The sequence below is a fragment of the Salvelinus alpinus genome, chromosome 10 (assembly GCF_045679555.1).
Source record: "Salvelinus alpinus chromosome 10, SLU_Salpinus.1, whole genome shotgun sequence".
Classification (NCBI taxonomy): Eukaryota; Metazoa; Chordata; class Actinopteri; order Salmoniformes; family Salmonidae; genus Salvelinus; species Salvelinus alpinus.
The window spans coordinates 49,562,114-49,629,854 of record NC_092095.1 but is presented as its reverse complement, the minus strand read 5'-3'; the positions used below and the strand labels follow the sequence as shown (position 1 = coordinate 49,629,854).

The 67,741-nt window shown below is 44.1% G+C and overlaps 2 protein-coding genes across 2 annotated transcripts; both read left to right on the top strand.

Annotated features, from left to right (window-relative positions):
- Positions 1–13,512: 13,512 nt before the first annotated feature.
- On the top strand, positions 13,513–38,962 carry sh3bp4a (SH3-domain binding protein 4a). Its single transcript, XM_071329361.1, has 5 exons — positions 13,513–13,642; positions 26,780–26,998; positions 27,131–29,538; positions 36,878–37,066; positions 37,357–38,962. Exons 2-5 carry the CDS (start codon positions 26,875–26,877, stop codon positions 37,579–37,581), a joined length of 2,946 nt encoding a protein of 981 aa, XP_071185462.1. The 5' UTR covers positions 13,513–13,642; positions 26,780–26,874; the 3' UTR covers positions 37,582–38,962.
- Positions 38,963–50,178: 11,216 nt separating this feature from the next.
- Positions 50,179–51,893, top strand: LOC139532147 (ADP-ribosylation factor-like protein 4C). Its single transcript, XM_071329360.1, has one exon. The coding sequence runs from the start codon at positions 50,717–50,719 to the stop codon at positions 51,293–51,295; it is 579 nt and encodes a 192-aa protein (XP_071185461.1). The 5' UTR covers positions 50,179–50,716; the 3' UTR covers positions 51,296–51,893.
- Positions 51,894–67,741: the final 15,848 nt, after the last annotated feature.

The window sequence follows — 67,741 nt, the reverse complement described above, 5'->3', positions numbered from 1 at the left end:
AGCCTTTGCTTTCTAAAAGAATAACGCAACGAAGGCAGATGGTTATCTGTGGATTAGGGATTCGATTAGTGGGGCATTTCTCAGATACAGACTAGGAAATGTACCTACTGAACTGACTTCCCTTCAACAGATCAGATTATCTTCCGATCAGTCCTGCCACTGAACATTTTCTCTGATATGAACACTGCAATATTATTATGCATGATGATATTAACAAGAGCTTTTTTTCTGTCGGTAGATTAAAAAGAAGAGCTGACTTTTCTCCCAGCTATAAAATATGGATTTGATGTATTGTCTAATGAGTCAGCACAGCTCATCAAGTCATAGCAGTCCTCTCTGCTGTAAAAGCGGTAGCATTTGGAACGAGAGACATAATTGTGGCTCTTTTTTTATTTAACTAGGCAAGTCAGTTAAGAACAAATTCTTATTTACAATGATGGCCTAGGAACAGTGGGTTAACTGCCTTGTTCAGGGGCAGAATGACAGATTTTTACCTTGTCAGCTCAGGGATTCAATCTAGCAACCTTTCAGTTACTGGCACAATGCTCTAACCACTAGGCTACTTGCCACCCCCCGGCTCGAGGCAGACACTTACTGCAGCTCACTAATTGAAGGTTTGCACTCAGTCTAAATTAATTGATGTGGGTTAAATCCAAAAGTGGAAGCCCTATCTCATTACATTGAATATTTTAATCTGTGCATGCGTGTGTTTGTGTATGTGTGTGTGTGCGAATGTGTGTGTGTGTGTGTGTGTGTGTGTGCGTGTCCATGCCAGAGGGCAAGTCCGCTGATTAAATGAGTCGATGCACATGCCCCATCTTGTCCACTTGAGCAAATAAGCTGTTTTTTGTGTGTCCTACGTATGATGAATACAATGGAGTGAACCCTAATTGATATGGTGACAAATGCTCATAAATGTCATACGATTGACTGTATGACTAATCCGTTTGAAGGCCTAGCTGCCTGCCTTCCTTATCTAATGAAGCAAAGGCATACCGATTGATTGATATGATGCTTGAGTCCCAAATGGCACCTAATCACCTATATAGTAAACTTATATTGACCAGAGCTCTATGAGCCTTGGTCAAAAGTAGTGCACTACTTAAGGAATAGGACTCAGCACTCTGTCAAACGGCTCATTTAGTAACGATTTTCTCACTGCTCCATGTTAATTTGATGACTCTACTCTTTTGTGTGATGTTTGATGTCTCCAATAAATGCATACATTCCAAGATGTTATCTTGTTTGTTATGCTGTTAGCGTACCCGAGACGTTGACGTCGATTAAGGCAACCCCCCTGCACCTCACTGGTTCAGAGGGGTTGGGTTAAACGCGAAAGACACATTTCGATTGAATGCGTTCGCTTGTGCAACTGCCTAGGTATCCCCCTTTCCCTAGTGTGAGGCTCAGACAGCTATTCCATGTCTTTGACTGATCTCACCAGCAACAGAGCGGCTAACAGCGTTGTTGCCAATTAAAAGTGAATGCACAGGTTGCGTCTGTTTGCTGCTCATTATTAGTTCTCCCAGGTATTACTGTGTTGTAATGAATGTCAAATGACCTCCACCATTGACTGCATAGAGTCTCTGCAGTATGTCAACATGTCCAGTAAGAGGGGGGTGTATTTTTACAGTGCATGTGCATTAATGTGAATGTGTTGTCACCTCCTGAGCTGAACTTATGTCTGAACGGATATAGCGATTTTACACACAGTTATTTTGACTGTGTGTGTGTGTGTGTGTGTGTGTGTGTGTGTGTGTGTGTGTGTGTGTGTGTGTGTGTGTGTGTGTGTGTGTGTGTGTGTGTGTGTGTGTGTGTGTGTGTGTGTGTGTGTGTGAGATCGTACCATGGATCATTTAGCAAATTGTTTTAGAATTTTGGTACTCCTTTAGGTATCATCAAAAAATATGAAACAATTATTTGATAAAATATAGAATTTTGTCTTTACTACTATAGCCCATAGAAACAAATTGAGTAACACATTCATAAATGACAAAAAGACAGTCAAAACATTTATCATAACGAGTAAGGTTTTGAAGTGTCCGTCCTATATCTCCGGAAATATTTGTGTTAAAAAAAAAAACTTTTTTAACTACTTATTTTTGTTGGCACAAAACTACCTCAAAACTTCCATTCCTTTGTATGGGTTACCTTCAGACGAGTCCCATGGGGCTTGTAGGAGTCGTAGAGCAAAATGGACCATCGTTTTCGTGAGAGTCTCATCTTTGTGGTCATATTATACTGAACAAAAATATAAACGCAACATGAGCTGAAATTAAAGATCTCAGAAATGTTCCATATGTACAAAAAGCTTATTTCTCTCCAATGTTGTACACAAATTTGTTTACATCCCTATTAGTGAGCATTTCTCATTTGCCAAGATAATCCATCAACCTGACAGGTGTGGCATAACAAGAAGACGATTAAACATGATCATTACACAGTTGCACCTTGTGCTAGGGATTGTGCTGGGGACAATAAAATGCCACTCTAAAATGTGCTGTTTTTTCACACTACACAATGCCACAGATGTCTCAAGTTTTGAGTGTGCATGCAATTGGTATGCTGACTGCAGGAATGTCCACCAGAGCTGTTGCCAGAGAACTGAAAGTTAATTTCTCGACCAGAAACCGCCTCTAACGTCGTTTTAGAGAATTTGGCAGTACTTCCAACCTGCCTCACAAACGCATACCAAGTGTATTGAGATGCAGCCCATGCAAAACACCAGATATTGCTAGCTTAAACTGACAGATTTTGATGGGGAGTTATTATGCATTTATGATTCCCCTCAACAACATGTTCTTATGAAAATGTAGGAGACAGACAGATGTGGGAAGCAGCGTAGTCTATCTGGGCAGTATAAGCTGTAAATACATGTACTCAACTCATGGCAGTTGTTATATCAAATGTTCTCATGATGCTAGTCATCTTTTGATTATCGTATCCACAAGCTGTATGTTTGATAGCAAAACAGCAATAGCACTTGTACAAAAAGGATACAGTGTCAGGGCAGATGAGTTGAGCAGACCAACACTGCTGTTCCATGGTGTTGGTCAATTAGTGTTTGGGTATCTATCTAGTACCATGGGAACCAGAAGAGCATGGATTGGACTTCAAAGGAGATTTTCTCTTGGATCACTCCACAGCCAGCCCAGAGAGCTGCCATCCCACTCAGTGTGTGTTACAATAGACTCATATGATAGATTGGTGTTCATCTAGTCCAGAAACAGTAGAATCCCATGAGTAGGCATTTCTATTAGATTGTACAAGTGCTATTGCTGTTTTGCTGTTTTGCTTTCAAACCTACAGCATGTGGATATGACCATCAAAAGATGACTAGCGTCATGCCAGTGGCGATTTTAGCATGTAAATCTTGGTGGGGCAAAACAAAATCATACATGTGGGATGCATGCCAGCAAAGCCACTACTCAACACAACACTAAACAATACATAAATGGCACTATAACTGTGATAAACGGTGCCCACAAACTGTTAGGGCCCCAATAGCAGTCCAAACACCTCACCAGTGCTACACCTGGCTTTCAGCGGAGCCTTGCCTGGCAGCAAAACAGTTCATTCAACAAAATGTACTGCCTTTTGAAAAAACAGCTGATTTGGCTGACTTGCTTAAACAAATGTGGTTTCTTCTGACAATTGAGATGTAGAAACTATGGCATAAGGGGACGACAAGCGGATAAGAGGCAATCCGTAATTTCGATGAAGACATTAATGAGCGAGCAACGACGGACGTAGTCAATATAACTATTTGTTCAGCACTTTTTAAATGTACAGCGACAGAATTCAGAACATGGGCCGTTTTTACAGTGTACTCCCTGTACAACAAGTCAGAACCCTAGGATAAATAAAGGGGGCATATAAACAGACAATGAAAGCTCTTACAATATTCAATGATTGTATTTCTCTAAAACAGGTTATAGGCTACATGTGCACGACCAAGTTAGAACAGTAGGCGAAATTAAGAGGTGAAAATAGACCAAATGATTCGGGTGATGCACATTGAACGCCGTTTGGGTATTTGCATGTCAAAAAGCTACGTCATATAACACTATTTGACGAGTTAAATAAGCTTTTAATTTGACACGTAAATTACACAATTCTATTCTAGCCCCCGCGATATGCAACTGTTCAGGGAAGTCAGGAACCGATACACGCAGTCAGTCAGAAAAGCAAAGGCCAGCTTTTTCAAGCAGAAATTTGCATCCTGTAGCTCTAACTCCAAAAAGTTCTGGGATACTGTAAAGTCCATGGAGAACAAGAGCACCTCCTCCCAGCTGCCCACTGCACTGAGGCTAGGTAACACGGTCACCACCGATAAATCCGTGATAATCGAAGACTTCAACAAGCATTTCTCAATGGCTGGCCATGCCTTCCTCCTGGCGACTCCAACCTTGGCCAACAGCCCCGCCCCCCCCGCTGCTACTCGCCCAAGCCTCCCCAGCTTCTCCTTTACCCAAATCCAGATAGCAGATGTTCTGAAAGAGCTGGAAAACCTGGACCCATACAAATCAGCTGGGCTTGACAATCTGGACCCCCTATTTCTGAAACTGTCCGCCGCCATTGTCGCACCCCCTATTACCAGCCTGTTCAACCTCTCCTTCGTATCATCTGAGATCCCCAAGGATTGGAAAGCTGCCGCGGTCATCCCCCTCTTCAAAGGGGGAGACACCCTGGACCCAAACTGTTACAGACCTATATCCATCCTGCCCTGCCTATCTAAGGTCTTCGAAAGCCAAGTCAACAAACAGATCACTGACCATCTCGAATCCCACCGTACCTTCTCCGCTGTGCAATCCGGTTTCCGAGCCGGTCACGGGTGCACCTCAGCCACGCTCAAGGTACTAAACGATATCATAACCGCCATCGATAAAAGACATTACTGTGCAGCCGTCTTCATCGACCTGGCCAAGGCTTTCGACTCTGTCAATCACCATATTCTTATCGGCAGACTCAGTAGCCTCGGTTTTTCTAATGACTGCCTTGCCTGGTTCACCAACTACTTTGCAGACAGAGTTCAGTGTGTCAAATCGGAGGGCATGTTGTCCGGTCCTCTGGCAGTGTCTATGGGGGTACCACAGGGTTCAATTCTCGGGCCGACTCTTTTCTCTGTATACATCAATGATGTTGCTCTTGCTGCGGGCGATTCCCTGATCCACCTCTACGCAGACGACACCATTCTATATACTTCCGGCCCTTCCTTGGACACTGTGCTATCTAACCTCCAAACGAGCTTCAATGCCATACAACACTCCTTCCGTGGCCTCCAACTGCTCTTAAACGCTAGTAAAACCAAATGCATGCTTTTCAACCGTTCGCTGCCTGCACCCGCACGCCCGACTAGCATCACCACCCTGGACGGTTCCGACCTAGAATATGTGGACATCTATAAGTACCTAGGTGTCTGGCTAGACTGCAAACTCTCCTTCCAGACTCATATCAAACATCTCCAATCCAAAATCAAATCAAGAATCGGCTTTCTATTCCGCAACAAAGCCTCCTTCACTCACGCCGCCAAACTTACCCTAGTAAAACTGACTATCCTACCGATCCTCGACTTCGGCGATGTCATCTACAAAATAGCTTCCAATACTCTACTCAGCAAACTGGATGCAGTTTATCACAGTGCCATTCGTTTTGTTACTAAAGCACCTTATACGACCCACCACTGCGACCTGTATGCCCTAGTCGGCTGGCCCTCGCTACATGTTCGTCGTCAGACCCACTGGCTCCAGGTCATCTACAAGGCTATGCTAGGTAAAGTGCCGCCTTATCTCAGTTCACTGGTCACGATGGCTACACCCACCCGCAGCACGCGCTCCAGCAGGTGTATCTCACTGATCATCCCTAAAGCCAAAACCTCATTTGGACGCCTTTCCTTCCAGTTCTCTGCTGCCTGCGACTGGAACGAATTGCAAAAATCTCTGAAGTTGGAGACTTTTATCTCCCTCAACAACTTTAAAAATCTGCTATCCGAGCAGCTAACCGATCGCTGCAGCTGTACATAGTCCATCTGTAAACTACCCACCCAATTTACCTACCTCACCCCCCATACTGCTTTTATTTATTTACTTTTCTGCTCTTTTGCACACCAGTATCTCTTCTTGCACATGATCATCTGATGATTTATCACTCCAGTGTTAATCTGCTAAATTGTAATTATTCGATTTATTGCCTACCTCATGCCTTTTGCACACATTGTATATAGATTCTCTTTTTTTCTACCATGTTATTGACTTGTTTATTGTTTACTCCATGTGTAACTCTGTGTTGTCTGTTCACACTGCTATGCTTTATCTTGGCCAGGTTGCAGTTGCAAATGAGAACTTGTTCTCAACTAGCCTACCTGGTTAAATAAAGGTGAAATAAATAAAAAAAAATAAACACAATTCTATTATAGAATGTTGTGTGTGCTGAATTTCCACGTGCAAGCAAAGCGCCACCATTACTATCAGTAGCACTGTCAAAGCTGTACAAAAAAACCGCAATGGTGAAAATAGACCAAATTACTAGGGTGAGGCACATGGGCTACTAACAGCTTACTACACAACATACACTTAGTATTACTTTCTTAGCTACAGTATACATATCTCCCTTGCATATTACATAATTTATGCAGCAGCATACAAGACATTTTTGGACTCACCTGATGAAGGTGGCGCGGCGGTCCTTTATGGGCACATTTTGTCATCAAACTTTGTCAAAGTCTGACATTCTCTGGATTTATGGTGGGAACTTGGAAAAAAACACAGCCACCATTGAATAGCAGGCTAACGTTAGTGGTTGCTTTGCAGTGCTTGCAGTTAGCCACTGATTCCTTCCAAACCACTCATTGTTGCATTTGCGATTTCCAACTTGTTGGTAATCTTTATGTCCAATGGCCGATGAACACCGACACGTTTTATCTATAATTTCTCTTCGTTATTTATCTTCATATGACAAGGATTAGAAAGGATTTTCCAGTAGTATGTCGACTTGATTCATGATGATGACTGCTAGTTAAGACTTTGAAAGTAAGATGTTGACATGATCAGATCTTGCTCCGGGAAGGGCGGGGGCTGATGATCCATGGAACACTCGAAGGGCGAGAGCCCAGTGGCTGAGCAGGGAAGGGTGTATCCGGCGTACTCCACCCATGCGAGTTGCTGGCTCCAGGTGGTGGGGTTGGCCGAGACGAGGCACCGAAGAGTCGTCTCCAGGTCCTGATTGGCACGCTCCGACTTGCCATTGGATTGGGGATGAAACCCGGAGGACAGGCTGGCCGATGACCCAATGTGTGCAGAACGCCTTCCAGAACTGGCACGAGAACTGAGGACCAAGGTATGAAACCATGTCCACCGGAAGTCCATGGATCCGGAAGACATGCTGCACCATAAGCTGGTCTCCTTGGCTGAAGGTAGCTTTGGAAGGGGAATGAAATTGCCGGCTTTGGAAAATCTGTCCACCACCATGAGGATAGTGGTGTTGCCATCAGACAGAGGGAGACCAGTGACGAAGTCCAGGGGTATATGTGACCAGGAACAGTGAGGGACAGGAAGAGGTTGAAGGAGGCCAGCCAGAGCTTGCTGAAGAGTCTTGTTCTGAGCACAGACAGTGCAGGCGGCGACAAACTCGGAGACGTCTGGGAACCATGGTGGGCCACCAAAAGCATTGTTGCACAAAGGCCAGAGTCCGTCGGGAGCCAGGGTGGCAGGCAAGCCTGGAGGAATGAGCCCATTCCAGGACCTGAGAGCGGGTAGCGTCTGGGACAAATATCCGGGTTAGCTGGGCCCCCCCCTGGCAAATTCTAAGAAACATTGTAGCTGCATTCTGGATGTGGGTTTTTGCCAATCCACCCCCGCTCTCACCTTTCCTGGATCCATCTGCACATTTCCAGCAGCGATGAAGTATCCAAGTAAGGAGATGGTGGAACGATGGAACTCACATTTTTTGGCTTTGACAAACAGCTGGTTCTCCAGGAGACAATGGAGGACTTGTCGGACATAGAGAACGTGTTCTTGACCCGAGCTGAAAAAGACGAGGATGTCTGGTTCAACATATCACGGAGAGCGTCGTTAACCAGGGCCTGGAACACAGCAGGAGCATTGGTCAAACCGAATGGCATCACCAGGTATGCATAGTGTCCGCTAGCAGTGTTGAAGGCTGTCTTCCACTCATCACCTTCCTGTATCCATACCAGGTGGTAGGCGTTCCGCAGGTCTAACTTAGAGAAGATAGTGGCCCCCTGGAGCGGCTCGAAAGCCGAGGCAATGAGTGGTAGCGGGTAGCGGTTCTTAACCGTGATGTCATTGAGGCCCCGGTAGATGATGCATGGGCGCAGAGTTTTGTCCTTCTTCTCCACAAAGAAGAACCCTGCGCCGGCGGGGGAGGCAGAAGGACGGATACCCCCTGCAGCCAGGGAGTCCTCGATGTATGTCCTCAAAGACTTGGTCTCCGGACCCGACAGTGAATACAGGCATCCCCGGGGTGATGTAGTGCCCGGGAGCAGGTCAATCCCGCAGTCATTGGGTCGATGCGGAGGAAGCGAAGTGGCATGGGCCTTGTTGAAAACCTCCCGGAGATCCTGGTACTCCGCGGGAATGGTGGAGAGGTTCAAGGCTTCTTCCCGAGCCCGCAGGAAGACATCCCGGGGCAGGCTGCGCCGACTTCAGGCAATGGGCCTGGCAGAATAGGCTACAGCCCACAATAGTACCAGCAGTCCAGTTGATAAGGAGATTGTGGCACTGGAGCCAAGAAAATCCCCAATAGCACAGGAACCTGAGGAGACTTGATGAATATAAACAGTATAGACTCACTGTGGTTCCAGGACACACACAGGTGGATAGGAGTAGTATTGTGACTGTAACAGCTAAGGGGATCCAAATAATAAACACATCACTTGGTCCTGCTCTCCTCTACTTTTTATAAAGTTGTTTGGCATAATTTATCCTGATATCTAAGCTCTCTTGTCTGCTATCTGTGTATTTGTTTCCCAGTGAGTAGCCTACCCAACGCTGTAGACAACTCTTTCCAGAAGACAACAACCAAAAACTTGACACCCTCTAACAAAGTGCCAGATAAGGTAATGAATGTACAACCAAGTAGAGTCTGAGTCAGTGCTGCTCACATTCCAGGAAGCTGAAGTTAGGTGACTTGGGCGTAACTTCTGTTAGCTGGAGGAAGGCCTAAACCTCACAGCCAGTTATGGTAGGCTGTACTTACAGACATACTCCAGGACTTTGGCGAGTACTAAGTATTTTTTAAACCTCCCTCTTTGGGCTGGATGTTTCAATGTGTGGTTCATACATTCACAATCTGTTAGCAGCATTACTGTTTAACCTCAATTAGCCACGAAATCCCTAGTTTGAAAGCAATGTTATTCTAGAAACTGTGCTGCGCCATTTTCACTACATGTTCCCTCAAGTGGGCCAGCCCGTAGCAATTCGAGTTTAACCAATGAGCTTCAGCCCCTCGCCATATGAGTGACAGATAGCAAGATGCACATGATGCACCCACAGCCGAGCGAGAGAGACAGCAATAACATGGTGGAAATATCTGCACATACACTGCCTTCAGAAACTATTCACACCCCTTGACTTTTTCCACATTTTGTTATGTTACAGCCTGAATTTAAAATGGATTAAACTGAGATTTTGTGTCACTGGCATACACAAAATACTCCATCATGTCAAAGTGGAGTTATGCAAAAACAAAAATGTAAACAAATATATTGAAAATGAAACGCTGAAATGTCTTTAGTCAATAAGTCTTCAACCACTTTGTTATGGCAAGTCTAAATAAGTTCAGGAGTACAAAATGTGCTTAACAAGTCACATAATAAGTTGCATGGACTCACTGTGTGCAATAATAACAGTGTTTAACATGATTTTTGAATGACTACTTAATCTCTGTACTCCACTCATACAATTATCTGTAAAGGTCTCTCAGTCGAGCAGTGAATTTCAAACACAGATTTAACCACAAATCCCAGGGATGTTTTCCAATGCCTCCTAAAGAAAGGCACCTATTGGTAGATGGGTAAAAAATTCGAAAAAAAACGTTGAATATCCCTTTGAGCACGCTGAAGTTATTAATTACACATTGGATGGTGTATCAATACACCCAGTTACTACAAAGATACAGGCGTCCTTACTAACTCAGTTGCCGGAGAGGAAGGAAACTACTCAGGAATTTCACCATGAGGCCCATGGTGACTTTAAAACTGTTACAACGTTTAATGGCTGTGATAGGAGAAAACTGAGGATGGATCAACAACATTGTAGTTACTCCAGAATACTAAACTAAATTACAGAATGAAAAGAAGGAAGCTTGTACAGAATGAAAAATATTCCAAAACATGCATCCTGTTTGCAACAAGGGACTTAAGTAATACTGCACAATATGTGGCTAAGAAATCAACTTTTTGTCCTGAATACAAAGCGTTAAGTTTGGGGAAAATCCAACACAACACATCACTGAGTACCACTCTTTATATTTTCAAGCATGGTGGTGGCTGCGTCATGTTGTGTTTATGCTTATCAAAATCAAATCAAATCAAATCAAATTTTATTAGTCACATACACATGGTTAGCAGATGTTAATGCGAGTGTAGTGAAATGCTTGTGCTTCTAGTTCCGACAATGCAGTAATAACCAACGAGTAATCTAACCTAACAATTCCACAACTACTACCTTATACACACACAAGTGTAAAGGGATAAAGAATATGTACATAAAGATATATGAATGAGTGATGGTACAGAACGGCATAGGCAAGATGCAGTAGATGGTATAGAGTACAGTATATACATATGAGATGAGTAATGTAGGGTATATAAACATAAAGTGGCATAGTTTAAAGTGGCTAGTGATACATGTATTATATAAAGATGGCAAGATGCAGTAGATGATATAGAGTACAGTATATACATATACATATGAGATGAGTAATGTAGGGTATGTAAACATTATATTAAGTGGCATTGTTTAAAGTGGCTAGTGATAAATTTTTACATAAATTTCCATCAATTCCCATTATTAAAGTGGCTGGAGTTGAGTCAGTATGTTGGCAGCAGCCACTAAATGTTAGTGGTGGCTGTTTAACAGTCTGATGGCCTTGAGATAGAAGCTGTTTTTCAGTCTCTCGGTCCCTGCTTTGATGCACCTGTACTGACTTCGCCTTCTGGATGACAGCGGGGTGAACAGGCAGTGGCTCGGGTGGTTGCTGTCCTTGATGATCTTTATGGCCTTCCTGTGACATCGGGTGGTGTAGGTGTCCTGGAGGGCAGGTAGTTTGCCCCCGGTGATGTGTTGTGCAGATCTCACTACCCTCTGGAGAGCCTTACCGTTGTGGGCGGAGCAGTTGCCGTACCAGGCGGTGATACAGCCCGACAGGATGCTCTCGATTGTGCATCTGTAGAAGTTTGTGAGTGCTTTTGGTGACAAGCCGAATTTCTTCAGCCTCCTGAGGTTGAAGAGGCGCTGCTGCGCCTTCTTCACAACGCTGTCTGTGTGGGTGGACCATATCAGTTTGTCTGTGATGTGTACGCCGAGGAACTTAAAACTTACTACGCTCTCCACTACTGTCCCGTCGATGTGGATAGGGGGCTGCTCCCTCTGCTGTTTCCTGAAGTCCACAATCATCTCCTTTGTTTTGTTGACGTTGAGTGTGAGGTTATTTTCCTGACACCACACTCCGAGGGCCCTCACCTCCTCCCTGTAGGCCGTCTCGTCGTTGTTGGTAATCAAGCCTACCACTGTAGTGTCGTTCGCAAACTTGATGATTGAGTTGGAGGCGTGCATGGCCACGCAGTCGTGGGTGAACAGGGAGTACAGGAGAGTGCTTAGAACGTGCCCTTGTGGGGCCCCAGTGTTGAGGATCAGCGGGGTGGAGATGTTGTTACCTACCCTCACCACCTGGGGGCGGCCCGTCAGGAAGTCCAGTACCCAGTTGCACAGGGCGGGGTCAAGACCCAGGGTCTCGAGCTTGATGACGAGTTTGGAGGGTACTATGGTGTGAAATGCTGAGCTGTAGTCGATGAACAGCATTCTCACATAGGTATTCCTCTTGTCCAGATGGGTTAGGGCAGTGTGCAGTGTGGTTGCGATTGCGTCGTCTGTGGACCTATTGGGTCGGTAAGCAAATTGGAGTGGGTCTAGGGTGTCAGGTAGGGTGGAGGTGATATGGTCCTTGACTAGTCTCTCAAAGCACTTCATGATGACGGAAGTGAGTGCTACCGGGTGGTAGTCGTTTAGCTCAGTTACCTTAGCTTTCTTGGGAACAGGAACAATGGTGGCCCTCTTGAAGCATGTGGGAACAGCAGACAGGGATAAGGATTGATTGAATATGTCCGTAAACACACCAGCCAGCTGGTCTGCGCATGCTCTGAGGACGCGGCTGGGAATGCCGTCTGGGCCTGCAGCCTTGCGAGGGTTAACACGTTTAAATGTTTTACTCACCTCGGCTGCAGTGAAGGAGAGCCCGCAGGTTTTGGTAGCGGGCCGTGTCAGTGGCACTGTATTGTCCTCAAAGCGAGCGGCAAGGACTAGGGATAAAAATAAATGGAATAGAGCTAAGAACAGGCAAAATCCTAGAGGAAAACCTTATTCAGTCTGCTTTTCAACAGACACTGGGAGACAAATTCACCTTTCATTAGGACAAGCAGGACAAAACACAATATCCACTGGAGTTGCTTACCAAGACAGCATTGAATGTTTCTGAGTGGCCTAGTTACAGTTTTGACTTAAATTGGCTTGAAAATCTATGCCAAGACTTGAAAATGGCTGTCTAGCAGTGATCAACAACCAACTTGACAGAGCTTGATTTTTTTTTAATTAGTCATGTGAAAATATTGTACAATCCAGGTGTTCAAAGCTCTTACAGACTTAATCGCTGCCAAAGGTGGTTCTTACATGTATTGACTCAGGGGTGTGAATACTTATGTAAATAAAAACATGTTTTCTATTTGACACTTTTTGGTATTGTGATTTAATCCATTTTAAATTCAGGCTGCAACACAACAACATGTGGAATAAGCCAAGGTGTATGATTACTTTCTGAAGGCACTGTATGTGACCTAATAGGCCATTTTCAGGGGACAGCTTTTTGCTTGTGAGCACTACTTTCAGAACTACTGGCTAAATGGCATACAAAACTGAAATCAATAGGGATTATCAACCACCAAAACCACACAAGATTCCAGAGAGAAAATTATATTAGTCTTTCTCCCTGTCTCTCTCTCACTCTCTCTTCTCTCTTGTAGCCTCGTAGGAACAATGAGTTATTATGAAGTTGTTACACAAAAATAATTACACAGCAATAACGATATTAGGATCAATGATGACATTGCGCATACTATTGTAACATATTTATAGCTCCAATCAGCATCATTACAGATTCAGAGACCATACGATTAAATGATGATTAATTCGTTTAGCCTCCGTTTCCAGTCTCCTCCCCCTTGATGACGTCGGCAATCTCCAAGCCCCAGTTTGAGCAGAGCACTTTACAGAACGAGCACTCATGTAAGTGAGCTGTAAAAGAGCAACGTCCGAAGCCCGTTCCGAAGTTTCGGTTACGTTTTGGGACGTGGTCAACATTTTGATTAGGTTTTCAACATTTCGATTAGGTGTTCACAAGCCCTTGTAAGGTATGTCAAGCTTCTAAACTATTTTACGTTTCGTTAAACGAGAGAGATGTCAAGATACAGTAGGGTCTATGTATGATAACCCATTAATTGATGAAGCACACAAGTCATCGTATTGGGTTTCCAATACTTTCTGAAGTCATGCCTTACTTGTCGTATGCATTACATGATGTGTAAATGGTTGTATTCATGTGCAATTAATTTAGAAGTATTTACCATACTGCTGAATAGCATTTTATGAAACTGTTGTTTGAATATCGCAAATTGTCATAACTGACACCTCATACTTCACCGTTGACCATGTGTAGCCTCCTGCCGCAAGAGCTCATGCTGTGAAACAATGTGGGGTTCCCTGTAATGTTTGGAGTGTTACCAAATAATACATTTTCATCAGCAGCATCATCGCAACATCCCCTTCATAATATTACTACTATAACATAGTATACAAATATATATCACCACCATCATCATACTCATCTTTCTCTTGTTACATCTTCTCCTCTTCCTCCATTCTTTATTAGCAGAACATGTATCGTGTTTGTTGTAATAATGAAGGGATATGCTCCTAAATAACACTCATTCAATTCAAGGAGAAATAGAAAGTAATGAATGATGAGATATTCCATCTTATAACATTCATTAACCCTTTACTGCAGTGGGCTAAATCAGGGTCACACAGAGTGATTCTCGGTAGTCTTAAACACATCTACTTTGAAACAAAGGTGTACACCTCACACACATGGTTATGGGCTTTAAAAAAAGAAGACACCTGTACCATGTCAGAAATATAGTTGAAAGGTATTGAATTTTGATTTTGCATCCAAATATTACACTTTATATACACCACAGAAGACTGGAATATAACAAAACCGTTTGACATAGAAATGCCAGATTTCAGGCTGTAAAAAAAAAAAAAAGTGTATTAATTGTGAAATTATGAAAAATATTTATAACATTTGTGCCACTGGTCATTTGACTGCAGGAAAGGGCTAAGAAAAGGGCTACGCTAATTGGAGTCATTTAATACCGTTTTTTATTTGTTTGACAGAAAATGGTTTTGAAGCCAGGCCATTTGTCTTCAGTATTATTTTGGTAATTACATATTCATAGTGTGTGTGTTATTGTATGTTATTGTGTGTGTGTGTGTGTTTTGTGTGTGGCAGCAGAACAGCATTGTTGTTGGTCTTGGGAGACCCTTATTGCCTTTCTCCCAGACTGCATTAGAAGTGGATCAGGGCTTGGGACTGAGACGGGGACGTGGGTAGCTGCCTGCCTGGGTAGTGAGAGGATTTTAGGCTTATCAGATGACCTTATTTACAAGGGACGCATCCCAAATAGCACCCTATTCCCTATATAGTGCACTACTTTTGACTGTGCACTTCATAGGGAATAGGGTGCCATTAGGGATCCAACCAAAGGCTCAGGAGGTGTTGGAGAACATGCAGCGCTCGCTCCCATTTGACATGCCCGTCACGCTTACCCTTTACTGCTGTCACTCAACATTGTGGGCCTTTTGACTCAAATGAATGTATCAGACTGTCATATGCCGGTCCTTCCCAAGCATAGTTATTATTACATGAAATGAAATATCTTGCACCCCATTATGTCAAAGCGATTCAAAATCTTTGTTGATAAACCTGTGACAGGTGCAAAAAAGAAATGATCATAATAAACGTAGTAACTGCACCTTTCTTGACTCTCATGACTTTATTAAAGGCAGTTGAATGCTACAGTGTGCAGCTTAGCTCTGCCGTCTTGCTCTGTGACATCAGACACCATTTCATTTCCTGGTTGAGATGATTTAAGCCAGAGGGTTGGGGGATTCTAAGTTACAGCAGGAATGTGAGCTGAGAGGTGCTCTACTGTAGGAGACCGGAGACCTGCCTGTTGGTCTGTTTCCCATCAGAGAAGCATTTCCTCTCGTCTTGTCCTCCTCTCTTCTTCTCTTCATCTCTTCCTTCCTGTTTTCTTCTCTTCTTCTCTTCGTCTTCTTAATTAATGGGGGGAGAAAGAGGAATAAGAGGGTTTTGGGTTCAGAAGTAATAAGACAGAAAAAGCTTAATATCGTTTTTCTAGCGAGTCTATTTGTTTGGTTACCAAAACAACTACTATAGCTATCTAGTAAACTTGCTAGCAATTTCAGTGGATGTTGAGTACATTTGTACCCACAAATGAACACATTTTTAGCGTTCTCTGGAATATAATGCAACTTCCAAGCGCGTCGTGGAAAACACCTTCCACGTCGGTTATTATTTTCCATAGAACTCGTAGCCCCTCGTTGACTGACCTTTACGTACAGTATGTATGTAAACGGAAACTGTCAGAGCACTTGAGCAGGATATAAACTCTATTGAGCTAAAACTGCTCACTCAGAATGACCCGGGTCTGGACAGAACTTTTCAGAACAAAATACATACACTGGGGTTATTCCTGTATGAGAGGGTGAAAGGTGCCTTGGTCAGGTCTCGTTTTGCTACTCTCAGGGACATGGTATGACAATATATCCTAGCCCGTAACAATAAATACATTGGAACAGTCGGTAGAGAGTTTGACCTCCCAATATAGGTGATTTTAACATTCAAATTATCTTCCTCCTCTCCTCTTCTTCACTTTTTTACCTGCCTTCTCAGAGCTTTAAAGAGCAAACAGTGTCGTAGTGTTCAATACCCTCAATCCAGCCTCCCCATTAAAGGCTGCAGGTAGCCTAGCGGTTAGAGTGTTTGGCTGGTAACCGAAAGGTAGCTAGTTTGAATGCCCAAGGTGAAAAATCTGTTGATGTTCCCTTGAGCAATGCACTTAATCCTAATTGTTTCAGGGGCTGTCGATAATGGCTGACCCTGGCTGTGACCCCACTCTCAGGGGAAGTTGAGATATGCAAAAAATAAAATGTTGCATGTGTATAATACATACTTGTACATGTGTGAAACAGGACCAATATATATTTGTATTATTAGGGCTGGGAGAGGCTTGGGACCTCACAATATGATATTAACAGAATACTTTGGTGCCGACAAGATATGTATTGTGATTCTATATGTATTGTGATTCTATATGAATTGTGATTCTATATGAATTGTGATTCTATATGTATTGTGATTCTATATGAATTGTGATTCTATATGAATTGTGATTCTATATGTATTGCGATTCTATATGAATTGCGATTCTGTATGTATTGCGATTCTATATGTATTGCGATTCTATATGTATTGCGATTCTATATGTATTGCGATTCTATATGTATTGCGATTCTATATGAAATGTGATTCTATATGTATTGCGATTCTATATGTATTGCGATTCTATATGAATTGTGATTTGATACTATGATTTTATTGCGATTCGATGTTCCAAACATATGTCTGTTGCAGAGGGAGAGAGAGCCATGAGAAAACAAGTTTTGATCTGTCATGGCAATAAAAGTGCTGAAAACAAAATGTTCTTCCTGTTTAAAAAGAAGATGGAGAACGAGCTATGAATGAAATCTTTTTTGGTTGCAGGACAGGTACAGCCAACTAGCGCAAAAATAATATTGCGATATTGTCCAAACAATACCATACGATATAAATAATATCCCGATATGTAACTGCATAGATTTTTTCCCCCATCCCTAATTATTATTTACCAAGCTATAGCACAATAACCTCTTAATACACATCTACATGATTTTCAATGTTTGGTACACATAGTAAAAGATAATGGAGGGAGAGGTTTGGGAGGGGCACAAACAGCTATTCATTCATTACTATTACCTATTACTGTCTCATTGTAGTTTCCTTGGAATCTTGTCTCCCTTCTCTGCTAGTTTGTCCGGTGCAGTACAGTATAATGATGAGGTTTCCGTCTCTGTCATGCTGGCTGGGTCACTCACCAGTCAACCTCTCTTTAACCCTGCTCCTCTTCAGTGGCAGCCATCATATTGACGAGGCCTGGCTGCGCCAGAGGACTGACTTCAAATATGGAGGAACAAGAGCAATGAGAGTGTGTGATCAATCACAGTGTGGAACAATTCCACACACACAAAGCATACGCATCCACGCAAGCACACACACACACATTGCGGTTCACATCAATTTTAGAAGTCACATACCCGATAGGAGGAGAATATTGGGCTGGCAACCATACACATCTCAAAATATCAGAACAAAAGTGCCTCTGAAATCGGTTTTGTTCATCTGGTGGTTTTGGTAACGCTGGAAACCTTTTTCCCTCAAGGGGTGTAGAGCTAGCTAAGCTAAGGCTGAAAAATAACATGTCATCATTTTCCAACTTTCCATCTCATAATTAATGGTTGGCCTCAACACAACATACCTCGCTTACTAATCGTTTTGATAAAACACCTAGCACCTATGTTATGAGGAGAGACATCAAATGCAGAGTTAGGGAAGAATTTATTTATATTTATCTAGTGTATTCTCGTGAGATATAAGCCTTAGCTAATACAGCCTGCATACACACACATATGCTACACTCTTTCTCTCTCTCTCACTCTCTTGCTCTCTCTTGCTCTCTTGCTCGTTCTCTCTCTTGCTCTTGCTCTCTCTTGCTCTCTTGCTCATTCTCTCGCTCTCTCTTGCTCATTCTCTCGCTAACTGTTGCTCGTTCTCTTGCTCTCTCACTCTCTTGCTCACTCTCTCTCGCTCTCTTGCTCGTTCTCTCTCTCGCTCTCTTGCGCGTTCTCTCGCTCTCTTTCTCGTTCTCTTGCTCTCTCTTGCTCACTCTCGCTCTCTTGCTCGCTCTTTTGCTTGTACTCTCGCTCTCTTGCTCGTTCTCTCGCTTTCACTCGCTCTCTCTTGCTCATTCTCTCTCTCTTGCTCGTTCTCTCACTCTCTGATGCTCGTTCTCTTGCTCATTCTCTCACCCTCTTGCTCGTTCTCCCACGCGTTCCCTCGCTCTCTTGCTCGTTTTCTTGCTCACTCTCTTGCTCTCTCTTGCTCGTTCTCTCGCTCTCTTGCTCATTCTCGCTCATTCTCTCGCTCGTTCTCTCGCTCTCTCTTGCTCGCTCTCTTGCTTGTTCTCTCGCTCGCTCTCGCTCTCTCTTGCTCATTCTCTCACTCTCTCTTGCTCATTCTCTCGCTCTCTTGCTCGTTCTCTCACTCGCTCTTGCTCGTTCTCTCACTCTCTGATGCTCGTTCTCTTGCTCGCTCTCTTGCTTGTTCTCCCACGCGTTCTCTCGCTCTCTTGCTCGTTTTCTTGCTCGCTCTCTCGCCTGTTCTCTCGCTCTCTTGCTCGTTCTCTCACTCACTCTTGCTCTCTCTTGCTCGTTCTCTCGCTCTCTCGCTCGTTCTCTCGCTTTCTTGCTCTTGCTCGTTCTCTCGCTCACTCTCTCGCTCTCTCTTGCTCGTTCTCTCGCTCTCTCTTGCTCGTTCTCTCGCTCTTTCTCTCGCTCTCTCTTGCTCGTTCTCTCGCTCTCTCTTGCTTGCTCTCTCACTCTCTCTTGCTCGTTCTCTCACTCTCTCTTGCTCGTTCTCTCACTCTCTCTTGCTCTCTCTTGCTCTCTCTCTTGCTTGTTCTCTCGCTCTCTTGCTCTTTCTCTCGATCTCTTGCTCGTTCTCTTTTTCTCTTGCTTGCTCTCTTGCTCGTTCTCACTCTCTCTCGCTCTCTCTTGCTCGTTCTCTCTCGCTCTATCGCTCTCTTGCTCGTTCTCTCACTCTCTTGCTCGTTCTCTTGCTCTCTCTTGCTCGTTCTTTTGCTCTCTGTTGCTCGTTGTCTCGCTCTATTGCTCATTCTCTCTCTCTCTTGCTCATTCTCTCTCTCTTGCTCGCTCTCTCTCTCTTGCTCGCTCTCTTCCTCGCTCTCGCGCTCTTGCTCATTCTCTCTCTCTTGCTCGTTCTCTCGTTTATTCTCTCGCTCATTCTCTCGCTCTCATGCTAGTTCTCACTCATTCTTTCTCTCTCTTTTGCTCATTCTCTTGCTCTTTTGCTCACTCTCGCTCTCTCTTGCTCTCACGCTTGCTCGTTCTCTCACTCTCTCTTGCTTGTTCTCTCGCTCTCTTGCTCTCTCTCTTGCTCATTCTCTCGCTCTCTCGCTTTCTCTTGCTCGTTTTCTCGCTCTCTCTTGCTCGTTCTCTCGCTCTCTCTTGCTCGTTCTCTCTCTCTCTTGCTCTCGTTCTCTTGCTCATTCTCTCTCTTGCTCGCTCTCATGCTCATGCTCTCTTGCTCATTCTCTCTCTATCTCTTTCTCGCTCTCTTGCTCTTGCTCATTCTCTTTCCCTCTTTCTCGCTCGCTTGCTCTCTCTCTCTCTTGGTCATTCTCTCTCTCTCTCTTGCGCGCTCTCTTGCTCATTCTCTCGCTCTCGCTTGCTCGCTCTCATGCTCTCGCTCTCTTTCTTCCTCATCCTCTCGCTTTCTTGCTCTTGCTCATTCTCTCTCTCGCTCTCTTGCTCATTCTCTCTCTCTCTCACTCTCTTGCTCACTCTCTCTCTTGCTCACTCTCTCTCTTGCTCATTCTCCCTCTTGCTCATTCTCCCTCTTGCTCATTCTCCCTCTTGCTCTATCTCTCTTGCTCTATCTCTCTTGCTCTCTCTCTCTTGCTCGTTCTTTTGCTCTCTCTTGCTCGTTATCTCACTCTCTTGCTCGTTCTCTTGCTTTTTCTCGCTCTCTTGCTCATTCTTTCTCGCTCTCTTGCTCATTCTCTTGCTCGTTCTCTCTCTTGCTCGTTCTCTCGCTCTCTTGCTCATTATCTCGCTCTCTTGCTAGTTCTCACTCACTCTTGCTCTCTCTTTTGCTCATTCTCTTGCTCTTTCTCTTGCTCTCACGCTTGCTCGATCTCTCGTTCTCTCACTCTCTCTCGCTCTCTCTTGCTCTCTCTCTTGCTTGTTCTCTCGCTCTCTCACTTTCTTTTGCTCTCTCTTGCTCGTTCTCTCGCTCGCTCTTGCTCTCTTGCTCATTCTCTCTCTCGTTCTCTCACTCTCTTGCTCTCGTTCTCTTGCTCATTCTCTCTCTCTTGCTCGCGCTCTTGCTCATTCTCTCTCTCTTGCTCGCTCTCATGCTCACGCTCTCTTGCTCATTCTCTCTCTCTCTTTCTCGCTCTCGCTCTCTTGCTCATTTTCTTTCCCTCTTTCTCGCTCTCTTGCTCTCTCTCTCTTGCTCATTCTCTCTCTCTCTCTTGCTCTCGCTCTCTTGCTCATTCTCTCGCTCTCGCTTGCTCGCTCTCATGCTCTCGCTCTCTCTTTCTTCCTCATTCTCTCGCTTTCTTGCTCTTGCTCTCTCTCTCTCTCTCTCTCTTGCTCATTCTCTCTCTTACTCACTCTCTCTCTTGCTCACTCTCTCTCTTGCTCATTCTCTCGCCCTCTCTCTTGCTCATTCTCTCGCTCTCTTCCTCATTCTCTCGTTTTCTTGCTCTTGCTCATTCTCTCTCTCTCTCTTGCTCATTCTCTCTCTCTCACTCTCTTGCTCATTCTCTCTCTTGCTCACTCTCTCTCTTGCTCACTCTCTCTCTTGCTCACTCTCTCTCTTGCTCACTCTCTCTCTTGCTCACTCTCTCTCTTGCTCATTCTCTCTCTCGCTCTCTTGTTCTCTTGCTTATTCTCTCTCTTGTTCTCGCTCTCTTGCTCATTCTCTCTCTCTTTTGCTCTCTCTTGCTCGTTCTTTTGCTCTCTCTTGCTCGTTATCTCGCTCTCTTCCTCGGTATCTCGCTCTCTTGCTCGTTATCTCGCTCTCTTGCTCGTTATCTCGCTCTCTTGCTCGTTCTCTCGCTCTCTTGCTCGTTCTCTCGCTCTCTTGCTCGTTCTCTCGCTCTCTCACCCTCTTGCTCTTTCTCGCTCTCTTGCTCATTCTCTCTTTCTTGCTCGCTCTCTTGCTCATTCTCTCTCGCTCTCTTGCACATTCTCTCTCTCTCTTCCTCGCTATCGCTCTCTTGCTCATTCTCACTCTCTCTCTTGCTCGTTCTCTCACTCTCTTGCTCATTCTCTTGCTCATTCTCTCGATCATTCTCTCGCTCATTCTCTCGCTCTCTTGCTAGTTCTCACTCACTCTTGCTCTCTCTTTTGCTCATTCTCATTCTCTTTCTCTCGCTCTCTCTTGCTCTCACGCTTGCTCGATCTCTCGCGCTCTCTCTTGCTTGTTCTCTCGCCCTCTCGCTTTCTTTTGCTCGTTCTCTCGCTCTCTCTTGCTCTCTTGCTCATTCTCTCTCTCTCTTGCTCACTCTCTTGCTCTCGTTCTCTTGCTCATTCTCTCTCTCTCTTGCTCATTCTCTCTCTCTCTTGCTCGCTCTCTTGCTCATTCTCTCTCTTTTGCTCATTCTCTCGCGCTCTCTTGCTCATTCTCTTTCCCTCTTTCTCGCTCTCTCTCTTTCTTCCTCATCCTCTCGCTTCCTCATTCTCTCTCTCTTGCTCATTCTCTCACTCTCTTCCTCATTCTCTCGATTTCTTGCTCTTGCTCTCTTGCTCACTCTCTCTCTCTCTCTTGCTAATTCTCTCTCTCTTGCTCATTCTCTCTCTTGCTCACTCTCTCTCTTGCTCATTCTCTCGCTCTCTTGCTCATTCTTTCTCTCTCTCTTGCTCATTCTCTCTCTCTTTCTATCTCATTCTCTTGCTCTCTTGCTCATTCTCTCGCTATCTTGCTCATTCTCTCACTCTCTTGCTCTTCTCTCGCTCGTTCTCTTGCTCGCTCTCTCTTGCGCTCTCTTGCTTGTTTTCTCGCTCTCTGCTCGCTCTCTCGCCCTCTCTTGCTCGTTCTCTCGCCCTCTCTTGCTCATCTCTCACTCTCTTGCTCTTGCTCTTTTGCTCGTTCTCTCTCTCTCTCTTGCTCGTTCTCTCTCTCTCGCTCTCTCTTGCTCGTTCTCTTGCCCTCTCAAATCAAATCAAAGTTTATTTGTCACGTGCGCTGAATACAACAGGTGTAGTTACAGTGAAATGCTTACTCACAGGCTCTAACTGCTCGTTCTCTCTCGCTCTCTTTCTCGCTCTCTTGCTCTCACTCTCTTGCTCTCTTGCTCATTCTCTCTCTCTTGGTCGCTCTCTTGATCTCACTCTCTTGCTCATTCTCTCTCTCTCTTGCTCATTCTCTCCCTCTCTTTCTTGCTCATTCTCTCCCTCTTGCTCTCGCTCTCTTGCTCATTCACTCGCTCTCTTACTCATTCTCTCGCTCTATTGCTCTTTCTCTCTTGCTCGCTCTCACTCTCTTGCTCATTCTCTCGCTCTCTTGCTCATTCTCTCACTCTCTTGCTCATTCTCTCTCTTGCTCGCTCTCTTGCTCATTCTTTCTCTCGCTCGCTCTCTTGCTCATTCTCTCTCTCTCTCACTCATTCTCTCCCTCTCTTTCTTGCTCATTCTCTCCCTCTTGCTCTCGCTCTCTTGCTCATTCACTCGCTCTCTTACTCATTCTCTCGCTCTATTGCTCTTTCTCTCTTGCTCATTCTCTCTCTCTTTCTATCTCATTCTCTTGCTCTCTTGCTCATTCTCTCGCTATCTTGCTCATTCTCTCGCTCTCTTGCTCTTCTCTCGCTCGTTCTCTTGCTCGCTCTCTCTTGCGCTCTCTTGCTTGTTTTCTCGCTCTCTGCTCGCTCTCTCGCCCTCTCTTGCTCGTTCTCTCGCCCTCTCTTGCTCATCTCTCACTCTCTTGCTCTTGCTCTTTTGCTCGTTCTCTCTCTCTCTCTTGCTCGTTCTCTCTCTCTCTCTCTCTCTTGCTCGTTCTCTCGCTCTCTCTTGCTCGTTCTCTTGCCCTCTCAAATCAAATCAAAGTTTATTTGTCACGTGCGCTGAATACAACAGGTGTAGTTACAGTGAAATGCTTACTCACAGGCTCTAACTGCTCGTTCTCTCTCGCTCTCTTTCTCGCTCTCTTGCTCTCACTCTCTTGCTCTCTTGCTCATTCTCTCTCTCTTGGTCGCTCTCTTGATCTCACTCTCTTGCTCATTCTCTCTCTCTCTTGCTCATTCTCTCCCTCTCTTTCTTGCTCATTCTCTCCCTCTTGCTCTCGCTCTCTTGCTCATTCACTCGCTCTCTTACTCATTCTCTCGCTCTATTGCTCTTTCTCTCTTGCTCGCTCTCACTCTCTTGCTCATTCTCTCGCTCTCTTGCTCATTCTCTCACTCTCTTGCTCATTCTCTCTCTTGCTCGCTCTCTTGCTCATTCTTTCTCTCGCTCGCTCTCTTGCTCATTCTCTCTCTCTCTCACTCATTCTCTCGCTCGCTCTCTTGCTCTCGCTCTCTGGCTCATTCTTTCTCTTTCCTGCTCATTCTCTTGCTCTCAGTCTCTTGCTCGCTTGCTCATTCTCTCTCTCTTGCTCATTCTCTCTCTCTCTTGCTCATTCTCTCTCTCTTGCTCATTCTCTCTCTCATTCTTGCTCATTCTCTCTCTCTCTCACACACACACACACACACAAGTGAAACAGTCTGAAGCCCATTAGTGTCAGATAGCTCCACTTAGTTCCATTAGCTGAAAAACAACTTTAGTTAATTATGATGTTGTGTCACTGTGTTGGAAATAAATGTAATAATCTGTGTTTGAGCTTCCTGGAAGGCTGCTTTCTTTAAGAGCTCATTTATCCTTCCCTCGCCTTAGGCATGACTTCAATATCAAACTCCTATAGTTCTATAGTTGTTAGTTGTTTCCAGGGAGATAATGGATGCTTTAACACCAATTAATTAATGAACTAATGCTAATGAATGCAAATTATTTAGCGGTTGACTACCATCACTATGTCTTCTTGTGCAGAGAACTTCTCTACACCAAAGTCTCGGGGTGGATATCAATAACATAGTACTGTTGGTTTTCACATTAGAACTGTGGTCTATGCTGACTAAGGTCTAATGGTGAATGAAGTATAAGTCCTTACTGTTTTACTGCAGTATACTCTCATCCCTCGGTTAGGAACTAAACCCAATTCTGATTTACTTCAACAATTAGCGTTCTGTGGTCTCAAATTAAAGGAACCTACAGACTCATCATTCACATCGTCTAAGAGTCTCATAAATCATTCGGATATTTATAACTTTTTGTATAGGGATTAACAGCCTTACTTTTGACAAAGCAATTAGCTTGTCAGTGAAGCAGGACAGAATAATGACATTGGCATGAATCAGTCAACATAGTGTAAGACAATCAGGTAACACTTTACATTTAAGGTGAAGGTATACTTACAAAATGCTAAAAGAGGTTATATAGAGTTTAGAAACCGTTCATGTTTGTTTATAGATGAGTTATAAACAGTTGTTACACATCATTTGAAATTGTGTGTGCTGTAACTGTTATTGAGAAGGCCTGGTTGTTTTACATAGACTTTGTCTTTTTGGCAGGGTTCTCATTCCTATAATGACCACAAATATTTCTAGGAGCCAAAGTTGTAGGCATATGCTTAATGATATTGCTATAAAAAAAATCGGGGACAGAGAATCTTTGAGAACATACTCGGGAAAAGGTAATTAAAAAGTAGCAAGTCGATCAGGGATTAGAGAAAATTGCTGTGGATTTAATTAAGCCTGTTAAAGTCTCCCTCGCGTGTGTTTACGGAACGGTTTGCTGAAACAATATACCCCCTTCCACTTTGTCGGCTAGATGAGATAAGGACTTTCCAAAATGTATTGATGGAAATGAGGCCTTTCAGAATGTATCGACGGGAACACTCGGTGTGTCTCATAAATAATTATGATATTTGATTACATTTTGTATCGTGATTAACAGCCTTACTTTTGACAACGTAATTAGCTTGGTGGGGAAAGTTTGGCTAATGCTGCACAGCCAGGAACTGAATTGAAGATTGAAAGCATCTAGAGAGATCTCGATCTTACGAACATTGAAGTAAGATTGAAATATAGATGTCAAACTTTCCCGTGAACTATGGAAAGCATCTTCGGAGACTCAGTGACAAGTGGCTTCTGGTTCCAATTCATCATGTCTGGCTTTGGTGTCTGTGGATTTGTCTCAGAAAGGATCTCGCAGCCAGCGTCTGCTATTTATCTTGGTGTGGAACATCGACTAGCAATCTGACCCGGGTGTTGCATCAAAGTGGATGACAGTCTTTTTGTCAGTCGAGCATTATTGATCCTCACATCAATGGACTGTCAGTGTCCCCCGAGCCTAGCTAGCTCCCTGGCAAGGGGAAGGAGAAACAAACAGGTGACGTCGAGCCACATATTTTCATCAAGGCTTGAGAATGGGCGTGAAATCTCTCCCTGACATCTCTGGGGACTTTAGTGTCTCCGAACAAAACCTTTGAGCTTTTAGGCCAGGGCTGTATGGTTCACTGCACTGAGGTGTAGTGTAGCTCGCTAACCCTCCTGCTTCCTGTGCGAGAGCAAATGCTGGAATCAAGAATATGGTCTCGCTCATATAAAAGTACTCTCGTCCTGAGCTCAACTCACAGTGTGTTTTGAATGATGGATGAGCTAAATGTGAAATCATGAGAGAGGTCTTATTTGTTGTAAATAGGGGAAGCTGTGTGATATTTGCTTGCTCTATACACATTGCATACATTTGAAATGTTACATGTGATATAAAGTCAAATTACATTAAGTCATGTACAAATTATTGTCAAGACAATAGCTATGTCAAGGAAGGAACCTATGTGACCTATCTAGTCTGCGCTTACATTATTACTGAACATTGTACATCTGAGAAGGTTTAAGAAGGGAATGTCCCATGATTTCCTGTATATCTATCCCCCATGTGATTCAGTGTCCCTCCCTGAGGCTTTATGCTTTGCAAAGCAACAGAATGAGATGGAAAATATGCAATTATCATCTTCAACTGCGCACTGCGATACAGAACACAGAATGAGCAAATGCAGGCATATTGAGGACACCTATGACTGTAAAGTAATTGGAAAGGTGTTAAGATAGCAGAAGACCGACTGGGCACAGACGTCAATTCAACGTCTATTCCACATTAGTTCAATGTAATTTCATTGAAATGACTTTGAAATAATGTTGACTCAACCAGTGTGTGCCCAGTGGGATATGAGTGTCATGAGATGTTAAACTGTCCCATGGCAGGGTGCACTGCTCAAAATGTTTATTCTCTTCACAGGATATTATTTGGCATCTGCTGGAATCTATTCCTTTTTGTCCCTAGCCAAGACTGTCCCCACTTCCTACTAAATCAAACCATGTTGTAAATTGTGATGATTGAATCATTTATGGCTCTTACAGGAAGGGCTCAATCACAGCTAATGAAGGTGTTCTCATTTTTGTTTCCTTTAGTCTAGATACAATGGAGAGCTGCCAAAGACTGAATATCATAATTGGAGAAATGGAAGAGTAGTAGTGCGACTGCAACTCGGGCAATTCGCACCAAAATGGCGGCCCACCGGATCATCAGAGTGACCAACAGTAACCATGTTCTCCCTCGCTGCAAATCGGAGGGCACGCTCATTGATCTCAATGAAGGGCTCTCTGAGGCTAGCCTCACAGATGTCAAAGGTGAGGATTCAATACTGACTAATGTACCAGAGAGTTATTCAGCCATTTAAAGATATATTGATTTGAATGCAAATTGAGGATGAATTGAGGATGCTTATGTGAATTTCTGATCTTCCTTTTCTTTTCATGCAGTGCCTTCTTCCAGTGCCTTACGGCTGGACAATTCAGCTTCCTTTGTAACTGCTCGTGAAGTAGTCGCCATCAAGGATTACTGCCCATCTAGCTTTACCACGTTAAAGTTTTCCAAAGGTGACCGGCTTTATGTGATGGACACGTCGGGTGGAGAGTGGTGGTATGCCCACAACAACACAGAGATGGGCTACATCCCCTCAGCATACGTCCAGCCCATCAACTGTAGGAACTCATCGCTCAGCGATAGTGGCATGATAGACAATCTAGGGGAGTGTACAGAGGAAGGGGCTAAGGAGCTGGATCTCCTAGGGGAGTGGACAGGGGTGTCCGTTAAGACCACTCCTTATTCGCCTTATTTTAACAGCAACCCATTCTCACTCCATACCTCCTCCACCAACCCCTTCATCAACAGTGCTCATCTACATGGTTCTCTGGACCAGAACTGTAATGAGAGGGGAAGGTCCACGGACCTGTTCGTCTTTGACTCCCTGGCCTCCCCAGTCTCCCCTTCGGAACCTAACTCTACCTCCAGCACCACCATGATCAATGGCTTTAGTAGCTGCAACATATTTGACATGATGACAGCCACCAGCCCCAACCAGGACTTACAGGTTTTACAGACACTGCGAAGGGATAACCCATTCTTCAGGAGCAAGCGATCGTACAGTTTATCGGAGTTATCCATCCTACAGACGCAATCCAACCCCCCCTTGCCTTCTTCCGGGTTCTTCACCGGCCTCAAGGCTCCCTCGCCAGAGCAGTTTCAGAGCAGGGAGGACTTCAGGACTGCGTGGCTAAACCATCGGAAGCTGGCCAGATCTTGCCATGACCTGGACTCTCTGGGGCAGAGCCCTGGTTGGGGACAGACTCAGCCGGTGGAGACCAACATTGTCTGTAAACTAGACAGTCGTGGAGGGGCTGTTCAGCTCCCAGACACCCAGATCAGCGTCCATGTCCCTGAGGGACACGTTGTTCCTGGAGACACCCAGCAGATCTCCATGAAGGCCCTACTAGACCCTCCACTGGAGCTGAACAATGACCACTGCTCCACAGTCAGCCCAGTGGTGGAAATCAAACTGTCCAACATGGAGACCAAGTCATTCATCACTCTGGAGATGACTGTGTCCGTGACGGTGAAGAAAGACAGTGGTCAGGTAGCTGAGGTGCTCTGCGTCCGGAGTGACTGCAAGGAGGGACCCTATATAATCATCCCACATGCTTACCTATACAAGGACACAGTACAAGTCCAGTTGGATAACTTGGAGCCGTGTATGTACGTGGTGGTAGTGGTGCAGGCCCAGCACATCAACCTTAATACAACTGTATGGGACAATGTGTTGAAGAAAGTCACCCTGGGTGTCTATGGGCCCAAGCACATCCATCCTTCGTTCAAGACGGTTGTGGCCCTATTTGGGCATGACTGTGCCCCTAATACCCTACTGGTGAGTGAGGTGGGGAAGCAGGCCCACTCCGCCCCTCCAGTGGCGCTCACGCTGTGGGGGAGGCATCAGTTTGTCCTGGGACGGCCCCAGGACCTTCAGGTTGGCCTATACTCCAACATGTCTAACTATATGATCAAGGCTAATGAGCAAGCCAGGATTATTCGGGCCTTCCAGGTCAAACTGGGGAAGGTTAGCCGACTAATTTACATGATCACATCCAACAACCCTGAGGACATATCAGACTTCACCTTGCAGGTCCAGGTCAAAGACGGACTGGACTGTATCCTGGCTCAGTTCTGCGTCCAAACACCGCAACCGCCTCCGAAGAGTGGAGCGCGGAACACCGGCCACAGGAGGTTCCTGAAGAAGAAAGAGGTGGTGGGTAAGATAGTTCTGTCACCTCTGGCCATCACTGCCAAATATCCACAGTTTCAGGAGCGCTGCATCACCAACCTGAAGTTTGGCAAGTTGCTCAAATCTGTGATCAGGCAAAACAAGAGCACATACCTGTTGGAATACAAGAAGGGAGATGTGATCGCCTTGCTGAGCGAGGAGAAAATCAAACTACGAGGACAACTGTGGACCAAAGAGTGGTATATTGGATATTATCAGGGAAAGACCGGTCTTGTTCACACAAAAAACGTTCTGGTTTTGGGGAAAGTCAAGCCTATTTATTTCTGTGGTCCGGACCTCACGACGACCATGCTAGTGGAGCAGATTCTGAAGCCTTGCAAATTTCTCACGTACATCTACGCCTCTGTGAGGACGGTACTCATGGAGAATATAGGGAACTGGAAGGCCTTTGCAGACGCACTGGGATATGGGAACTTACCGTTGTCTTGTTTCTGTCGGACTGAACTGGACAACGAGCCTGAGAAGGTTGCGTCGGTTCTGGAGAAGCTCAAGGAGGACTGCACTAACATGGACATCAAGGAGCGGAAGACCTTCCAGAAGGAACTCATGACAGTACGTCCGTGTGTGTGTTTGTCTCTCTGTCTCTCTCTCTGACGCGTGTGTATGTGTGTTTGGAAACCGCTCGTCGTGCACGTTGTACCTCTTAGGCTGTAGAAGCTATTCAAAGGTGTGGTTCAATACAGAAACTGTATCAAAAGCGAAAGAAATAGGAAATTCCACTTTCTCTGGAAATAGGTAGCGCCTCTGTGTTTATTCCCTATTTTCCATCAGCAGCAGATGTTGACATGGTGTTTCCATTCTGTCAGAGGCAATGGGCTGTGATGTACTGTGAGATGGGGGGGGGGGGGCTGATATGTTACTGTACTCAGGTTATTCAGTCACGTGTGGTAAGAAGTTTTCCTCGTCGCCTTAGAGTGCCTTAGGAGTAGGCCTACTTGTTGGGAGAATACGTGTGTTGTGACTTACAATGCACAAAAACACAGCTACGTCACCTCCTTCAGTGCAACTCCGAGACTGAGACAAACAGAGATGACAATATCCTGAGAGATTCTCCTCAAAGCAGGCAGGGTTGCTGTTGTGACAAAAAGTGTTGACTCAACATGCCTCTCACTTTCTCTCCAGTCACCCTTTTCAAGTTTCAGACAGAAGTGCTTGGTAATGTAACTATACCCCGCATTGCAACAGTCACAAACAGGCAACAGTTGTTTGAATTTGGATCTGCGGCGAAATTGGATCTGTCTGGGAAAGTGAGGTTGATGTCTTTTTCACAATGCTTGCTTATGTAAACCTCTTATCAGTCGGAGCTAGCATATATACGTTTATTTTGGTATGAAATATAACAGTTGTTTATGCCTTTCAATGGTATTTTGATCAAAGGCAGGCTCGAATTCAAACAAGCAACCATTTTTTCTGCCAACAGGCATGATAAGCTGATGTTAGGCGTTTAGGTTTGTGCAAATATTGCCACTGCTAGCTACTGTACATACAGTAGACAAAGGGATGAGGATGGATTGGTCTCAGATAACAATGATCCATGCTGAAAGCCCTCATACTACCCCTCCTCACACACACACATACACACACACACACACACACACACACACACACACACACACACACACACACACACACACACACACACACACACACACACACACACACACACACACACACACACACACACACACACACACATTATTTATGGTGGACACAGATCTGTTTACTATGCCCCCTAGCCTGGGAGTAACCTAACATAGCGGGCATAAAAGAAAACACCTGAGTGGAGTTCCCACATCCGGTTTTCAATGGAAGAGGAAGTTGAATGGTTGAATGAGCTGTATCCCTGAAACCTGGAGGCATCTGGTTGTTGGTAACTCTGCTACTGGTGTCCTGGAGACGGTCCCTGAAATAGATCCATGTCCAATCTTTTCATTCCAGCCAGTCCCGGTAGCCTTCTAGCCACAGTAGAAACAGAGTGTTGTTGCCGATCCTGATCAGGCCAAGACACACCAGATATAACATCAGTGACACAACTGTTGGTCCATATTGATCAATGAAATACTGTACATTAGAGCAGGATCTTGAGGACCATTGATATTGCTGTGCTGTAGTCTACATATGCTGCGTCTTACTTTGATCATCCTGTTGTTGCAGGAATTTTCCCGCACAGCAAGAAGAAATGCAAACGTGTAATGTATTCAAGGTTTAAAAAGTTAGTCATTTCCTTGATTTGCCCTAACCAAAAAATGTATCAACCGCTATACATTTTTTCCATTAATTATATTCCACAGAACAATTCACATTTCCTGTTGCTACAAGATTATTTATCTGCGGTGTGAAACTGGCTCAAATTAAGATATGGGATCTGTATATAGGTTTGTGTGGGGGAGATGGTTGTATAAAGGTTTGACAATATTGCAGCCCTTTATGTCATTATAGTGAGAGTTTATGGTGAGAGTCTAGTGAGAGTTCTGTGGTATTTCTGTTGTTCTGTGGTCATTCTGTGGTTCTGTAGCCTTTCCTCAAATTGAGTAATTTGCCATTTTGGTGACCTTAATCTCACACAGTAGTAATTCATTATGTGGACTAAAACTGTTAATCAAAAGGTTTGTGCAAAAACGAAACTAAGAAGCTTTAAAGCTCAGTTAGTAGGCATTGTTAGACAGAACATAAGCATATGACCTAACCATGGTTGTCTGAATTAACACAACAACAAAAAATACACTACTTGACCAAAAATATGTGGCTTGACCAAAAATATGTGGCTCGTCAAACATCTCATTCCAAAATCAGGGGCATTAATATGGAGTTGGTCCCCCCCCCCCCCCCCTTTGCTGCTATAACAGCCTCCACTCTTCTGCGAAGGCTTTCCACCTGATGTTGGTACATTGCTGCGGGGACTTGCTTCCATTTAGCCACAAGAACATTATTGAGGTCGGGCACTGATGTTGGGCGATTAGGCCTGGCTCGCAGTTAACGTTCCAATTCATCCCAAAGGTGTTCGATGGGAAGGAGGTCAGGGCTCTGTGCAGGCCAGTCAAGTTCTTCCACACTGATCTCAACAAACCATTTATGTGGACTTCGCTTTGAGCACGAGGGCATTGTCATGCTGAAACAGGAAAGGGGCTTCCCCAAAACTGTTGCCACAAAGTTGGAAGCACAGAATCATCTACAATGTCATTGTATGCTGTAGCGTTAAGATTTCCCTTCAATTGAACTAAATGGCCTAGCCTGAACCATGAAAAACAGCCCCAGAACATTATTCCTCCTCCACCAAACTTTACAGTTTGCACTATGCACTCGGGCAGGTAGTGTTCTCCTGCATCCGCCAAACCCAGATTTGCCCGTTGGACTGCCAGTTGGTGAAGCATGGCGGCGATCTTTACACCACTCGTGATCTTAGGCACCACACTTTACACCACTGCTGATCTTAGGCTTGTGTGCGGCTGCTCGGCCCAGGAAACCCATTTCATGAAGCTCCCGACGAACAGCTCTTGTGCTGACGTTGCTTCCAGAGGCAGTTTGGAACTTGGTAGTGAGTGTTTTAACCGAGGACAGATTTTTACGCACTACACGCTTCAGGACTCGGAGGTCCCATTCTGTGAGCTTGTGTGGCCTACCACTTCGCGGCTGAGCCGTTGTTGCTCGTAGACGTATCCCCTTCACAATAACAGCACCTACAGTTGACGTGGACAGCTCCAGCAGGGCAGAAATTTGACAAACGGACTTATTGGAAAGGTGACATCCTATGACGGGGCCACATTGAAAGTCACTGAGCTCTTCAGTACGGGCCATTCTACTGACAATGTTTGTGTATGGCGATTGCATGGCTGTGTGCTCGATTTTATACACCTCTCAGCAACGGGTGTGGCTGAAATAGCCGAATCCACAAATATGAAGGGGTGTCCACATAGTTTGGTATATATAGTGTAGCTGATTATTATATAAAAGTCGCTTAATAAAAGATAACCGAGATTAGCACTTCAAGCTAAGTGGCCTATGATTCAAATTCCTCACAAAACGTTCATTCACAAGTGTGACCACCATATCCATAGCTCTGTCTAGCCTACACAACGCTGTGCTCTATGGGTTTTAACAGCCTGCCTTCCCTTCTTTTCTGAGTCGCTAGCATGGTCTGACAGGTGTCGTCAGATGAAATGTGAGGAGAGGAAAGGAGACATTGGTCAGGCGAGATAGCAGGCCAGGGGGGGGGTTGGGCGACCAACGCAACCTGACACCGCTAAGAATTCTCAAAGTGATGGATGGTGTTGCCCAGGTAGCAGACAATTGAAATGCCATCCCACTGCTCATCACTGAAATTGATCCCAACGGCCAACCAGAAAGACAGAGAGAGACACCTGCAGATTCCACAGAGTAGTAAGACACCTCCCTAGTCTTTATTTCTTTCTTTAACCTTTATTTACACCAGGTGTCATATTAAGACCCGGGTATTTCAGTCCAAGCAAAATTCTTGCTTGATAAATTGCTCTTTGCTAAGAAGCAATTTTTATTTATTTCTGACCATTTTCATTTAAAATAATCTTTAAATATGAAATGTAAATAATCTTTAAAACATGAAAAATGTAATAAATAAATACAAAATTAAACAATAAATACATTTAATAAATTGTGTGTGTCGTAAGACACTGACTTTGCACAGACACTTTTGACAAATAGATACGGCAATGATTTTAGTCACTACTGCCATCATCCTACGTATTGTACGCACCATTAAATATAATGACTGAAAGTCACCGTTGGGCCTACTTTCCCTATTTCAAACTACAGAGAAGTTTATAGACTGCTGATGTAGAAACTTTTTCCTCACATGTAAAGTCCCAGGTTGACTTTAATGAGGAGGTTGAGTCCTTGTTACTGTGTTCTCCCCTCTCCTCTCTCCCCTCCCCTGCTGTTAGTCTCAGGGACACTGTGTGTGTGTGTGTGTGTGTGTGTGTGTGTGTGTGTGTGTGTGTGTGTGTGTGTGTGTGTGTGTGTGTGTGTGTGTGTGTGTGTGTGTGTGTGTGTGTGTGTGTGTGTGTGTGTGCGTGTGTGTGTATTTGGCGCTTGTGTGTGTGTGTGTGTGTGTATACGCTCCTTTCCATGCCTTTTAAATGCAGGGAGAAGAGCCAGACAGGCTCATTTGGAATGAAGCTTAGAGCGATAACTGCCTCTGAGAGCTCTGAGGCACATGGTAAATTTGAGCTGTCAATCATGTCTGTCAGGGCTTTCCCCCAGTGGACATGTGGATCAAGTCAGAGAAGGAGTAAGCCTCCACACCCACACACACATTTTCGAAGGATGTCCCTAAAGCTTCCTCATTTTCATCAGCCTGCCTACCACTGGCATTCAGGTGCCGTTCTCTGATTGGATGGGGAACTGTCTGAGTGTGCGTGTGCGCAGGCATGTACACACACACACAGGATACACTTCAGAAGATTTCTGCGAGTTACGTAGTTTTATCATAGGTTTAGATTAAGAGTTGAAACGAGAAGTAACCGTGAATGGCATGAGGCCTTTTGGAATTGGAAGGTTTTATAAGGATCCATTGCATTCTGGAATGTTTGAAAAATAAATGAGATCACTCACTGAACTGTGCAGGAGGTCATTCAAAAGAGCTGGAATCCTTTTTATACAGTACCTGTCTGAAGATAAAGATAATGGAATATGACATTATGAGCTATTGGTTTCATGAAAGAGTTCTGCATGAACCATAGTACATTATCATAAAGTTTTTGGTTTGCTCGTGTTATGGGATACAACTTAAGCAGCATTTAAGCATTGTTTATCTGCTGCCATGGAATACATGACCCAACTCCTCAGCACTGTATGGGAAAATGACATGTCATTTGGTTTGAGGTTTCCATGACAGGAAGTGATTGAAGGATTAAGAGGATAGATGCTGAGTTAAGAGGTTTTAAGAGACAGTGATTCAACTAATCTTCCTGCTGGTTGAAGGCTATATGTCAGAACTGTGACATGGTAACTAGAGTTGCACTCCAAATGGCACTCCATAGGGGTCTGGTCAAAAGTAGTGCACTATATAGGGCCCTCAAACTCAACTCTGGACCTCGAAGCCAGTTCCACACCATTTTTTAAAAATTGCTCCCCTCTAATCAGGAACTGATTTAGATCTGGGACACCAGGTGTGTGCAATTCATTATCAGGTAGAGCAGAAAACCAGTAGGCTCCGAATCTCGTAGGGTAAGAGTTGAATAACCCTGATATATGGTATAGGGTGCCATTTGGGACTCACCCTAGTAACTACGCTACCATGTTGACTCCTTGGCCCTGCCAGACCGGTGCCAGATGTTGTGAATGACACAGCATTAGGTCTGTGACCGAACTGAGCCACTCCATTGTGTCACTCACAGTTGACTCAGTTGGCATTGTTGGCAGATGGCGGTAGAAGCCGGCCCAGTAGCCGGACAGGTGGTGGTGATGGTGGACGTTATGCTGCAGTCCTATTTTAGTAACTTTGACAGAAATGTGAGTCCTGATACAGCAGTCAGCGCAGGACAGAGGCCAGCTCATTAAAACAGTGCTGTTCAGAGTCAGGCCAGGTGGCCGAGGTGACTGGAGTAGCACTGAAATGCTTTGAAGACAGTGTATGTGTCCCGGTAGCACCCTATTCCCTATTTAGTGCCCTACTTTTGACCACGGCCCATAGGGGACTAAATAGAGCAGTGTTTCCCAACTCAAGTCCTCGAGTACCCCAACATAACTCGTTTTTATTATAACCCTGGACAAGCACACCTGATTCAAGCCCTAAATGAGTCCGGGGCTACAACATAAATATATGCTGTTGGGGGTACTGGAGAACAGGAGTTGAGAAACACCGATAGAGGGAATAGGGTGCCATTTGGGATGCAGCAGTCACTCAGCTCCCAGTCACTTAGCTCCCAGTCACTCAGCTCCCAGTCACTCAGCTCCCAGTCACTCAGCTCCCAGTTTGACAGACCAACATATGGTTAAATGGTTAAACGCTCCACATGCCTCATTCTCTTTCTGCAAAGCAAACACATGCTGGCTCTTCTATTTAGATACAGTATTGTGCAAAATATAGATAGTATGCCTGCCTCAGCAGATCCTGTCAAGTCGCAGGCTAACTCTCCAAAGAGACTTTGAAGTGGAAAAAACGTTTATGTATTAACTGTTTTGTAAGATATAGTGGTGAAAGAATATGCAGTCTCCTATTGGCAGGCTCAGTCTCTTAACTGGTTGGCTCAGACTTCTAAACATGAGTTCCTGTACATAAAACATATTGTTTTTACTGGGTCGTACTTTCCATTATCCTTTGATATTATATAGCCCTCCTGGGTTGTAGCCTACACAGTGTAGACATGCTGTATGGCAGCCCACCTCCTCGTGGGATCCCGATAGACTTGATTTACAGTCTCTCGTTCTTTCATCCCCTGTTCGTCTGTGGCGTTTCTGGTAGAGAGAGGAGGGGATTACTAGTGTATTTTCCCTGGCCTCCTGGTTTTATTCTTGTTCAACACATATGTGCGTTTGTGTGGTAAGACCTAGAGAGGCTCTTCTGAATCATGCTATAATTCACCCTCAGACTTCACAGCAGGCTTTGTTAGAGAATAGGGCAGGGATAATGTAGCCGTCGTTAGAGACGCACATGTATTGTATCAAGACAATACCCTGGTCCCCTAATGCTGTTCCTCCCCACTCCATTCACTATGTCTAGAGAGTCATGTCTTCACACCCCTTTAATGGTGAACACTATGTGACACAATGGTGTGTCATTGCTGGTCCTTGGGGTGTGTTGTTGAACTATTGTGTCGTAGCTAAATGTTGTCTTCCGTCGACGACCTATGCTCCAGGAAGGAATAAAAAGCTTGAATTAGTAAATCAAGTTGTCTTTGTGTGGCCTTTCTTCTAGGCCCTGTTGAAGATGGACTGCCAGGGTCTGGTGGCCAGGCTGATTATGGACTTTGTCCTGCTGACCACGGCCGTGGAGGTGGCCCCGCGCTGGAGGGAGCTGGCGGAGAAGCTGGCCCGGGTGAACAAGCAGCAGATGGAGCAATACGATGCTCCGCACAGGGACAAGAACGGCCTGGTGGACAACGAGGTGAGATTATCAGACCATTACTTCGAAGATACTGTAACGTTTACTGAGTTTGACCGGTATTGACTGCCTCAGACCTGTAACAAAATGGACGTGAGAAAATGCTAACCCTGCTATCAGTTTCTTGGGTGCAATGTTCTTTTATATCAGCCAGTCAGACTTGACCTTAGAAGCATTTGGAATGATTCTCTGTCCCTTTTGTTGATCTTGAAGGGTTTTATAAGTACATTGGATTGATTGATTGATCGGTTGTTCTATAACAGTCAATTGATTGATTGATCCTATGTTGACAGTCAATGTGGAAGCCAGCCTATGACTTCCTGCTGACCTGGGCGGCTCAAATCGGGGACAGCTACCGGGACGTGATCCAGGAGCTGCACCTGGGCCTGGACCGGATGAAGAATCCCATAACCAAGCGCTGGAAGCACCTCACCGGAACACTCATTCTGGTCAACAGCCTAGATACGTTACGCAGCTCTGCCTTCAGCCCTGTAGGACAGGGGGACTATGCCATTTGATCTGAGACCATCGACATCTGAAATGGCATCCTATTCCCTACGTAGTAGTGCACTAGTTTTTGCAAGAACCTGGTCAAAAGTAGTGCGATATATAGCGAATAGTGTGCCATTTAGGATGAACACTGAGTCTCTGGAGCTTGGCACTATGGATCCAGCAGGACTACTACTGGCCTCCTCCAGCCCTCAGGATGACCAATCACCAATCGCACATTGACCATCGCTGTTATACCAGGAACGTTCAACTCTTGACCCTGCTCCCATCCTCTTGCACAGGACTACAATGGTTTGTAACCAGTAACCACCACTTCACACAGAGCACATGTTACTGTAGGTCCATTTCTCTGGCGGGTTAAACACTCAACACTCTCATTGGAATTTAGAGTAGATTATTATTAAGCCACAATATCGATGTGATTTCATAACGGTTGATGTTTCAATCAATTTCTAAAGGGTGGTTATTAATCTGTATTGTCTTTTGCTACGCATTTTTTCTACAGAAAGTGGCATAGGACTCATTTTTATGGCTTTTTTTTTCACTAAATATATAGAGATATATATATTTCAAATGAAAAATGTACAGAAACTTGATTTATGAAGTGCATTATATTATACGCAATCACTTTTGATTTCTATTTCTATCCCCCTTAAGTGTTCCTGTGCTTAAAATCTCTTTTTGACTGCTCTTTGTACTTTTTGCTTGCCAAAACAGTTAGGTGCTAGCCTAGATCACAGCTTATTGTTCTTCACAAAAGTATCATCAGTTCAGAATAAACCCCCTTTGGTTAGTTTCCTCTATGTTCACTTTAGGACAAAATGCAGTGCCACAAAAATTTGAATACTAATTACATAATGTATCCAACAAGGATCTTTTCTCTTTGTTTTCTGAAAATGTAAATGCAGAATTACCTCACGATATGGTCTCTTTATTTCATTTGTTTTAACCGGCAGTAACGGAATGAACAATTCTTTTGAGGAATTCAATTAGATGTGATGGTTTAAAAATGGTTTGGTACGCCATTTTGAAGCTTGTGAACTAATGAAGCCTTTTTTGTCCTTGATTTGCTCATGAATATATTTTGGTTGCTGTGTTTTGCATTTTCAATGACACCCTTATCAATCAAAGGCTCAAACTCTGGAGATTTTAATCTTTATACATTCTTCCTCTTCATGTAACGCTACTGTATGTTTTCAGTGCAAGAGCTGTATTTTGTATGTTTTGTGAATTTCAGATTAAATGTTCATAGTATTATTTGCGTAGTTAAATTGTCACACTGGTCTGTGACGGTACAGATTGACAAGTTCTGCACATCGATGCCTCTATTAGTTGTTGTCTTTACCTGTTGGTTCGTAGTAACTCAATAAAATGGCTGACAATTCTAAAGTGCCTCTGTCAGGAAGTGTGCAGCTTTCATGGTCGGAATTTGTGTTCCGTGATTCTACATTCACAGACATTATTAAACATAATTTGTCTCCGTATGGCTCTACACAAAGCAGCACAGTGACAGAGTAACCTAGGCTACAGTGTTTTCTGGGGAGGAGGTATTGGACTCTTGGGCTAGTGGCCAGTTGGCTTGTTTGCTCATTTAAGGCATTCCTAAGCATTTGCATCAGGCTGATTCATGAGATCAATCTCATACTGTAGATAAATAACACAATTAATTGTAGACTTACAAAAGGAATCCAATTTCTTTTGCATTTCCATAAAAAAGGTACTTTTAATGAGGTAACTGATTAATGAATTAAGCTAAAACAATTCTGGAATTAATGAAAACACAAAGATATTATAATGAACAACAAATCACAGTAATATATGGATGGATTAAATACTGTATGCAACAGGATCTCACAAACTAATTTCCAGTCTTGACGTTCATCCAACTTGCGCCAAGGTCTAATTGCGAGGCTGCAGTCAAATGTCAAATTATGCCATCAAAAAGTGAGATTGGGTTGCAGCAACTGCCTCTTAGTTACATTTGACATTTTAGTAATTTAGCAGACGCTCTTATCCAGAGCAACTTACAGTTGGTGCATTCATCTTAAGATAGCAATGTGAGACGACCACATACTCTATCACAGTCGTAGTAAGTAAATTCTTCCTCAATAAAGAAGTTATGAGCAAAGACAGTTTTTTTTGGGGGGGGGGGGGTGAAACAGATGTCTTATTTAAGATACTCTTAGAAAAAAGGTTTCAATAAGGGTTCTTGGCCTGTCCCCATTAGAGACCCTTGTTTGGTTCCAGGTAGAACTATTTGGGGTTTCATGTAGAAACCTCTGTGGAAAGAGTTATACATGGAACCAAAAACGGTTCTATTTGGAACCAAACGGGTTTTTCAAAGGGTTCCCCAATGGAAACAGCCGAAGAACCCTTTTAGGTTCTAGATAGCACCTTTTTATTTTTAAGTGTAGGGTTTCAGACGTTTTCGGAAGATGGACAGGGACTCTGGTGTCCTAGCACCAGGGGGAAGCTGGTTCCACCATTGGGGTGCCAGGACATAGAAGAACTGACTGGGCTGAGGGGTTGGAGAGCCAAGTTGGGATATAAGGTTTGACCAGAGCCTGAAGGAAGGGCAGTTCCCCTGGCTGCTCCGTAGGCAAGCACCATGGTCTTGTAGTGGATGCAGCTTCGACTGGAAGCCAGTGGAGTGGTGACATGAGAAAACTTGGGAAGGTTGAAAACCAGATGGGCTGTGGCATTTTGGATAAGTTGCAGGGGTTTGATGGCACAAGCGGGGAGCCCAGCCAACAGATAGTTGCAGTAGTCCAGACGGGATATGACTAGCGCTTGGATTAGGCCCTGAGTCACTAGTTGTTTGAGTTCATGGGAGGCCTTGGTTTATCTGAGTTCAAGCGATACGAGCGTGGCTACCGAAGCCAAGGTATTACACATAGTTAAGTAGAAGGATGTTTAAATATATGAAACTTTCTCTGTACCCAGTATTGAAGGCGGAGCTCTCATTAGAGCCTAGTAAAGGGCACTGCAGCAGTTGAATCAATGTCATTTCCATAGCTCTGATCTAAATGTGCCACCCCCTCAATCAAAAGAGAGGGGGATGAAAGAGAAAGAGGGGGAGCAAAAAAGAGAAGGAGAAGAGTGGCCAGACACCGTTGCATTCCTAAACGTATAGATCACGTCTATTATTGTGTAACTGTGTCCTGTCGCACCTTTTTATAGTAATAATGGGGTTAATTAATTAAACTAAAGCTTTGATAATTATTCCTCCCTAACGGAGACAGACTCCCCATGGTGACGGAGGGGCACCTTCAGTTCCCTTCCTCCTGCTTCAATATGAGTCACCATGGCGATGAACATTCCTTCCTGCCCGTCGCCTGGTTACAGCTCAATGGCCTTCATCGTGTGTGCTCAGAGAGAGGGTCACGCCATTGTCTGGGGTTCGACCCTCTGCTTGTGAATCATGCATAAACCAATGAATGCCCATGAGACACTAAGGCCAGCCCAGACCATACACAGTGTATTGGGACATTGAGGATGGCTGTGAAAGAAATCCTCACGCAAATGCAAAGTACAAATGCAAAGCAGGCCTACAATCATCACTTTCTCAGATAAGCTTCAATTCCTCAGCTTGGGACAGGGCAGGGGTTTAGTTTCCCAGGCCCATGTTTCACCTCATGTGTTCTTTAATTTCTCAAACTGTAAATTAACTGTTATTGTCAAGAGGTGCCTAGGCTAGTGGGTTTTCTAATGTAGGAAGCCCTTTTGAGGTAATGATGATGTGATCATTAGTCTAACGATGGAAGATGTTGTGAGCTGAGGGCAATGCTTGTCCCATTTACTAAATGTTGTTAGATTTCATATCCTGTCTCCCTGGGATCATGAATAATCACCTCTGTCCCTGTCTCCTTGTGTGTGTGTGTGTGTGCGTCCGTACATGCGTGTGTATGTGACTTTATAGGAAGGGAGAACATATTGGCTGAATGTGCTCTATTGATGATTTGCTGTCTCCATGGTAACCTCTCCATATAAACACTTGCCAAGGGAGTGAGCTTGCCTCTGTCTGAGAAGAGGGGGAAAGCACTTGAGCTTCTACTGCCAACAGCCTGACACCGAGGGAGAGAGAGGGGGAGGGTCTACACACTACAACACTACACACAGTAATCATCTTAAATCCTGTTGATTTCAACTCAATGTTTCTACAATATTCAACAATATTTTATCTGTGCAAAATAAATAACCTAACCAGGCAACAAAAGCCTGCTAACCTAGTTTCAGATGAAACCAGTGTAGGCTAGTTACTCTCTAGGCCTGGTCATATAAAAATGCTGTCCTAAGTAGTATACCAAATGGCCTTGTTTTTACTTTTCCTGTTCACTTTCTTACTAATGTCCCATGGAGTCTTGTAGATTTCTGTATATCACACTGTCAGGTGTCAGCACACGAGAGTAAGAGTACAGTCAGGAGGACGGGAGGAGGACAGGACAGGAGGGAATGGCCTGGACACCCATGGCACAAAGGGGACACTCTTTAAGTAAAGGTCTCACTGGTTCAGCAGCGAAGGGAGACTATCTCCCTCTTTCTCTTCCTCTCTCTGTCTCTCTCTCTCTCTCTCTCTCTCTCCAATCCAGGCTGCATCACATCCGCCCGGGATTGGGAGTCCCATAGGGCGGCGCACAATTGGTCCAGCGTCGTCCGGGTTTGGCCGGGGTGGGCCGTCATTGTAAATAAGAGTTTGTTCTTAACTGACTTGCCTAGTTAAATAATGGTTACATTTTTTGCATTTTTTAAATAATCAATAGGAGGTTATTAGACAATCCCCTCTTCTAACCTCTCCAAATGAGAAAGTGATTATACCAGGAGTGCTGCAGTAATTGTTTCTAAACACATGAGTTTCATTTCATTTAGCCTACAGTATATTTCTGCCATACAGTCATTCAAAATAGGCTGTTTTGTGTTTTAGCCACAGAATGAAATTGTATTGTATTGTATTGTATTGTATCTCTATGGTTTTAACCTTTATCGTTTCTTAAGTCCGAACTCTGAACTAAGTATACTGGGTGTTACTATTCTCCATTGAATGCATCCTTGTTGTGTCTATACCTTGACACGTTTCCTTTCGTCTCAGGAACACTTCAAGGCTCTTGAAATGGCCAGTGCCTAGCAACAGAATGGGTCCCATGTGTTCAGATGTGTTGAGTGTGTTGCTTTCCATGTCAATATGTATGTTATTCTAATCCACACACCATTTCAAGCTCCTCTAAGGAAGTGTGAGTACGTGACAGGCTGCCACGTTTGATTTAATCTATAAACAAACATAATTTAATAGAATAGAATGGAATAAACGTAATTTTTTCCTGTTAACTACATTTTTGGATAATGACGCAAATCCTGCTTCACAACAGCTTGCGCGTGTGTATGTGTTTCTGTAGATGCGTGCGTGTGTATGTACAGTCGTGGCCAAAAGTTTTGAGAATGACACAAATATTCATTTTCACAAAGTCTGCTGCCTCAGTTTGTATGATGGCAATTTGCATATACTCCAGAATGTTATGAAGAGTAATCAGATGAATTGCAATTAATTGAAAAGTCCCTCTTTGCCATGCAAATGAACTGAATCCCCCAAAAACATTTCCACTACATTTCAGCCCTGCCACAAAGGACCAGCTGACATCATGTCAGTGATTCTCTCGTTAACACAGGTGTGAGTGTTGACGAGGACAAGGCTGGAGATCACTCTGTCATGCTGATTGAGTTCGAATAACAGACTAGAAGCTTCAAAAGGAGGGTGGTGCTTGGAATCATTGTTCTTCCTCTGTCAATCATGGTTACCTGCAAGGAAACACGTGCCGTCATCATTGCTTTGCACAAAAAGGGCTTCACAGGCAAGGATATTGCTGCCAGTAAGATTGCACCTAAATCAACCATTTATCGTATCATCAAGAACTTCAAGGAGAGTGGTTCAATTGTTGTGAAGAAGGCTTCAGGGCGCCCAAGAAAGTCCAGCAAGCGCCAGGGCCGTCTCCTAAAGTTGATTCAGCTGCGGGATCGGGGCACCACCAGTACAGAGCTTACTCAGGAAAGGCAGCGGGCAGGTGTGAGTGAATCTGCACGCACAGTGAGGCGAAGACTTTTGGAGGATCGCCTGGTGTCAAGAAGGGCAGCAAAGAAGCCACTTCTCTTCAGGAAAAACATCAGGGACAGACTGATATTCTGCAAAAGGTACAGGGATTGGACTGCTGAGGACTGGGGTAAAGTCATTTTCTCTGATGAATCCCCTTTCCGATTGTTTGGGGCATCCGGAAAAAAGCTTGGAGAAGACAAGGTGAGCGCTACCATCAGTCCTGTGTCATGCCAACAGTAAAGCATCCTGATACCATTCATGTGTGGGGTTGCTTCTCAGCCAAGGGAGTGGGCTCACTCACAAGTTTGCCTAAGAACACAGCCATGAATAAAGAATGGTACCAACACATCCTCCGAGAGCAACTTCTCCCAACCATCCAGGAACAGTTCGGTGACGAACAATGCCTTTTCCAGCATGATGGAGCACCTTGCCATAAGGCAAAAGTGATAACTAAGTGGCTCGGGGAACAAAACATCGATATTTTGGGTCCATGGCCAGGAAACTCCCCAGACCTTAATCCCATTGAGAACTTGTGGTCAATCCTCAAGACGCGGGTTGACAAAAAATAACACAAATTCTGACAAACTCCAAGCATTGATTAGGATGCGTCCCAGAAGTTAATCTACAGCATGCCAGGGCGGATTGCAGAGGTCTTGAAAAAGAAGGTTCAACACTGCAAATAATGACTCTTTGCATCAACTTCATGTAATTGTCAATAAAAGCCTTTGACACTTATGAAATGCTTGTAATTATACTTCAGTATTCCATAGTAACATCTGACAAAAATATCTAAAGACATTGAAGCTGCAAACTTTGTGAAAATGAATATTTGTGACATTCTCAAAACTTTTGGCCACGACTGTATGTTTGCGAATGGGTCTGTGCATGTGTGTGTGTGTGTGGTATCCATTTTACTCCGGTTTCCCTACTGAAAAAAGCAGCCGTGTTTCAGCACTGTTTCTCCCTCCACCTGTAGTGTACCCTCTCCTCTGCAGGCAGGCTGTGTCCGCTGGACCATAGCAGAGGCAGTACCAGGTACACTGGAAATGGAGTGGAAGACAAAGTCAAGGGACATCGGAGTGTGTGGGGTCGATATCAGAGAAGGAGAAATGTCAAACCTCGCTGAACGTAGAACTAGATAGAGTGGAAGTTAGAACATTAAGTGTATCCTCATTTAGCTGTTAATCAGGCTTTCAGGTGTAATATACAGAAACCGTAGGCTACTAAAATCACTTTGTTTGCCACCAAATGTTCTTTTAAAACGAACAATGTACAACATGAATTAAAAGAAAGTTCTGGAACCTTGAGAGTTAAACCAAAAATGACAACTACATTACATAGTAAGATAAGATTTGGGCTACAAAGTGATGATTGCGGTATTGGCAGAAACGCTACAAGCCTTCAAGAACGCCAAGCAAACTTGGCCTGTGTCATTATTTGCCCCATCAAAACTGCAGCAACATCTGTGTCCCAAATGGCACCCTATTCCCTACATAGTGCACTACTTTTGACCACATCCAATGGGGCTCTGGTATAAAGTTGTGCACTACATAGGGAAAAGACTGCCAGTTGAGACGCAAACCGAGAGAACTGGAAGGAAATCAATGTTGCTGATGCCTCCTTTTGCCACTGAAGCCCTTTACATTAGAGCTACTGTAAAATGCATGAGCCGGCCTGGCTGGAAGGGTGTCTCAGGTGTCAGGCAGTAGGACTGGTTAAACACCAATAAAGAAGAAGTGACATTTCACATGGAGAGAGAGAGAGAGAGAGAGAGAGAGAGAGAGAGAGAGAGAGAGAGAGAGAGAGCTAGAGAGAGAGAGAGAGAGAGAGAGAGAGAGACTTTTATTGTCTTCCTATAGAGAGCTGGATAGGGCTTCATTATTTGCAATGTGTTGATTTGTTAAGAGTCTCAGCTTTCTTAATTTTATTGATCCCAGCTCCCACCACATGCTGCATCAATGAGCCATTCAAGGATATAAAGCAATTAGTGGGGAACACGGCCCTGTTGAGTCAGATTGCGCAGTTAGATAGTTAGAAAGACCTCCTTGACTGCATCCTAATGGGAGCATCATTCTTTACTATCTCTCTCTCTCTCTCATGCCTTGAGTCGAGCTGTATAATTAGTTTGCCTTTTTTGGGATAAAACGTTTTTGTATGAAGAAACAAAAAATATAGCCTATTAGCCAAAAAGTCTATATGTTGCAGTGTGTGTATTTATGCATAAACTATTTAGTTACAAAGCATAGGCATACACTAATAGTCCTACTGTAACGGCTTTCCTCCTGGAAAGAAGGAGAGGACCAAAATGCAGCACGGTTATTGTTCAACATGTTTAATCAGACGATAAACAGTGAACATTAACAAACAACAAAATAACAAACGTGAAAGCCGAGACAGTCCTATCTGGTGCAGAACACAAACACAGAGACAGGAAACAATCACCCACAAAGTCCCAACACCAAACAAGCCTCCTATATATGATTCTCAATCAGGGACAACGATTACCAGCTGCCTCTGATTGAGAACCATATTAGGCTGGACAGAGAAACAGACAAACTAGACACACAACATAGAATTCCCACCCAGCTCACGTCCTGACCAACACTAAACAAGCAAAACACATAATAACTCTGGTCAGGACGTTACAGTACCCCCCTCCTGAGGTGCGGACTCCGAACGCACCCCTACAACTCAAGAGGAGGGTCTGGGTGGGCATCTGTCCGCGGTGGCGGCTCCGGCGCAGGACACCACTCCACCACTGTCTTTGTCCCCCTCCTTAGCGTCCTTTGAGTGGCGACCCTCGCCCACGACCTTGGCCTAAGAATCCTCCCCAAGGCCCCCACATGATTTAGGAGGTAGATCAGGACAGAGAGGTACCTCAGGACAGAGAGGTAGCTCAGGACAGAGGGGCAGCTCCGGACTGAATGGCAGCTCCGGACTGAGTGGCAGCTCCGGACTGAGTGGCAGCTCCGGACTGAGTGGCAGCTCCGGACTGAGTGGCAGCTCATGACTGTCTGGCGGCTCTGGCGGCTCCTGACTGGCTGGCGGCTCTGGCGGCTCCTGACTGGCTGGCGGCTCTGGCGGCTCCTGACTGGCTGGCGGCTCTGGCGGCTCCTGACTGGCTGGCGGCTCTGGCGGCTCCTGACTGGCTGGCGGCTCTGGCGGCTCCTGACTGGCTGGCGGCTCTGGCGGCTCCTGACTGGCTGGCGGCTCTGGCGGCTCCTGACTGGCTGGCGGCTCTGGCGGCTCCTGACTGGCTGGCGGCTCTGGCGGCTCCTGACTGGCTGGCGGCTCTGGCGGCTCCTGACTGGCTGGCGGCTCTGGCGGCTCCTGACTGGCGGGCGGCTCTGGCGGCTCCTGACTGGCGGGCGGCTCTGGCGGCTCCTGACTGACGGGCGGCTCTGGCGGCTCCTGACTGACGGGCGGCTCTGGCGGCTCCTGACTGACGGGCGGCTCTGGCGGCTCCTGACTGACGGGCGGCTCTGGCGGCTCCTGACTGACGGGCGGCTCTGGCGGCTCCTGACTGACGGACGGCTCTGGCGGCTCCTGACTGACGGGCGGCTCTAGCGGCGCTGGGCAGACGGATGGCTCAGATGGCGCTGGGCAGACGGATGGCTCAGATGGCGCTGGGCAGACGGATGGCTCAGATGGCGCTGGGCAGACGGATGGCTCAGATGGCGCTGGGCAGACGGATGGCTCAGATGGCGCTGGGCAGACGGATGGCTCAGATGGCGCTGGGCAGACGGATGGCTCAGATGGCGCTGGGCAGACGGATGGCTCAGATGGCGCTGGGCAGACGGATGGCTCAGATGGCGCTGGGCAGACGGATGGCTCAGATGGCGCTGGGCAGACGGATGGCTCAGATGGCGCTGGGCAGACGGATGGCTCAGATGGCGCTGGGCAGACGGATGGCTCAGATGGCGCTGGGCAGACGGATGGCTCAGATGGCGCTGGGCAGACGGAAGGCTCAGATGGCGCTGGGCAGACGGATGGCTCAGATGGCGCTGGGCAGACGGATGGCTCAGATGGCGCTGGGCAGACGGATGGCTCAGATGGCGCTGGGCAGACGGATGGCTCAGATGGCGCTGGGCAGACGGATGGCTCAGATGGCGCTGGGCAGACGGATGGCTCAGATGGCGCTGGGCAGACGGATGGCTCAGACGGCGCTGGGCAGACGAGCAGTGCAGGCAGCTCAGACGGCGCTGGGCAGACGAGCAGTGCAGGCGGCGTTAGGCAGGCAGGCAGTACAGACGGTGCTGGGCAGACGAGCAGTGCAGGCGGCGTTGGGCAGACGGCCGACTCTGACCTGCTGAGGCGCACAGTAGGCCTGGTGCGTGGTGCCGGAACTGGTGGTACCGGACTGGAAACACGCACCTTAAGGCTAGTGCGGGGAGCAGGAACAGGGCACACTGGTTTCTCAAAGCGCACTATAGGCCTGGTGCGTGGTGCCGGAACTGGTGGTACCGGACTGAGGGCACGCACCTCAGGGCGAGTGCGGGGAGAAGGAACAGTGTGTACAGGGCTCTGGAGACGCACAGGAGGCTTGATGCGTGGTGCCGGAACTGGAGGCACTGGGCTGGAGACACGCACCACAGGGAGAGTGCGTGGAGGAGGAACAGGGCTCTGGAGACGCACTGGAAGCCTGGTGCGTGGTGTCGGCACTGATGGTACTGGGCTCGGGCCACGCACCATAAGGCGAGTGCGGGGTGCTGGAACTGGAGGTACTGGGCTGGGGCGGGAAGGTTGCGCCGGATATACCGGACCGTGCAGGCGTACTGGCTCCCTTGAGCACTGAGCCTGCCCAACCTTACCTGGTTGCATGCTCCCCGTAGCCCGACCAATGCGGGGAGGTGGAATAACCCGCACTGGGCTGTGTAGGCGAACCGGGGACACCATGCGTAAGGCTGGTGCCATGTACACCGGCCCGAGGAGACGTACTGGAGGCCAGATATGTAGAGCCGGCTTCATGGCACTTGGCTCAATGCTCACTCTAGCCCAGCCCGTGCGGGGAGGTGGAATAACCCGCACCGGGCTATGCACACGTACAGGAGACACCGTGCGCTCTTCCGCATAACACGGTGTCTGCCCGTACTCCCGCTCTCCACGGTAAGCATGGGAAGTGGGCGCAGGTTTCCTACCTGCCTTTGCCACACTACCCTTTAGCCTCCCCCAATAAATTTTTGGGATTTCTTCTCGGGTTTCCGTGCTAGCCGTGTACCTTCATAACGCCAGTTCCTCTCTCCGGTTGCCTCCAGCTGTTCCCATGGGAGGTGATCCTTTCCAACCTTAGCCCAGGGTCCTTTTCCGTTCATGATTTCCTCCCATGACCATTCCTCCTGGTACCGCTGCTGCTGTTGCTGCTGCCCGTTGCCACGCTGCTTGGTCCGGGTTTGGTGGGTGATTCTGTAACGGCTTTCCTCCTGGAAAGAAGGAGAGGACCAAAATGCAGCGCGGTTATTGTTCAACATGTTTAATCAGACGATAAACAGTGAACATTAACAAACAACAAAATAACAAACGTGAAAGCCGAGACAGTCCTATCTGGTGCAGAACACAAACACAGAGACAGGAAACAATCACCCACAAAATCCCAACACCAAACAAGCCTTCTATATATGATTCTCAATCAGGGACAACGATTACCAGCTGCCTCTGATTGAGAACCATATTAGGCTGGACAGAGAAACAGACAAACTAGACACACAACATAGAATTCCCACCCAGCTCACGTCCTGACCAACACTAAACAAGCAAAACACATAATAACTCTGGTCAGGACGTTACACCTACCCTAAATTGTCTCATATATGATTAGGAAAGGCTGATCCGAAAATGAAAGCAGCCCTGGCTGAACTGTGATAAATGGAGAAAATATTAATTAGGTGCCTACTTAATAACCCCTGAGGCAGGCTGTACATTAAAGGCCCACTCCTTAATTTGAAAAACAATAAAAAAGGCAGCCCTGCCACTTAGTTTGCTATAAAGCTGAAGGATGGAACTGGAAGCCTACTGAGGAGTTGTCCTGACATCTAGTGGTGAATATTTTCAACACATGCATTTTTTTGTAATGTGCTGTAAATGTAGGCCTACGTGCCATGGGTCATTCAATAGAACTTGCCATGGGGTCATAAAAAAAAGGGAATAGGCCTACCTGGCAAAAAGAAGAAGAAAAATACCTGGCAAAAATGTGTGTCTAAACTCCACCTCCTCAGTTATGGTGCAGTACTCATGTCATGTCATAGGACTGCATATTCTTAATTTATATATTTATTTGTATCTGTATGTCATAGCCTACAAAGGTGCCAGGAATGTATTTTAATAAATAAATGAATGAATAAATAAACATAACACTGTACAAGGTTTTGCAACCTTGAGGTTTCGTTTCCCTTGGTGCAGGTTGCTTGCCGCTATGCACATGTGGCACTGGTAATGTGAAGTTTCGCCCCTCCAAGCTGAAGTCTATAACATTCCTGATTTGTCTGCTACGCGAAGGCGGAGTCTCCTAGTGTAGTAGACTAATGTGTGTGCGCAACGCTGAATGGTAACCACTGTGGCAACCTTGTGAACCAACAGTCTCTCCACAGCGCTTCGCGTCGGGGTGTTCTTTTTTTCGCCGATAACAGAAATGTTCTGACTTCCGGCTACCTGGCCTCATCAGAGAAGGTCAACATTTGCATATTAATTAACTTCAAGATGAGATGTTAATACAACAACTCGTGGTGGATTGTTAGGCAGCATCCGATTATTGAATTGCATTTGTTGCTGCAGCTGTATGCGTCGGGAGCCAACGTGCCAGAGGTGACTGCATCCACCGCAGCTTTTATAGACCAAGGGGACTGATGACAATAACAATCTCGGATAGTATTTCATTGTGACCGTGCGCTCTTCTCCAATCCATACAGGTTATCTACCTTGAGAAATGCGTGCTTGCAGAATGCAATAGCAGAAGATGGAACAACAAATATTTTTTTTCATAGAGATCTAAGAAAGATATAGCCCATATGTATGCTTAGCATAAAGCAGGTGCCTCTTATTTGACTTCTCATTCACCAGTGCGTAAAATGGGTAACAGTTTTTCTAACATAGCTGCTTTTCAGTCCCTGCATATTGTCTTGCTGGGTTTAGATTCCGCCGGTAAAACGACTGTCCTGTACCGCCTGAAATTCAACGAATTTGTGAACACTGTTCCCACAATCGGATTTAACACCGAGAGGATCAAACTAAGTAACGGTACCGCCAAAGGGATCAGTTGTCATTTTTGGGACGTCGGGGGACAGGAGAAACTAAGACCGTTATGGAAATCGTACAGTCGGTGCACGGATGGCATTATTTACGTAGTGGACTCAGTGGACGTGGACAGACTAGAGGAAGCCAAAACAGAACTGCATAAAGTTACCAAATTCGCAGAAAACCAAGGGACTCCACTACTGGTGATAGCCAATAAGCAGGACTTGCCCAAGTCTCTGCCTGTCCATGAGATTGAGAAGCAACTGGCACTGCATGAGCTCAGCCCTTCTACCACTTACCATGTCCAGCCTGCATGTGCCATCATCGGTGAAGGGCTCCATGAAGGCATGGATCAACTGTATGAAATGATTGTGAAACGAAGGAAATCATTAAAACAAAAGAAAAAGAGATAAAGACTCATTACTGTAAAGTTGACCCCTATCTTCTGAGCTGTCTGCTACTGTACCATGACTTTTGCTGTAGTAGGTATGTCAGGTGATTTTTGTTATGCAGACTGTTACACTTGCAGTGTTTTTTTAATGATACACTGTATAGCTTTGGGGTTATTGGTGAAGTTAGTCACTTTTAGCTGTGCTGTTACATTCAATAACACATAGGGAGGAAAATAAAAACTTGCCTCTGCTATCAGAAATGTCCATGACAGGCTGGTACCTGTTTGTTGCTGCTTCACAGTATTTTCTTGTCAATAGTTTTTTCCCCTGGAGAGTAAATGCCCTACACAGCACTTTTTGACAGACTGGAGTAGCCCATATTATTTCCAGATTGGAATGAACGTCATTAATCAATATCAATGTGCTTATAATGTACTTATAATTTTTCCACTTTGCATGCTCTGTTTATGTTACTAACACATTTTGAGAGAGACCGTCCATTTCGTTCTAATATTTCCCCTACTCCTTTGATAACTGGGCAAACAGTGCTGTTTTATAGTAGAATACAATAGCCTATATTGAGTTTAATGTGTCTTTCAAATAAAAAAGGCTATTCCTATTTTGCACGTTTCGTCACAATATTGTTTTGAATGTTTGTTTTATGACTGATGCCCAGCTGAGCATTCTACTCAATGCAGTGTCAATAAGTGCCAAGGAAGATTTAGTCTAAAGTGCATTACTGTGGCTTGGAAACACGATGACATTCCGAAAGGAGGCAAATAATTAGTAGGACCAGCTTTTGTCATTATTGTTATGTCGCCAGATTGACTTTAGATGCAGTATAACTTTAGCTAGCTAGCTAAGATTGAAGGGAGCGCAAACATTTTGTTGCTAGCTAACGTTAGCGTTGTTACCTATTTCTGACAAACTTTGCTATCTCACGACAACATGTCCATCTCTCTCAAGTAAACTTGACGACATCATAATGATGGCAAAGTTGTTTTCTACTAATTATTTGTCTTCTTTAGGAATACCATCGCATTTCCAGGCCACTATAGTGTAATTTTAACGAAACAGTCACTAGCCCCTGTTCAGAAAGACTGCATTAAATCAGTCTGACATCAATATGCTGCGGTATCTGTAGAACGTTGATAACAATGGTAACGACATGATGGAGGTGCAACCCATGACACATTATGGTTGCAGTCCAAATACTTAAAAGACACACCCGATCCCCTCAGCCCTCAAATTAAGTGGACACTTCTGATGACGTTTCGTGACGTCGGACAAGTATACCCTTGCAGGGAAAGGGAGGAAGGAATGATTTTTAAATGGACCACCCTTGGCCGGAAATTCATCACTCGTTCATCCTGCGATGATTGTGTTTTCATATAATGATTGTCTTTTCATATATGCGCTACAGTCAATTATGAGTGCAAGTCTACTTATATTAAATATATAATTATTAGTCTACTGTATGATAGCTAGCAAATTAATTAGCTAACTAACGTTAGCCTGCCTAGCTGGAACTTCTGAAGGAGGAAAATGTTTTATTTCTACAATTTCCAAAAGATAACCAAACAAAAACATATTTACATTTTACAAGATGTGTTTGTGCCGTCATGTGCATTAGTAGCACAATTTCTAACTTATTTGCATTTGTTTTTACTTACACTTGTATGTTGACTTCTCCATTGATGCTGTTTTTATGTTTTTGCGGACTTTTCTTAGCGGATCGTCGCGAATCGTCGCGAACTGAATTGTGGGGAGTTTCAGGCCCCAGAGTGAACATAATTATACACTCGCAAAGCCGACTAAAAACAAGGGCTGAGAGGATTACGTTGCAAATTTCCCTAGCTTGGCTATTTGAACCGCCCTCCAATATGGCGACGGGGATTCCCCCAAGGGCAGAAGGGGAGGGTAAGTGGACAAGGGTGTGTCTTTTAAGTGTTTGGACTGCATCCTATGTGTTCTCACTTCAATAGCATGATACTCACCCCCGTTCTTATTGCTACTTCCTCGGCTACATTGGTAGTAGTTAAATAAATAAATAAATTACAAAATGTACTACTGTTTTTTTTTTTTATTATTGGAGAATTATAGCTAGCCAACAATAGAAAAACCAAACTGTATGTACAGTAAGACAAAACATTTTTTCATTTTTTCAAAAATGTTTGTTAACAAAACGTGCATACTATTATTTTCTTTCCTGAGAGGTATTGACACTTAATGGTATGCTAATAAGTGTGGAGGTAATTTTACTTTACTGAGAATTTTAAATGTGGAGATTGTTGGCTGTTTGTCCAATACAGAAGGATTTGTGCTGAAACTGTTTTTATCTGAGTATATCTTTACAACTGTGTTATAACGGGATATTTTTCTAGTAGTAGGTAGAATATTTAAAAAGTGAATAGCTATACCAATATAAATTATTCATTCTTAAATTTAAAAACTGCTTGTACAGTGTGACAAAAATGTGTGCACACAGTCACATCTCAGGTATAGAGGCTAATGGATTTAGGCAGATAATTGTTTTATTTTACCTTTATTTAACTAGGCAAGTCAGTTAAGAACAAATTCTTATTTACAATGACGACCTACACCGGCAAAACCCGGACGACGCTGGGCCAATTGTGCGACGTCCTATGGGACTCCCAATTACGGTCGGGTTGTGATACAGCCTGGATTCGAACCAGGGTGTCTGTAATGATGCCTCTAGCACTGAGATGCAGTGCCTTAGACCGCTGCGCCTCTCAGGAGCCAGTGATGATGGGATGTCCCAGACCAGTTCCCTTCAAAGAAAGGGGCAGTTAAAAGGAGGGACACAAAAATACATCACACCATGATTTTTGTATTTATTATTTTCAGTATTATACAACAAACCCAGTGGGGAACCGTCAGGGCCCTCTACGCCCTCAGAGAGGGCCTAAGGATAGAAACAAATCTGTATATATTTTTATATATTATAATTTGTAATTTTGTTTTCATTGATTTAATATTTTTTTGTTTTAATTGTAATGATCTTCCTATTGAATTTATTCAGTTTGTGTTAAAGGGTTAATATCCAAGAGAAAACATATCCAATCAGAATTTTTCAACGCTCATTGGCTAGGCCCTCAGGCTTTGAATGGAAGACACCAGCCAACGTCATTGACATTGACTTCAATTAGAGCAGCATTTTGGAATAACAGTAGAATCAACCAATCACAAATTGTCTTGTAATAGGTGGGACAATTGTATGATGCCTAAAGGCCCTCTAGAGGCCCTCTAGCCTTATCTTTTTACAGTGAGTGTATGTAACGATGGTGATGGCAACTGCAGAGAGAGTAATTGAGGATGCTGTGGTGGCTAAATTGTTAGCATCGCCCTTTTCAACTTTTAATGAAAGGTTAAATATTGTACAGACCGGGAGACAAACTCCTGCACTGCCTGATTTGGTGCAACGAGAAAAGAGTTTTGAAAGGCATTTTCAAGTTAATAATTATGAGCGCTATCCGTGGATAACCTTCTGTGAGCTGACAAAAAGGCTTTACTGTTGGAATTGCCTGCTCTTCAGCACCGATAATAGCTCAACCTGGACAACTGGTTCAAAGATTTAGCCTGTTTGACAAAGTCAGCACTTCGTCAACACAGCGAGTTTAAAAAACATTTGGGGGAACAGGAGTAGACCTTCTTCTTAACAAGCTGCAGCGCAATGAGACACTTGCCCACAATGATAAAGTCAGGCACAACAGGGAGATTCTAAGGCGACTTATTCATACAGTTGTGTTTTTAGGCAAGCAAGAATTAGCATTCAGAGGACATGATGAGGGTAAAGAATCAGTTAATAAGGGAAACTACTTGGAAATACTGGATTTCTTGGCTGAGTATGACAGCACGTTAAACTGCCAGTTGGCTGTGGCTACCGTGTTCACAGGCACTTCCAGCAAAATCCAAAATGACCTGATACACGCGGTCGCGAATGTAATGACAGGTGTCATGAAGGAAGAATTGAAGAAAACTCCCTTTGTAACCATTATGGTTGGCGAGACGACAGACATCAGCAATGTAGCCCAAATGTATTATGTGTTGCTTTACACTACCGATGGTGGTGTGAAGGAAAGGTTTTTCAAATTTGAGGATGTAACTGAGGATAAACAGGCAGAAGCGGTTGCTGCCAGAATGATCAGCTTTTTGGAGGAGTGTGAATGCACGGCCAAAGTTGTGGCACAGTGTTACAATGGGGCCGCAGTCATGGCCTCTGGTATAAACGGAGTACAAGCCAAGGTGAAAGAAACTATCCCGCAAGCTCTGTTCATTCATTGCTATGCACACACTCTTAAAAACCTCTTGGCAATAGGGGGTGCTATTTGCACTCTGTAATAATTTCGTTCCCAAATTAAACTGCCTCGTACTCAATTCTTGCTCGTACAATATGCATATTATTATTACTATTGGATAGAAAACACTCTCTAGTTTCTAAAACCGTTTGAATTATTTCTCTGAGTGAAACAGAACTCATTCTGCAGCACATTTCCTGTCAGGGAGTGAGATTTCAGAAATCGAGGTCCCTGTTCTGAGGTCAGTTTATAAGTCCCCATGTGAGCCATCGGGCTACATGCACTGCATACGTCTTCCTCTAGATGTCAGTAAGCGGGGAGAATTTGAATGGAGTGGATTGCGCAATCTGGGACCCTATATAAGACCGTGGAACGGAAGTACCGTTCTTTTCAACTGGGCGCCTGGCGCATCAGGGACATCACAATGGCCTCCTGCAAAGCTTTCGTTTTAGCAGTTCTGTATCTCCGGTCATGTTTTTATTCGTTATAGTTGTTAAAGACATCATAAGGTAGTTAATTTAAACCGACTTATAGCAGTTTATAGCAGTTTATTGCGATTTTCCTGGATTTCTTTGTGATGCGCTTTCACGAGTTGGACACCTCTCCAGTGGGTGGCTAACGTTAGCGGCTATTTCGACAGGACAAGAGGACATCTTTCAACCCAAAGACGATTGTTCTGGAGAAAGACACCTTGCCCAAGATTCTGATGGAAGCTCAGTTAATAGTAAGCAGTCTTTATGCTGTTAATTCGTACTTATGTTGACAAATGTCAAATAATAATTCCGCCATGAATTATGGTGCGGTCTCGCTTTAGCGCACGCTGTATTGCGCAGTAACGTTAATTTAAAATATCTAACACAGCGATTGCTTTAAGAACTAATTTATCTTTCATTTGCTGTCCAACTTGTATTTTTTAGTCAAGTTTATGAATAGTTTTCGATTAGAATAGGTGCCTCTCCAAGATGGCGCCGGACAGATTGCTTGAAGTTTTGGCCACTAATCACATTGTATAACCACGATTTGTGCCGCTAAATATGCACATTTTCGAACAAACTCTATATGCATTGTGTAATATGATGTTATAGGACTGTCATCTGAAGAATTCTGAGAAGGTTAGTGAAAAAATGTATATCTTTTGGTGGTTTATACGTTATCGCTATGTTTGGCTTGAATCAATGCTGTTGTGATGTTTGCTATTGTGGTAAGCTAATATAACGCTATATTGTGTTTTCGCTGTAAAACACTTAGAAAATCTGAAATATTGTCTGGATTCACAAGATCTGTGTCTTTCAATTGCTGTACGCTGTGTATTTTTAAGAAATGTTTTATGATGAGTAATTAGGTAATACACGTTGCTCTCTGTAGTTATTCTAGTCGCTTTGGTGAGAGTTGTGATGGTGGCTGCAATGGTAAACTATGATTTATACCTGAAATATGCACATTTTTCTAACAAAACATATGCTATACAATAAATATGTTATCAGACTGTCATCTGATGAAGTTGTTTCTTGGTTAGTGGCTATTTATATCTTTATTTGGTCGAATTTGTGATAGCTACTGATGGAGTAAAAAAAGTGTCTTTTGCTAACGTGGTTAGCTAATAGATTTACATATTGTGTCTTCCCTGTAAAACATTTTAAAAATCAGAAATGATGGCTGGATTCACAAGATGTGTATCTTTCATCTGGTGTCTTGGACTTGTGATTTAATGATATTTAGATGCTAGTATTTACTTGTGACGCTATGCTAGGCTATGCTAGTCAGCTTTTTTACTGATGGGGTGCTCCCGGATCCGGGTTTGGGAGGAATTAGAGGTTAATCTGGTAATGTCACAAGGTGCTGGTAAACTAAAAGAATGCAAGATTTTTTTTCTCATCTTGGTCGGGTTAGCAGCGTTTTTCTCAAGATCTGTCAAACAAACAAAACTACTGGATGAAATATGCCAGTGAAGACTACCCAGAGTGGCGCCAACGCGATGGAATTTCTCCTCACGCTTAGTTTGCACTGTGTATGAAAAAAAGGCAGAATTCATTGAATTCATTGAACTCTTTGAATATATAATGGACCATCACGATGATTCTGATGAAGACACGGTTCACAGCGCAGATGGATACATGACGCACCTGACAAGCTTCAAGTTGTGCTTCCTGCTATCTGCGTTCTACTCCCTATTTGCATACTCCGACGTTGTGTTTGGAATATTGCAGAACAGGGAGTTTGACATGCAGTTCTGCTTGTCTAGGGTGGACGACTTCTGCAACACCACAGAGAGGGAAAAAGGAAAATTCGATTCCATCTACGAGGACACCGTGAGTTAAACCGGAGTTCCAAGGGGAGCAGGACACATATGCAAGGAGACGTTCGCGGGCATTACCAACAGCTACACAGTGCGATCATCGACAACATTGTCACTCAGCTAAGAAACCATGAAAGGCTCATGTTCCTAGCACTCCTTGACCCACAAAAGTTCCCAATATATAGGGAAACGCCCAACTTTCCAAACGCTGCGTTCTCAAGTTTCGAGGAAAGCTATGGCCCTAATTTTGATTTGCCGTGGCTTAAAACAGAACTCACCGTTATGTACTCAACGTCTGACTTCGAGGGTAAGAGCCCGGCTGATCTGCTCCACTTTCTCCAGCAGAAGAGACTAATTGATAGTATGCACCAATTGTATCTGCTTACCTGTCTAGTTTTGACCCTTCCGGTGTCCACTGCATCAGTAGAAAGAACATTTTCTGCACTAAAAAGGATCAAGACATATTCCAGGAACACCACTGGACAGGCCCGACTGTCAGCCCTGGCTTTGATCTCAATCGAAAAATAACTTACTTCGGATTTAAAATCAAAAGACAAGCTTCATATCATTTTGAATACAATGTGTAAAATATTTCAATTTTAGATCACTGGTTGTGTGGTAAAAACAAAGGTAACGGCGTTGCGACGTTGCAATTGGAAGTACTGGGTACATGTTGTGGTGCATTTCTTTAATGTTGCATGCTGGAGATAGAACATCGAAAACAGCACTACATTTTTCTCTCTGACAGCATATACTGTCCGTGGTCTTGAAACAATGTGAGTAGTTGTGTGGTTGCACTTATTCCGCCACTCATTGAGTGACTGTTTGTTTAGGCAAATGTTTCTTTGAAAAGACACAACCGTATTTTCGTCTAACCTGGTTCCTGCTATCGATATTTGCAACCGTTGTGTACGTGTGCTGCTTCTGCGAGCCACAACCGAGGCGTGGCTTAGGACCGTTTGATTCTGTCATCAAAGAATTGCTTCTCCTATGTAGGTCTGCAAAAGAAAGGTCTCAAGTCATGCTCTGAAATACACAAGCATACGACTCATCCATTTATATGTATGATGTCAGATCTTTTTCCGCAACTGAGAGCCTAGCTCCAATAGTCACGGTTCGCCACTGAATAATCCGAACGGTAAAGTATTAATTATTAACAGTAAATTGCCGTAAATCGCTATGGACTCTGGTTTTAGGCATAACTGGTGAATTATACAAAAAATGCGAATGAACAGTAGTAGTTTAACAGTAAATTACTGTAAAGACGTCTTGTATTTCGAATGGTCCTGTAATTTCACTCCACAGAATACAGTACCCTACTGTATTTTTAGAGCACCTAAAACCTTTTTATCCACTAGTGGGTGCATGGTATTGTTGTTTCTGGCTCATTAACATATTTTAAAGTATAACTTTTTAATGTATATAAACAAAGTGCATATAAATGTAACAATTCAAAACGAATACAATCTGAACAGCATAATAGAATATTGCACCGTATCAAAGAAAAATACATAACAATGTGCAAAACTGCAGCATCACACTTAAAACATTAAACTGGTCCCTCTTTTCTCTCTCTTCTTTATTGCCATGTTATAACCAGCAGCACACAGAAATGCTGACCATATTTTGCTTTTATGAGAGATTTGCATTCAGAAATGCAAGCTGCCTCACTTTCGAGGGGCTGATGCGGTTTCTTCTCTCAGTAATTATTTGTCCCGTTTTCGAGAAGACCCTCTCAGAGGGAACGAATGAGGCCACTATGTAGAGTCTCCCTGTCATGACTTTAGTAAGCCGTGGGTAGACAGAGGCCTTGTTCTTCCACCAGCTCAGAGGATCTGCAGATCTTTGGAGGGGCTCCTCCATATAGGATCGAACCTCCATTATGGCATCTGCTGAGGGATTCCTTCGTGCTGCATCCCCAGTTGCTCTCTCGTCAAACAGCATCCAAACAGCAGACGTTTGTGGCACTACTGCTGGTGCTTCTGCTCCATCTGCTCCCTCTTCTTCCTGTTGCCCTCATGCCTGAGCCAGCTGACTGCTGGGGCTGTCCCTCCCTGCTGCTGAGGTTATTCTTTGAAGAGCCTCATCAATCGCTCAAACATCACTGAAGCCTAACTTCTTAAACCTGGGGTCAAGTGCAGCGGTTTCTGATAGCACGTGATTATATTCCATTCTGTGGAACTTTCTGTCCGTTGATGAACATAGGGTGTCCATCAACTCTGTCACATGTCCTGTGGGTACATTTGCTTCTCTCTGGAGACTGGCTGTGATTCGCTGCAGACCCTTACACAAGTGTATCATTTTTGAGGCTGTCACATAGCTGAAAAGAGAAAACAGTAACTTATTAGGTCAGGTTCATGTTTTGTCCACTGATACTACATTCTCATCTACTGCTCATATGCATATATATTATTGGATGAAATAATGATGTAGTAATAACTGCTTACTGTACCTCTCCCCACTGATCTCCACAGTGACCAGCTCAAAGGGTTCCAGGACTCTGCACACTTCCTCCACCACCTCCCATTCCTCTTGGGTCAGAGGTGCATCAACAGGTGCATTGACAATGGCCAGGGTAGAGATGATGGCATCATTTGACTCAAGAAACCACTTCAACATATAACATTTTGATTTCTACCTTGTAGTGCAGTCTTGTTTAGGCCTCAGCTCAGGCATCCCCATCTGGTGTTGTGTGGACTTTAATTTTTCAGCATCTACTGTGCTCCTGTGGAAGTATTCCACAGCTGCTTTCACTTTGTCCACAGTGGCTTCATCACCTTCAGAGCATCTCTTACAATCAGGTTGATTGTGTGGGCAAGACATGGATGATGGGTCCATTTAAACATTTTCATGGCTTTGGTTATGCTAGCTGCATTGTCGCTAACACAACAGACCACTTTTCCATCTACTTGCCATTCTCTGGCCACTCTCAACAGTTCCTCTGCCAAGTTCTCTGAGGTGTGTCAGTCGCTGAACTCAAAGCAGTCCAGAAGACAGCTAGACATCAAAAAATCTTCAATGAAGTGACATGTAACCGACATGTAAGAAGTGGTTACCCTTGATGCCCAGCAGTCAGTGGTAAGGCAAACTGCAGTAGCTTTTAAGACTCTTTCCCACATTGAAGCCTGTGTGTGTAACGCACATCGTCGGGAGAAGGAGAAGAGGACCAAGGTGCAGCGTGGTAAGTGTTCATACTATTTAATTAAAATATGAAACACTAGACAAAACAACAAACACGACAAACGAACAGTCCTGAAAGGTGAAACAAACACTAAACAGGAAACAACCACCCACAAATACAGGTGGGAACAGGCTACCTAAGTATGATCCTCAATCAGAGACAACGATAGACAGCTGCCTCTGATTGAGAACCATACCAGGCCAAACACATAGAAATACAAAACAAGGACAACATAGAACACCAGACATAGAATGCCCACCCAAACTCACACCCTGACCAACCAAAATAGAGATATAAAAAGGATCTCTACGGTCAGGGCGTGACAGTGTGCTCTCGTACAGTTGTGGAATAAGTGATTTTGAAAGTGTTTTCCTGCTTGGAATTGTGTACATTGGATTTAGACTATTGCTAGGATTTCTAAAACATCTGTCCTCCACGATCGAAAATGTCTGGAAATCGGTGGCAATCATTTTAGCCAATGCAATATCAATTTGGCCTTGTTTTGCTACAGACATAGACTTTGGCATAAACTGGTCCATAGAAGACTGCGTTGCTGTGGGTCGCGGAGTAGGACTACTTGACTGAGTGGATACATCTCCACTTGTGGAGGTGCTGGCTCCACCACTATTACTAGTAGGCCCTAGTTTCTCGAAGCTCCGCTACAGCTAGCTTCACAGTTGGGTGCACAGTTCGCATATAGAGCCGGCCTTATATGAGATTTTGTTTTGTCAAATTCTACACTGTGTTCTGACATTATCTACATTATTAAAATGCATCCAAATGCTACTGTGCTTCTGACTCATTTTCCAGCTGTTGTTTTCACAGCTGTCCTTCATCTATCTCCTTGGCTGCTAAGTGTATGACTGTGAGTGAGTTGGCTCGGCCCTCCCTCACGCATCTTTGGTTCACTGGTTGACACTGCGTGTCTGATTGACAGGAACAACAGGTGAGGCTGTTAGTCTGAGCAGACAGTCAGAACGAATGTGTGTGCGCTTGAGCATTTAGGCCTATATTATTATTATTATTATTTTGTTCTTTGAATTAGTTAATTCTATTCATTTGAATCTTTTGATTATTCATATCTTATTTTTTTTATATTTCTATAAATAGATTCGGCTCTTCTGTTCACCTACAAGAGCCGACTCGTTCGCGAACGACCCATCACTACTGTTTTGCACTGTAGTCAATGCTAGTTTGGAAGCCTTTGATAAGGCCTCTAAAAATATGATATGATATTCATAAATATTTTATATACACTACCGTTCAAAAGTTTAGGGTCACTTACAAATGTCCTTGTTTTTGAAAGAAAAGCACATTTTTTGTCCATTAAAATAACATCAAATTGATCAGAAATACAGTGTAGACATTGTTAATGTTGTAAATGACTATTGTAGCTGGAAACAGATAATTTTTTATGGAATATCTACATAGACGTACAGAGGCCCATTATCAGCAACCATCACTCCTGTCTTCCAATGGCACATTGTGTTAGCTAATCCAAGTTTATCATTTTAAAAGGTTAATTGATCATTAGAAAACCCTTTTGCAATTATGTTAGCACAGCTGAAAACTATTGTTCTAGTTAAAGAAGCAATAAAACTGGCCTTCTTTAGACTAGTTGAGTATCTGGAGCATCAGCATTTGTGGGTTCGATTACAGGCTCAAAATGTCTAGAAACAAATAACTTTCTTCTGAAACTCGTTAGTCTATTCTTGTTCTGAGAAATGAAGGCTATTCCATGTGAGAAATTGCCAAGAAACTGAAGATCTCGTACAACGCTGTGTACTACTCCCTTCACAGAACAGCGCAAACTGTCTCTAACCAGAATAGAAAGGTGAGTGGGAGGCCCCGGTGCACAACTGAGCAGGAGGACAAGTACATTAGAGTGTCTAGTTTGTGAAACAGACGCCTCACAAGTCCTCAACTCGCAGCTTCGTTAAATAGTACCCGCAAAACAGTCTCAACGTCAACAGTGAAGAGGAGACTCCGGGATGCTGGCCTTCTAGGCAGAGTTGCAAAGAAAAAGCTACAGTGGGAAGAACAAGTATTTGATACACTGCCGATTTTGCAGGTTTTCCTACTTACAAAGCATGTAGAGGTCTGTAATTTTTATCATAGGTACACTTCAACTGTGTAAAATCACATTGTATGATTTTTAAGTAATTAATTTGCATTTTATTGCATGACATAAGTATTTGATACATCAGAAAAGCAGAACTTAATATTTGGTACAGAAACCTTTGTTTGCAATTACAGAGATCATACGTTTCCTGTAGTTCTTGACCAGGTTTGCACACACTGCAGCAGGGATTTTGGCCCACTCCTCCATACAGACCTTCTCCAGATCCTTCAGGTTTCAGGGCTGTCGCTGGGCAATACGGACTTTCAGCTCCCTCCAAAGATTTTCTATTGGGTTCAGGTCTGGAGACTGGCTAGGCCACTCCAGGACCTTGAGATGCTTCTTATGGAGCCACTCCTTAGTTGCCCTGGCTGTGTGTTTCGGGTCGTTGTCATGCTGGAAGACCCAGCCACGACCCATCTTCAATGCTCTTACTGAGGAAAGGAGGTTGTTGGCCAAGATCTCGCGATACATGGCCCCATCCATCCTCCCCTCAATACGGTGCAGTCGTCCTGTCCCCTTTGCAGAAAAGCATCCCCAAAGAATGATGTTTCCACCTCCATGCTTCACGGTTGGGATGGTGTTCTTGGGGTTGTACTCATCCTTCTTCTTCCTCCAAACACGGCGAGTGGAGTTTAGACCAAAAAGCTCTATTTTTGTCTCATCAGACCACATGACCTTCTCCCATTCCTCCTCTGGATCATCCAGATGGTCATTGGCAAACTTCAGACGGGCCTGGACATGCGCTGGCTTGAGCAGGGGGACCTTGCGTGCGCTGCAGGATTTTAATCCATGACGGCGTAGTGTGTTACTAATGGTTTTCTTTGAGACTGTGGTCCCAGCTCTCTTCAGGTCATTGACCAGGTCCTGCCATGTAGTTCTGGGCTGATCCCTCACCTTCCTCATGATCATTGATGCCCCACGAGGTGAGATCTTGCATGGAGCCCCAGACCGAGGGTGATTGACCGTCATCTTGAACTTCTTCCATTTTCTAATAATTGCGCCAACAGTTGTTGCCTTCTCACCAAGCTGCTTGCCTATTGTCCTGTAGCCCATCCCATCCTTGTGCAGGTCTACAATTTTATCCCTAATGTCCTTACACAGCTCTCTGGTCTTGGCCATTGTGGAGAGGTTGGAGTCTGTTTGATTGAGTGTGTGGACAGGTGTCTTTTATACAGGTAACGAGTTCAAACAGGTGCAGTTAATACAGGTAATGGGTGGAGAACAGGAGGGCTTCTTAAAGAAAAACTAACAGCTCTGTGAGAGCCGGAATTCTTACTGGTTGGTAGGTGATCAAATACTTATGTCATGCAATAAAATGCAAATGAATTACTTAAAAATCATACAATGTGATTTTCTGGATTTTTGTTTTAGATTCCGTCTCTCACAGTTGAAGTGTACCTATGATAAAAAATGACAGACCTCTACATGTTTTGTAAGTAGGAAAACCTGCAAAATCGTCAGTGTATCAAATACTTGTTCTCCCCACTGTACATCTACAGTGAGGGAAAAAAGTATTTGATCCCCTGCTGATTTTGTACGTTTGCCCACTGACAAAGAAATGATCAGTCTATAATTTTAATTGTAGGTTTATTTGAACAGTGAGAGACAGAATAACAACAAAAAAATCCAGAAAAACGCATGTCAAAAACGTTATAAATTGATTTGCATTTTAATAAGGGAAATAAGTATTGGTGGTTTATAACGTTATTGCTATTTTTGGCTTGAATCAATGCTACTGTGTGACTGACTTGTAGTAAGCTAAGATAACGCTATATTGTGTTTTCGCTGTAAAACACTTAGAAAATCTGACATATTGGCTATATTCACATGATCTGTGTCTTTCATCTGCTGTACGCTGTGTATTTTTAAGAAATGTTTTATGATGAGTAATTAGCTAATACACGATGGTCTCTGTAGTTATTCTAGTCATTTTAGTGATAGTTGTAATGGGGGCTGCAATTGTAAACTATGATTTATACCTGAAATATGCAAATTTTTCTAACAAAACCTATGCTATACAATAAATATGTTATCAGACTGTCATCTGATGAGAATTGTTTCTTGGTTAGTGGCTATTTATATCTTTATTTGGTCGAATTTGTGATAGCTACTGATGCAGAAAAAAATATGGTGGAGTAAAAAAAGTGGTGTCTTTTGCTAACGTGGTTAGCTAATAGATTTACATATTGTGTCTTCCCTGTAAAACATTTAAAAAATCAGAGATGATGGCTTGAATCACAAGATCTGTATCTTTCATTTGGTGTCTTGGACTTGTAACTTTAGGCTAGGCTATACTAGTCAGCTTTTGTGATGGGGGGGATCCCGGATCCGGGTTTGTGACTCTATATCCCCCCCATCACAAAAGCTGACTAGCAACCAGAAAGAATGCTTCCTCAATTTACAAACTGTTACTTCAGACAAAATCAAGACATCAATATTCTTATTTTTGTATAAAAAAATCTTAAATTACAGCTCATTTTGAACAAATTCCGAATTTGCAATAAATTGCGATTAATCACAGCAAATCCTGCAATTAACTTGATTACATGTTTTTATCATTTGACAGCCCTAATATATATTTGTATGCTGTAATATGAAAACACATTAGCTAGCAGCCAACCTGTCACGTTCTGACCATAGTTCTTGTGTGTTTTAATTGTTTTAGTGTTGGTCAGGACGTGAGCTGGGTGGGCAATCTATGTTGTGTGTCTAGTTTGTCTGTTTCTATGTTTGGCCTAATATGGTTCCCAATCAGAGGCAGGTGTTTTGTGTTGTCTCTGATTGGGAATCATATTTAGGTGGCTTGTTTTGTGTTGGGGTTTGTGGATGGTTGTTTCCTGTCTTTGTGTTTTCTCTGCACCAGATAGGACTGTATCGGTTTGCCACATTTGTTATTTTGTATTTGTAAGTGTTCACGTTTATTGTCTTAATTAAATATGTTGAGCACGAACTACGCTGCGTCTTGGTCCGATCCCTGCTACACCTCCTCTTCAGACGAAGAGGAGGAAGGCTGCCGTTACACAACCTGCTTGCACCAATCCAAGTAATTACAGTAAAATAATGTAAAAAACAAGCATGACCTCCCCCCAATGAATTTAATTAATTCCTCCATTCATTCATTACAATTAAAGTGGAATTTACATTTTTACAGTATAATACAGTACATTTTACAGTAACTTTCTGGCACTTAAAGTAAAACAACGGTACCAAAGATTACCATAAGAGTATTTGTTACCGTAAAGCTACTACAATATAATTATTGGTACAGTAAATCAATTACAGAAACAGTATGGATAGCGTAAAATATGGTATGGTGACATACAGTACCTTTTTTTACGGTAACTTACAGGCAACTGGCTGCCAGAAAGTTTCCGTAAAAAGAACAGGACATTTTTGTACAGTGCAGGTTCCAAAGGGATGTCACGATCGTCTTTAGGTGAAAGAGAGGACCAAGGCGCAGCGTGATATAGATACATCTTCTATTTATTTGAGAAGATAAAACGAACACTAATACAAACTAAACAAAAAACGACTGTGAAGCTACAAACAAAAGTGCAGACACAAGCTACTAACGTCAAACATAGACAATTACCCACAACCTACCTAATGCCTATGGCTGCCTTAAATATGGCTCCCAATCAGAGACAACGATAGACAGCTGTCTCTGATTGAGAACCAATCCAGGCAACCATAGACTTACATAAACACCTACACTGAACACAACCCCATGAACTCTACCAAAACCCCCTAGACAATACACACACCCTAGACTAGACAAAAAACACAAACATCCCCCATGTCACACCCTGACCTAAAATAATAAAGAAAACAAAGATAACTAAGGCCAGGGCGTGACAAGGGAGGAAATATAACTTTCTTAACCTGACTTAGTCAAAACTATTATGTGTTATTTTGCAAACCAAAGAGATATTGTTTTGTTTGTCATTATACCACAAGATTACAGTCACAGTGATATCCAGTATTATTGTGGTGATAATGCAAGGTCTTGCACAAACAGCATTTAAAACCCCTCTTGTCATCTTCAAATTTCATATATACATTTGGGTTGTGAAGCTGTTGTTTACAATGGGTTATTAAGTTTCTAGATTGAAATATCAATGTAATAACATGTTTTCCTCCGTAATCATGCATGCCAATTGAAAAACACAATGCTTGTCATTTGGCATAGCGATCACAATAAATCTATTAAAAACGATGTACAACCATAACATTAGTGTACTAAATGCTTATTCCTCCTGGACTGCAGCTATTGGGTTACAGTTTAAAGTAAGACACCACGGCCAATTAAATACAACATGAAAGGGAATTCTGGATCTCTGAAGTAGTGGTTCCTCTAGGATAAACTACTGTAGGATACCAGGGATGTGTCCCAAATAGCACCCTATTGCCTATTTAGTGCACTACTTTTGACCAGGACCCATAGGGCTCTGGTCAGAAGTAGTGCGTTATATAGGGAATAGGGTGCCATTTGGGACACAGCCCAGCTAGGGATTGGATTCAGTCATTCATTCTCACTTCCTGAAATATT

Bases quoted from the DNA above. Each gene is read 5' to 3' on its own strand.
- sh3bp4a (XM_071329361.1), top strand. From the start codon at position 26,875: ATGGCGGCCCACCGGATCATCAGAGTGACCAACAGTAACCATGTTCTC. The intron at 29,539-36,877 runs GTACGTCCGTGT...CCTTTCTTCTAG, and splicing joins TCCAGAAGGAACTCATGACA to GCCCTGTTGAAGATGGACTG. The intron at 37,067-37,356 runs GTGAGATTATCA...CTATGTTGACAG, and splicing joins ACGGCCTGGTGGACAACGAG to TCAATGTGGAAGCCAGCCTA.
- LOC139532147 (XM_071329360.1), top strand. From the start codon at position 50,717: ATGGGTAACAGTTTTTCTAACATAGCTGCTTTTCAGTCCCTGCATATT.